The sequence below is a fragment of the Pollicipes pollicipes genome, unplaced genomic scaffold (assembly GCF_011947565.3).
Source record: "Pollicipes pollicipes isolate AB1234 unplaced genomic scaffold, Ppol_2.1 Scaffold_4219;HRSCAF=4965_pilon_pilon_pilon, whole genome shotgun sequence".
Lineage (NCBI taxonomy): Eukaryota > Metazoa > Arthropoda > Thecostraca > Pollicipedomorpha > Pollicipedidae > Pollicipes > Pollicipes pollicipes.
This window is the reverse complement of record NW_023596448.1, coordinates 8,588,689-8,650,257: the sequence shown is the minus strand read 5'-3', so window position 1 is coordinate 8,650,257 and position 61,569 is coordinate 8,588,689. Positions and strand designations below refer to the sequence as shown.

Sequence of the window (61,569 nt, the reverse complement as noted above, 5' to 3'; positions counted from 1 at the left end):
GGGGTTTGGTCAAACGGCGCTCGCTTCAAACGGGCAGTCGACAGTCGGATCAGGCGAGATCGTGCGAGTCGGATTAGGCGAGAGCGTGATCCGTGATCTGGCGCGTGATGCGTGATCTGCTGCGTGATCCAGGATCTGATGTGTCATCCGTGATCCAACGGGTGATCCGTGATCTGCCGTGCGATTTGTGATCTGATGCGTGATCCATGATCTGATGTGTCATCCGTGATCTGACGCGCGATCCGTGATCTGTTGCGTGACCGCGATCTGACGCATGATTCGTGATTTGATGTGTGATCCATGATCTGATGTGTGATCCACGATCTGACGCGTCTGTTCGATATTTCTAGCCACTAAAGTGACCGTTCGTTGGCGAGGGTGCAATGCTATGGCGCCTGGATGAACGTGCATCCGTATGTAGTTGAGGTCCATAAATTTGTGAGGCCTGTTGAATGACCTATGCGCCGCATATCATGCCATGTCGAAAGGGATCCACTATTTCAGCTCACTGCAGGCGCTCCCAACTGTATAATTCCAACTGAAGAGGGTGTTGAATTGTTATGTGACCAACTCATGTCCGATCAGGAAAGATAGCCGTGTAAACAATACCAACAGATAGGTGCTGACTGGAAGATGAAGCTGCCACCTGCGCAGGCATGCACGCCTCTCGCTGAGCCGAAGGTGTAGCCAGGAACCGGGCGGTGTCTCCGCTGACACGGAGAGCTCTGGCACGAGCAAGACAGAGTGAGGTCTTTTCTGCGATTGGACCTGTGTTGCCCAAATACAGTCCCCATGTAAAACACTTATCTGGAGCTGTCAGCGACTGATACGATACTGTCCACATAAAGGGAGAAAACATGGATGATGGCTTCTGTCAATCAAGATTTGTCGTTTGGTTTCAAGATAGATCAAAATTGAATCCATCAGCAGGGGAATGAGCCTCGAGGCATGAGGAACGCATGTGTATTGTGTTTATATTTCGCTGTACTGTTTCTCCTTGTACTTCCGCTTGAAGTCTTGGTTTGGTAGGTAGTTGGTTACATTATAATCGCATGTAAATGCCAGCGTCTAAAGTCCCGCTGATTTCTGATTGGTCGATTACTATTCTGAAGCTAAGCGGAGCTTGTAACAGATACGATGTCACCGTGCGACAATCATTGTACGTGATCCGAGACCTTCCAGTTATTTTTCAAAGGAATGTTCCATATTTGAATATATTGAAACAAGCATCAGAATATGGTGCAATAAGCTCACTCACAACCATTGGTACCATAACTTTTCAGTGGAACAGACTGCACTAGACAACACAACTTCTGTTAAGTACACATGCTCCTTAATACGTCATTGTTTGATAACGTCATAGTACCTTGCACAACATTGATTGAGGAGCTAATTGACGGCCGTTATACCTGGAAGTCGTGCTCACGAAGGCCAAGTTATGAACGACTCGACAATCATATATTTTCGTTGGCCTTGATCGCCGCATGTCTAATGGAATGGTATGATTTGAATGACGTTATTATGGCGTCATGGATGCCTGGGCGGCCTTGAATAGTCCTTCGAAATAGAATGCACATATCATAAACAGCCGCAGGCTAAGAAACTAGGGGGGTTTATTTCGTAAGAAGTGCAGGGCCGTGAAATGCAACCGAATGATCTTCAAGATGACTATTTCAGTCCAAACCCCCATACAAATGTAGAACGCTCCCTTTAAAAAGGGCAGGTCTGTGAACAGGGCAGGGCAGCGAACTGCACTAAATGATCGTCAACATGGCTACTTCGGTTCAAAACCTCACACAAATGAAGGACACTCCCCTTAACGGGTGGGCTGCCGCTGTTGGTCTTCGGATGGCTATGTAACGGCATGGCAGTCCGGAAGACCCTGGTTACCGTGCTGTCCCGACTTTGTGGTTTAGTTACGAATTCAAAGACCAGTAGGTCAACTGGCGGGGTGCATGATCTTGCTGCCGTCAGCCCAGTCCACTTCCATGAACAGGGGTTAGTGCCTTCGGTCACTGCGCTATGGCAACCCCCTCGCCTCGCAAGCCGCTCACCTCGTACCAGAACATGCAACTGGCTCATCCACGTTTACCTCAGGCGTAACTGTAGTCTATGAACGACGTAGATTGAATGACGCCCTGCAGGATGTCCTATGGAAATTTCATATATGTGTCAATGTCTAGCTGTGTTGTCAGGCTGGCAATGGTAGTCCCGCACTCGAAAACTGAATGGTGGGGCCAATAACTCCTCCCAGTGAGCATGAGTCCCGAGCAGCTGCGACTTCTGGTAAAACTATTCTCGTTAGTATCGGCGTTCCATTCATGAATCAGCGTTTCCAGCGATGATTACGGAACGGTTACAAAGGCAGACGGAATCCGCTGAACTGTTGCAGCAATGGCACATTCCACATGCCTCGGGTGGTTGGGGGGGGGGGGGTGGGGGCTGTGTCGACATGGTCTGTAAGTATCCGTTGAGCAGCGATATTAACCAGAGGTCAACAGGCCTGCACCTGTTCCTCAGAGGTCCCAGTGTTTCGCCCAACAAGGGCCTTCCCACCAGCGGCGGGGCCCGTGTCAGGAAAGAGTGTATGAAGTCGATCTCGCTGACTGCAAACTACTGCTTCACACAGTGTTGCCGTGACGACCTCCAGAAAGCGCGCCGATTATCCGGAGATTAAGGTCAGTTTTTCGGAGTGAGGCAGGGCCATCTGATAATCTGTTCCAATGTCTGGTTCGGATTCCCAAATACGGAATCTCTAAGGAAGCCTTGCTCGCGCATTTCAGCTCTACGGCTGTTGACCACCGTCTCGACGTTCTGGTTTTGAATGACATATATATATATATATATATATATATATATATATATATATATATATATATATATATATATATATGTGTGTGTGTGTGTGTGTGTGTGTGTGTGTGTGTGTGTGTGTGTGTGTGTGTGTGTGTGTGTGTGTGTGTGTGTGTGTGTGTGTATGTGTGTGTGTGTGTGTGTGTGTGTGTATGTATATTAGGGACTGGACGGCCCCATGTATATGCTGCCAATCGTTTTGATTTTATACACGGCGCTGTATCTTGCTTGACGAGCAGCTAAAATTTCGAGCAACGTTGAGATGCTGCCCTGACCTTGAATCCGTCAACCTTAAATCGAGGAAACCCGAAATCACTCGACAAGAAGCCGTCCCATCGACTTTTTTACCGAAAAAAGTAATTCGGTCAGTTAAGGTTAACGAAAAGTTTTGCAGAACATTATCAGGACACATATCACGTTGACTGACGAAAACACTTAAATATGACTTACCATCTTTCACAAGAGCAGTACGGCTAGCAGTAACCTTGTAATGAAAAACAAACTGACAACAAACCAAAACCAACTAAAGCGCCTCAGTATGTCCTATGACTTGAAACTTTAACGACCTAGTAACACGAACATCCGAACCGCGCCGTTGAAATTAATTACTACTGGCAATTAAACAGGCTGATTGACAATAATTGGCGTTGGCATCGACAATCGTTGGCAATTAAGCAGCCTGATCGACATCGCCAGCTTCGTGCAGACCACAGGAGACATTAAACAGTATAGCTGAACACATAACAACTAACCTGGATTGACCAATTCGGATACTCAAGAAAAGTACAAAGTGTCGTGCCGGGGGCCCGGGTCAGCGTCAATCCAAGTCCATTACCCGCGCCCTCAGCACGGCCAGGGCCACCTGGTATCTCAGCTGCAACGTCCATGAAACGAGAATGAGATTTTAACAGCTTCTGGGCCCTCTTCAAGACTCTTGGAGACTTCCGTACTCACATACGGTACCACCACTGACTGTGTTTTTGCTGAGCACCTCAGGGCGAAGAGGCACTGGGGAAGAACGAACAGGAGCAACGCTTCTCCTCGTCTCGTACAGCGCACATGGTAGTGCCCTCCACAACTAGACCATACTGCGGGATGTCCAAGCAAAGGCAAGGCTGAGATGTATCTCCGCCTCCAGCACGACGTCGTTCCACGTGCCTTCCAAGCATCCCTCCGGGGACGCTTCCAGTGACCACGTGACCAGTTCCAGTGACTGTTCCATTCAACTTCAGTCAGGTGTAATGGTGAGACTGAGGTTAAAAGGAGTTTGCTTTTTACTGGAGAGGCTATTTGATGCGGTAGTTTTTGACGCTCCATTCGAATTCCTTGATCACATGAACGTCTTACATTGCATGGATTGTATGAAGATTAAAGGGGGTTAATAACCTAAAAAACTCCGATCGTCCTCCTTTTTTGAGACGCATACATTCTAGCCTAATTATTGGCACTGATTGGGTTTCAAAAGTCAAATTATTCTGATTGGTTTTGGTCGCCATGATATTCGGGGGGTAAAATAAGAACATATAATTGAAATGAGCACCAGTGTCCATTTACCTAGGTTTTACATACATAGCTACGTATTCTGAGAATTTGATGTCACCAAGCTCTAATAATTTCTTGACATCTCGCTGGTCGAATTGAACCCCTGACTATTTGCTAAAAACTGATATCCACCTCATGTTATAATTTGTATGTAGCTCAAGGTATTCGTATGTTAAAGATATAGTACATATCTAAAGTACAGTCATTTGCCAGTCAGCAGACCATGGCAACTACGGACAACATCTGGTTAAAGCAGGCATGAGGAAACACTTCAACAGATTTGAGACAGATTAGCAAGAGGATGGAACAAAAAAGTTCAGTTACATGTCTTGTGGCATCATAATTCGTCTAATGAACAAAACTTGATGGATTAAAACAGAAAATGACTAAATCTTGCAACAAATTATGCGTTGAAAGCAGGCAAAGTTAGCAATTGGTTGCCCCACAGGAGAAACTTACTGGCTTTTAAGAGCACGCTTCTGTCTGCTCCCTACACAAAAAGCCGGCATCTTTCGCTGATACACAGAGTCATCCAACTCACCCAGAACACATAAATTTTAATCATGCCCACCAACGTACAAGATTAAACTGCGAAATAAGTAGGACGAGGTGTGCATGTTAACACAGAATTTCGATACCAAACACTTCCGTATTCGCTGCACCAGGTCTGTTCCAAATCCATGTAAGCTACGATAATGTACCGTGATGGGATAGTGAACCTAGAATGGCTTAGATTTGTCATTATTGAGCCCCGCCATGAGCTAAGAAACAGCTAAATGGGGGTTTTACAGGGCAAAAATGATGTTAAAGATAGGTTCCGTACTTCTAATTGTTTTCTTCATTCCCCTGACTTATTCAGTCTTGGGTGCTTATCAAATATGCTTGGACGACTGGAGAACAAATCCAATTCATGTGTAAAATATTTGCAAGTTTGCAGTTGGAACATTTTGCAGAGAAATTGGTCAACATTTTAAGCCATAGATGGTATCTTTAAAGGCAACCAGAAAGGGACGAAAACTTCACTTGTATCACACTTGTACGATAGAACGAGAAACCAAAGCAATCAACACGTGCCCGGGTGGCCGACTAGATACCCTGCGCTCAGGTCGAGGGGTCAATATGACCACCACCACCACCCCCATCCCCACGCTGAGGTCTCGGAAACTAAGAAAGCTAGAGACACCAAATTTACAGGGTGCGTTGACCTGTACGTAAACTCACTTAGGTCAAAGCTTGAGGTTCCTAGGTTATGACCTTGGGGTCAAATAAGGTCAAACAAGGTCGAATTTCAGGCTGGCCTCCAAAATGCCCCAGAACCTAGATAACTGTTTCTAAGCAAAAGTATACATCCTCATATAATGTCAGTGACCTTTTTTGGCCTTTTGAAGGTCCTGGTGACAAAATCATAGAAAACTGCTCCGAGTTTTACATTTGAATGAGCGACAAAGATTACGCTAGGCAGTATGCTCCTAAAAACTAAACGTTGATAGTCATTTTAGGTCAACGACCTATTCTAACCTCTAAGAGGTCCATGAAAGATGCATAAGACGGTTCCTGCCATCAATACATTCGAAATGAGCACCAGAAACCATCCCATACAGCAAGCCCTAGAGTAATAAAAAAGACAGGTTATGACTTTCGTATGACCTTCATACCTGACCTTAGATCAACTTGATTTGCTCATTCAACATTTGTGTTGCCTAAGAAAGCATCTCAGAGATAACGGCTTCGTCTAACACTCCGTTGTTGCGTCCGATTGAACGATTCCTTATAACTGAACTTTGCTGAGACCAGACTTTGACCTGTCATAGGTCAGTGACCTTACAAGTTACATCTAAATTTTGATGTCTAACGATCCGCTATTCCCTTGTCTACAGCTATGCGAAATTTGGCGCGGCCACGCCGCGTCGTTCAGATCCCATTCGGGAAAAACCTTCGCGGGGGTCAATTTAACCCCCCACCCCACCCAAGCGTGTGTTTAACAAAAGTATGAAGCGCCATAGATTTGGTAAAATCTGTAACTAGCTTATTTGACTACAATTCTGCGAAAATGCGTCCTCAAACCATGATATTCGACTTTAAATTGCATTAGAAGACATTTCTTGAATTTTGTACTCCTGCATTTCGGGAGTGGTGCTACTTAGTGATCACATTTCTTCGAGTAACAGAAATACATGGAGTAAAATTCTGTATCAGACTTTGCTGGTCTTTTTACCAGGTTTTGTTTTGGTCGTGTGGTGCTGCCGTCGTGCGACCAAAAAAAAAAATGTGGGTTGTGTGAAAACCTTGCATTTGGCACGCGGTTACAAAATGTGATGCATTTCGTTAACAAACCAAGCTTAATGCATGCAAGCGGCTGAAGTCGCCGGGGCTTTCGGGCCTGAAGGTCACAGAGGAAGGGTCTGATGCCCTTCCTATGTGCATACAAAGACATAATCAGATATAGGCAGGATATATCCATAGGTGTCCAGGTCCTGCGGAGCCTTGCTTATGCTTGATGGTTTCAAGTGAGTTCGGTTTTGGATGACGTCTTAAAACTTCGGAAAGAGAAACATGGGTTTGGTATCGCGGTTGGAAAGTATAGGGTAGGAGAGAAAAAGTAACATACAATATGGGAAAGAGGGTTTAAAGATTATTCCCTATAAAGTGTTGCTTTACACCACACTAAGTCGGCAAATCTAGAACACTGGAATAAACTCATCATTTTAGATTTCCCAGGATACATCACCGTTATATGCATTGGCTCAGCCTCCGATGAGACCGTACGGTGAACCTCCAGCCATTGTCCAGCCGCCCTGCCAGATTCTGGCCGCCCTCCACTGACCTTGTCCGTGTAAAAGTGTAACGCTGCGGGGATGGTGAGTGTATGCCTCGCCAATTATCAGCTGGCCAGTCGGGCCGGTATATAAGGCCCCGCTGACCGGTGCAGGGCATCACTAGATCCCTGCGCTCCGCAGAACAGACACTCTACTCCGAGATGAAGCTGGTGAGTACGTGTTCTAGAACAAGCCATTCCACTGCTGCGTCTTCTGAGAGTAGCACGCAGATAACCTGGCAAGGATATTTGTCCTTTTATAGAACATTTTTGGATACCAGAAGTTAATACAGCCTAGCGTGTTGAAACAGAACCAAAAGATGGCTTAGCACAACGTGGTAATTTGACACAATCCCCTTTTCAAACTGAGCAAAACTACCATAACTTCGCGAGTTCCTGTACAACATCACATGTAAAAGTAACTTGATTGCTGCGCGTTCTGAGGACAGATCGTTTTGTTTCAGTTCATCGTTGCTGCCGTCCTGGCCGTTGCTGCCGCTGACAGGCGGCCTGCTCCGGCCTCGTACTCCGCCCCTGCCCCGCCCTCGTACTCTGCCCCTGCCCAGCCCTCGTACCCTGCCCCTGCCCAGCCCTCTTATTCCGCTCCTGCTGCCCCCAAGTACGCCCCCAAGGTGATCGAGATCCTGAGCCAGGAGTTCGATCTGCGTGACGACCAGTCATACGACGCCAGGTGAGATGAATAAGCTTTTTTCCCCACCAGCGTTTTCACAATTCTTATGACCGTAACTTTAAATTTAGTCATGTAAGTCGGCGGAGAACTGTTCTTGTAAATGCTTTTATGCATCGTATGCAACTTTCAGGTTCCTGATCATTTTCCGATATAAATTTAAGCTATTGCAATACGGACTGTGGCTAACACCACCACATTTTTAGCTTGACCAAGGCTTTCAGTTCATTACAAAATAAATCTTATGCACTCCCAACATGATATCTATTTCCCTAAAAATCTGTTTTCCATTCAAGCAAAGCCACGCGCCTGCTTAGCCCCGTCCCATTTTCGATGTCACCCCCTAGGGAAAGTCCCTGCTGCATTCAGTTTAGGCAACCCAAAAAGTGATAAAGAATAAAGCTGCCGCCCTCCACCCTCACCCCTCAATCTCCAAAAGTGTATGTAAAATGCAACCCTTATCTTAAACTTGCATGTCAATCTAACGCTTGGACTTTGCCGACCGCAGTGCGCTCTGTAATAACGCTTCCTTTTTCCCCAGCTACCAGACGGAGAACGGCATCTACGCCTCCGAGTCGGGCCAGGCCGTGGCCGGCTACGGAGATGAGCAGAGCTACGCCGTCCAGGGCCAGTACAGCTACACCGGCGACGACGGTGTCAGCTACACCGTGTCGTACGTGGCCGACGCCAACGGCTTCCAGCCGCAGGGTGACCACCTGCCGACCCCCGTGCCCACCGAGTACCCGACCCCGGAGGTGCCGGCGACCCAGGCTAGCTACCAGGCGGCCCCTGCCCCCAGGTACCAGCCTGCCCCTGCCCCTAGCTACCAGGCTGCCCCTGCCCCCAGCTACCAGGCTGCCCCTGCCCCCAGCTATCAGCCCGCCCCCGCACCCCAGTACCAGGCCAGATACCAGTGATTCTGAGTCAAGTCCTGTCTGTCCATCGTTGGGATAAGAGCAGTATACACCGACTACGCTTATATGTTTGTCTATTTATGGTGATGTTTGAAATGAGTGTTATGTTTGATTGCGTTGCGTGACCGTTTCGTTTCAATACATGTGCATTTCACAAGAAGTACTTCATGTTTGTTGGAGATGAAAGCAGCATGTTGTAGCCTACTGGAGCACGCTATATAAACTGGCGCTGGCCGCCGGGCTCGCGACGGTGGTCTTTTCATGTTCGCGGATGGACTTCTGTCATTCGCGTTGGAAATAAACAGCCAGTGGTGTGCGACCCCAATGCGCATGTAAGTATTGTGCTTAAAAAATGACAGATTGTGTTAAGAATTCATGAAATGACCAAGTTGGTTATGCGGTAAAGAAATTGCACGATTGCTGAAATCGGCGGTAGGGTGATTCCAGGTCATACGTTCGGTCAATGTACTTCTTGCCCTGTTTTTTAAGGCACATCAAGGCTGTTTCTGAATTGACCGAATACGTAAGCTACAAATGCGTACCTTAAGTAAGCTATACAAAGACAGCTATGAGATGTCGACCAAAAGAACATTGGGCGCTCAGTCTCGCTCTCAAAGAAGGGCGAAACCATACATTAGTTGTCAAAGAGCCGTTGTCAAGGATTTCCTGTAAATTTTTACGCATATTGAAGTAATGAGAGAGGCTTCTGAACATGAAGTAGTGCACCGAATGATATTGACGCGGACAAGAAAAGTACTCGCAGCACAGCAAGGTTCTCAATGCTCGGCCACTTAAAATGTAACCTGCAAATGCCCTGGTGGCGAAAAATAATGACATACCCAAGGTTCATGACTTACAAAGACGCTGTAGTGTTATCTATGCACTTTGGAGGCAGCTGTTGATAGCACTTTGACATTGTTAAAACAGTTGTTACCACTCATTCATCAATTATAAGCTGCTGTTTCATAGGGTGGACAGAGTAGTCCACTAATGTCGTACGTTGTGTTATGGCACGGGTCAACAGCTGTGGCACTACCTCAGTGCTGTACTGTGGCATGACATAATGAGCAACGATATGGTTTTTGTGCTGCAATCCATGCCGCATTCATAATGAATTCTAGCATGAAAAGATGGGTCAAGCATGCGCTCTTGTATTGACTTCCCATCTGACATACGACTGACCAAAAACTCATTGTACAATTTGCAAATGACTTTCAGCAAAACAGACAACCAATAAGTGGCATCACTTGCTCAGCCTGTTTTGGGAATCCACAAAACGTAGATGAGAAGGGTGCAAACACATTCTCCACTTCCACAGTCATGCAACATGCTGCAGCCATCAGGCTGCTTTAATGAAAATAACAGAAAAATGTAAAGGTGGTGAATCGACACTGCAAACGTGCTGACATTGCACAAGGATGGAAACATGATAAAGGCATGTAGTTATGGCTGGATGGGATTAATGTAATTCTTCCCCTGTTTTTTAAGGCACATCAAGGCTGTTTCTGAAATGACCGAATACGTATGCTACAAATGCGTACCTTAAGTAAGCTATACAATGACAGCTATGAGATGTCGACCAACAGAACATTGGGCGCTCAGTCTCGCTCTCAAAGGAGGGCGAAATCATACATTAGTTGTCAAGTAGCAGTTGTCAAGGATTTCCTGTACATTTTTACGCATATTCAAGTGATGAGAGAGGCTTCTGAACTTAAAGTAGTGCACCGAATGACATTCACGCGGAAAAGAAAAGTACTCGCAGCACAGCAAGGTTTTCGATGCCCGGCGACTTAAAAGATAGCCTAGAAGTGCCCTGGTGGCAAAAAATAATGGCATACCCAGAGTTCACGACCTACACTGACGCTGTAGTGCTATCTGTGTATCTTTGGAGGCATTTTTGTGCACTGTTGTGACAATATTGTAAATTATGAGGAATATCAAGTCATGGCTTAAATTATGTATATATAAAAAATTATGTTATTATGACAATCTATAAATTATGGGTGAGCAAACAAAAGCCGAAAACCAACCCCCAGTTTTTCTCATTAGATTTAGGCCACTTTATTTTGATGGTAGCCAGTACCTGCTTTTTATTGTGTATAAGTTATTAAAGTTTTTTATTTAAGTGGTATAGTAGTCATGCACAGGCCACCTCGCAGATAATTAAAACTAGTAGTTGTGTGTTGGTCAAATTTACCTGCCTTTCTGTATCCTTGCAGCCAAGAACATTGGGACGCCATGCCAAACTTTGGGGGGCTTAACTCAGCATTGGAGGACGGGGGGATAACGCCCTTGCATAGAATACAAATCGACACCCAAGACGAACATCCTAAAAAGCATGGTACTTCTACAGCACGTGCTCATGCCACAAATAACCAACTCATGCGCACAAGAACATAAAAGGATATTAAAATGGCAGGACAATAAAGGTGAAAATGAAGCGTTCCGGCATTGGTCCATCACTGCGTGCCCAACAAGCCTTTTTCTTGACACTGTCAATATCTGCCAATAGTGCTTCGTGTGTTTCATAGATTGTTTAAGAACTGCGCTAGTCACGTGCAATTTGTCTTAACAATGTCATATATTCGTGCACTGAGCTTTATAAGCTGAACGTGCAATAAATACTTTAAGATTGCATAAGCATTTTCTTTTGGGTTCCTCGTCAATTCAAAGGGAACATAATTATGCGCTGGGGTAACACACGAAAGCATGAATAATAGCTGGGCTGCAACGTGCCAATTTGGCGACAAACAAGGCTTACTTGATGAAATATGACGCGTTCACGCATTACATAACTATTCACCACTAGGTGAATGGCATGAAAGCTGGACGTAGCACCATGGGCTGTGGGTTAATGCGGCTGGAGTATTTGGTAGGATAAGGTGACATTTGCTTTTGATGTTGTAAATCTCTTCAACATTCTTTGGACGTAACTTTTGGTATTAATTATCGTCGAAGCGTCGAACCTGTACATAACATTATGGGCTGTGGATTAATGTGGCTAGAGCATCTGGTAGGAGAAGGTGACATTTACTCTTGGTGTTGTTAATCTCTTTAACATTCTGATCTGGGATGATGAAACGGACGACTAGCCGTTACCACAATAGTTAATGAGCACGCGATACGAGCTGTTCCGAAAGTAGCGCACTGAAATATTTCCTGCGATGTCGGCCTTGGGAACAGCTGGCAAATGCTGTTAAAGGGAATGTTCCACATTTGAAGATATTGAGGTAGGCATCGGATATAATGGGAAAAATTTACTGCTAACTATTGGTAAGCTTTCAAGGTTCAAAAACGAAGCTAAGTAGCCAAATTTCAAAATTTGTAAAAGTGCGCCCCATTGCATCATTGTTTGATGGCGTCACGGAATGGTTCTGTAACGACAGCAATACCTGGCAGCAACTGGCAGCCAGACCTAAAGAATGCCTCGAAACACACGAAAGCTAAGGCTAACTGGCCACTCTCGTCGCGGGGGTCAAGTCGAATGGCGGATTAGTGGGTGGTTTGCTTGTGGATTTTTGTTTTTGTCTGGGCGCTGGCTGTAAGAAAAGCTTTGGTGGACTGTTTGACGTACGCAACGTAGCGATCGCCAGCTTTTATGGCAGATTATTAATACCAAAGCACGATATCCTGTACTGCTGCTGTTGCTGCTATGCTCTTGATGACTTTGTAAATACTTTATTGTCGACCCATCGTTGCCTGCAGTGCTGTAGTCATGCTATTGATATCATGTGATGTCTTAGCGCGGACAGAGCCACCTGGTATATTAGTTAGTTCGCTCAAGAAACGAGAACGAGATTTTAAACACCTCCTGGGCCTCTTCGACTCTTGGAGGCTTCTGGATCCCGCATACGGTCCGGTCATTGCATACCACCACCGACTGTGCTCTTCCTGAGCACCTCAGGGCGCAGAGGCGCTGGGGAAGAAGGAACAAGAGCAACGCCTTCTCCTTGTTTCGTACAGCCCACACGTCAGTGCGCCATACGACTAGATCACTGCGGGTGGTCCAAGCAGAGGTACGGGCGAGATGCGTCTCCGCCTCCAGCACGAGGTCGCTCCACGCGCCGTCCAAGCACCCCAGGGAACGCTTTCAGTGACGTCTCTAAAATACGTTATATTTTCATTGATGTGGATTGTTCCTGTGGGATTCAGCAATGACTTCCAGCAATGTCACGCTGGGAAGGGACGGCGCCACAAATTTTGGGGTCGGTGAGGAGGCAAGAGTTTCCAGGAACATCCTGAAATAAATGGGACCTCTTTACAAAGAAGCCTCCTGAGTGGTGTCGTGCTCAAGGGGACCGGCACGGAGGGGCGTGCCTTCTAATCACATTGCTACATCCACCGTATCAAAGTACGTCAATGTCCATAATTCAAAATGTAAAATGAGGCGTTCTGACATCAACCCACGACATTATTATCCTAAGATCGGGCCTCTTGTTGTAGAGAAGGACATTCCGATGCATACAAGGGCCTTCTAATCCAGAACGGCACGGTTCTGATTCACGAAGAAGCCTCCAAATCCAACTAAGAGGTCTTACCATCCCGTAACAGGGGATCCTGGTTCAGGCCGCGTTCATCTGATGCCCTACAGGGCCCCCGTTGTCGAGAAGTGGGGCCTCCTGAATGCAGAGCGTGTTCTGTAACCCAGAACGGGGGTCTATTAGTTGGCAACGGGTGCTTCTCGAGTCAGGAAACGGGCCTCTTGAGCATATAATTGGGCCTACAGTTCGAGAATATGCGTTGGCTTATTCGTAAATGTAACCTTATGATGCAGAACACGGGTCTCGATATAGGAGGACGTCTTTTGAGCCCCATTTGTCACTCTTCAGCTTAGTTCTGGCGCCTCCTTGGGCTGAATTTCGGTAATCTTCAGGTAGCTACAATGCCTTTAGTTTGGGAAACAGCGACCTCCCAAAAAGTTCAATGGGGTAAAAACTTGAGCAACCGATCATTTGGCATAAATATTTCGATGAACCTTGTCAGATCGCTGAACTATGGCAGGTCAAGGTCAGGCCATGGCTGTCAGCGAAAACAGTTGCTAATAAACCGCTCAAGGTGATTCGACAACGAAGTGTTGAGCGAAGCCACACCTCTATGGGATGGTTAATTTTACATTTACATTTGGGTTTGCGACTTTTCCATTCAGCTTAATTCAGGTGTAACAGTGAGGCCGAACTTAGAACGAAATTGCTTTTCCACTGAGGAGATTATTTGATGAGATAGGTTTCGATGTTTACTTCGAATTCCATGCTCACAGTGACGTCTTACATTATATGGATTGTATAAAGATCACAGGGGATTTGTAACCTAAAATGACCCCGATCGGCCTCTTTGTGAGAGGCATGCCTCCTAGCCTTATTCTTGGCACTAATTGGAATACATATTTCAAAGTAATCTGGTTGTTTTTGGTCACCATGACATCCCAAGGTAAAAAAGTTTATATATCTGAAATGAACACCAGTGACCATTTACCTAGAGTTGACATGCGTAATTACGTATTCTGAGAATTTGATGTCACCAAGCTGTAATAATTTCTTGACATCTCGCTGGTCGAATTGAACTCCTGACTATTTGCTAAAAACTGATATCCACCTCATATTATAATTTGTATGTAGCTCAGGGTATTCGAGTGTTAAAGATATGATGCATATCTACAGTACAGCCATTTGCCAGTCACCAAACCATGGCAACTATGGACAACATCAGGTTAAAGCAGACATGAGGAACCACTTCAACAAATTTCAGACAGATAATCAAGAGTATGGAACAAAATAGTTCAACTACATGTCTTGTGGCATCATCATTTGTCTTATGAACAAAACTTGATGAATTAAAATAGAAAATGGCCAAATCTTGCAACAAATTATGTGTTGAAAGCAGGCAAAGTTAGCAATTGGTTGCTCCACGGGAGGAACTTACTGGCTTTTAAGGGCACGCTTCTGTCCGCTCCCCACCCAAAAAGTCGGCATCTTTCGCCGACAGACAGAGTCATCCAGCTCACCCAGAACACATAAATTTTAATCATGCCCACCAACCTACAAGATTAAAGTGCGAAATAAGTAAGACGAAGTGTGCATGATAACACAGAATTTCGATACCAAACACTTCTGTATCAGCCGCGCCATGTCTGTTCCAAAGCCATGTACGCTACGATGATGTACCGTGATGGGATAGTGAACCTAGAATGGCTTAGATTTGTCATTATTGAGCCCCGCCATGAGCTAAGAAACAGCTAAATGGGGGTTTAACGGGGCAAAATGATGTTAAAAGTAAGTTCCGTCTATTTAATTGTCTTCTTCATTCCCCGTGACGTGTTCATTCTTGGGTGCTTATCAAACATCTTGGGCGACTGAAGAATAAATCCAATTTATGTATAAAGTATTTGCAAGTTTGCAGTTGGAACATTTTGCAGAGAAATTGGTCAACATTTTAAGCCATAGATGGTATCTTTAAAGGCAATCAGAAAGGAACGAAAAATGAAGTATCCGGGTGGCCGGCTAGATACCCTGCGCTCAGGTGGGGGAAGGGGTCAATTTGATCACCCTCCTCCACACACTGAGATCTCGGAAACTAAGAACGCCACAGACACAAAATTACAGGGTGTGTTGACCTGTACGTGAACTCACTTAGGTCAAAGCTTCAGGTTCCTAGGCTATGACCTTTGGGCCAAATAATGTCAAACAAGGTCGAATTCCAGGCTGGTCTCCAAAATACTCCAGAACCTAGATAACTGCTTCTAAGCAGAAGTAAACATTCTCATATGATGTCAGTGAGCTTTTCATACCTTTTGAAAGGTCATGGTGACAAAATCATAGAAAACCGCTCTGAGTTTTGCATTTGAATCAGCGACAAAGCTTGCGCTAGGCAGGATGTTCCTAAAAACAAAATGTTGATCCGGGTCATTTTATGTCAACGACCTATTCTAGCCTCTAAGAGGCCCATGGAAGATGTATAATGCGGTTCCTCCTAACAATAGATTCGAGATGAGCACCAGAAACTATCCCATATAGCAAGACTTAGAGTAATAAAATAGGTTGGTTATGACCTTCGTATGACCTTCATACCTGACCTTAGGTCAACTTAATTTGCTCATTCAGTATTTGTGTTGGCTAATGCAACATCTCAGAGATTATGGCTTCGTCTAACACTCCGTTGTTGCGTCCGAATGAACGATTCCTTCCAAATGGACTTTGCTGAGACCAGACTTTGACCTGTCATAGGCAGTGACCTTACAAGTTACATCTAAATTTTGATGTCAGACGATCTGCTATTTGATTGTCTAAAGCTATGCAAAATTTGGGGCGGCTAGGCCGCGCCGTTCGGATCCCATTCGGGAAAACCTTGGGGGGAGGTTAATTAGACCGCCTTCCTCCACCCCAGCGTGTGTTAAACAAAAATATAAAGTGCGATATTTTGGGGCAAAATTTTGTAACTAGCTTATTTGACTACAATTCCGTGAAAATACGTGCTCAAACGATGATATTCAGCTTTAAATTTCATTAGAAGACATGTCTTGAATTGTGTGCTCCTGCATTTCGGGAGTGGTGTTATTTAGTGATTACGTTTCTTCGGGTAACATAAATACATGGAGTAAAATTCTCTACCAGACTTAATTGGTCTTTCTACCAGGTCTTCCTTTGGTGGTGGAGTGCTTCCGTCGTGTGAAAAAAAAAATGGGATGAGCGAAAATCTTATAGTTGGCACACAGCTACAAACTGTGATGCATTTCGTTAACAAGCCAAGCTTACATAATCGCAATGATTATAATAATCAACTAAACAAAACAATAGCAATCAAATAAAAATTAAAATAGATAAAAAATAGCAAAAATAATCAAAAGTAAGTATAATAATCAAAACTAAATACCATAATCAAACACCAAAATTACAATTACAATAAATAATTATGTGCACACAAAGACATAATCAGACATAGGTGAGGCATGATATAGCCAGGTGTCCAGGTTCTGTGGAGCCTTATGCTTGATGGTTTCAAGTGAGCTCGGTTTTGGATTACGTCTTAAAACTTCGTAAAGAGAAACATGGATTGATATCCCGGTTAGTAAGTGTAAGGTAGAAGTCACAGTCACATAACAACAAAAGTCACATAAAATATGGGAAAAACGATTGAAAAATTCCTCCTTATAAAGTGTTTCTTTACACCACACTAAGTCGGCAATTCTAGAACACTGGAATAAACTCATAATTTTAGATTTCTCAGCACACATCACCGTTTGTGCACTGTGTTAGCCTCCGATGAGACCGTACGGTGAGCCCCTAGCCATTGTCCAGCCGCCCTGCCATATCGTGGCTGCCCTCCACTGACCTTGTCCGTGTAAAAGTGTAACGCTGCGGGGATGGTGAGTGTATGCCTCGCCAATTATCAGCTGGCCAGTCGGGCCGGTATATAAGGCCCCGCTGACCGGTGCAGGGCATCACTAGATCCCTGCGCTCCGCAGAACACACACCCTACTCCGAGATGAAGCTGGTGAGTACGTGTTCTAGAACAAGCCATTCCACTGCTGCGTCTTCTGAGAGTAGCACGCAGATAACCTGGCAAGGATATTTGTCCTTTTATAAGACATTTTTGGATACCAGCAGTCAATCCAGCCTAGTGCGTTGAAACAGAACCAAAAGATGGCTTAGCATAGCGTGGTAATGTGGCACAAATTCCCTTTTCAAACCGAGCAAAACTACCATAAATTCGCGAGTTCCTGTACAACATCACATGTAAAAGTAACTGATTGCTGCGCGTTCTGAGGACAGATCGTTTTGTTTCAGTTCATCGTTGCTGCCGTCCTGGCCGTTGCTGCCGCTGACAGGCGGCCTGCTCCGGCCTCATACTCCGCCCCTGCTCCGCCCTCGTACTCCGCCCCTGCTCCGCCCTCGTACCCTGCCCCTGCCCAGCCCTCGTACTCTGCCCCTGCTGCCCCCAAGTACGCCCCCAAGGTGATCGAGATCCTGGGCCAGGAGTTCGACCTGCGTGACGACCAGTCTTACGACACCAGGTGAGATGAATAAGCTTTTTTCCCCTCCAGCGTTTTCACAAGTCTTATGACCGTAACTTTAAATAAAGTCATGTAAGGAAGTGCATATTTTATATTTTTCAAAATTCGGCGGAGAGTTGTTCTTGTAAATACTCCTATGCATCGTATGCAACTTTCAGGTTTCTGATCGTTTTCCGCTCTAAATTTAAGCTATTAAAATACGGACTGTGGCTAACACCACCACATTTTTAGTTTGACCAAGGCTTTCAGTTCATTACAAAATAAATGTTGTGCATTCCCAACGTGATGTCTATTTCCCTAAAAAGCTGTTTTCCATTCAAGCAAAGCCACGCGCCTGCTTAGCCCCGTCCCATTTTCGATGTCACCCACTAGGGAAAGTCCCTGCTGCATTCAGTTTAGGCAACCCAAAAAGTGATAAAGAATAAAGCTGCCGCCCTCCACCCTCACCCCTCAATCTCCAAAAGTGTATGTAAAATGCAACCCTTATCTTAAACTTGCATGTCAATCTAACGCTTGGATTTTGCCAACCGTAGTGCGCTCTGTAAAACGCTTCCTTATTCCCCAGCTACCAGACGGAGAACGGCATCTACGCCTCCGAGTCGGGCCAGGCCGTGGCCGGCTACGGAGATGAGCAGAGCTACGCCGTCCAGGGCCAGTACAGCTACACCGGCGACGACGGTGTCAGCTACACCGTGTCGTACGTGGCCGACGCCAACGGCTTCCAGCCGCAGGGTGACCACCTGCCGACCCCCGTGCCCACCGAGTACCCGACCCCGGAGGTGCCGGCGACCCAGGCTAGCTACCAGGCGGCCCCTGCCCCCAGGTACCAGCCTGCCCCTGCCCCTAGCTACCAGGCTGCCCCTGCCCCCAGCTACCAGGCTGCCCCTGCCCCCAGCTATCAGCCCGCCCCCGCACCCCAGTACCAGGCCAGATACCAGTGATTCTGAGTCAAGTCCTCTCTGTCCATCGTTGGGATAAGAGCAGTGTACACCGACGACGCTTACATGTTTGTCTATTTATTGTGATGTATGAAATGAGTGTTATGTTTGATTGCGTTGCGTGACCGTTTCGTTTCAATACATGTGCATTTCCCAAGAAGTACCGTCATGTTTGTTGGAGATGAAAGCAGCATGTTGTAGCCTACCGGAGCACGCTATATAAACTGGCGCTGGCCGCCGGGCTGTCCTGTTTGAGGAGCCCTGGTGTCCAGAGGCTGGAGGATATTTCCCTGCAGGGGGGGGGGGGGGGGAGGACGGGCAATGCCAGTGGAGAGGAAAGGTGATAACACTTGCAGTCCCTTGGCGACGGCGGTCTTTTCATGTTCGGGAGTGGGCTCCTGTCATTTGCGTTGGGAATAAACATCCAGTGGTGTGCGACCCCGATGCACATGTAAGTATTGTGCTTGAAAAATGCCAGATTGTGTTAAGAATTCATGAAATGACCAAGTTGGTTATACGGTAAAGAAATCGCACGATTGCTGAAATCGGTGGTGGGGTGATTCCAGGTCATGCGTTCGATGAATGTAATTCTTGCCCTGTTTTTTTAAGGCACATCAAGGCTGTTCCTGAAATGACCGAATACGTAAGCTACAAATGCGTACCTTCAGTAAGCTATACAATGACAGCTATGAGATGTCGACCAAAAGAACATTGGGCGCTCAGTCTCGCTCTCAAAGAAGGGCGAAACCATACATAAGTTGTCAAGTAGCCGTTGTCAAGGATTTCCTGTACATTTTTACGCATATTCAAGTAATGAGAGAGGCTTCTGAACTTAAAGTAGTGCACCGAATGATATTCACGCGGAAAAGAAAAGTACTCGCAGCACAGCAAGGTTTTCAATGCTCGGCCACTTAAAATGTAACCTGCAAATGCCCTGGTGGCGAAAAATAATGACATTCCCAGAGCTCATGGCTTACAAAGACCCTGTAGTGTTATCTATGCACTTTGGAGGCAGCTGTTGATAGCACTTTGACATTGTTCAAACAGTTGTTACCACTCATTCATAAATGATAAGCTGCTATTTCATAGGCTGGACAGAGTAGTCCACTAATGTCGTACATTGTGTGATGGCACGGGTCAACAGCTGTGGCATGACATAATGAGCAACGATATGGTTTTTGTGCTGCAATCCATGCCGCATTCATAATGAATTCCAGCATGAAAAGATGGGTCAAGCATGCGCTCTTGTATTGACTTTCCATCTGACATACGACTGACCAAAAAGTCATGGTACAATATACAAATCACTTTCAGCAAACAGACAACCGATAAGTGGCATCACTTGCTCAGCCTGTTTTGGGAATCCACAAAACGTAGATGAGAAAGATGCAAACACATCTTCCACTTCCACAGTCATGCAACATGCTGCAGCCATCAGGCTGCCTTAATGAAAATAACAGAAAAATTTAAAGGTGGTGAATCGACACTGCAAACGTGCTGACATCGCACAAGGCTGGAAACATGATAAAAGCATGTAGTTATGGCTGGATGGCTGGGGAAACTGCCAGTGCTTACAAGGCTCATGATGAAAGTATTATAAAGTGGTAGACACCAACCGCAATGCTTTTCCACCTTTTACAGCACCCACGCAAGTTGCAGCGACTATAACATTGATGACTCACGAGCAATGCTCGCACGCATACAATATGTGTAAAGACAGTACAATGTGCATCAGTAATATAATAGCTCAATATGTTCGGAATTTTTTAGTGAAAGACGGCTTTGCAAAGCCAAATAATGCGAGCCTGTACTGAGCATGTGCGTTAATGAGCGGTACGCACCAGCTCCTACTGCCAAAATGAATTGCTGATATAATGACACGCAATGGATTAATTTCATGCTGTAATTCCTCAATAGGTTCAAAATGTTGGCAAAATCATTATGAAGTACCAGCTTGCCTCTGTACACCCTTGCAACATAGTGCTAGTGCTTCTCTTAGTTTGCCAGGGTTCTTCCGTCATGTTTAAACGCAAACATAACGGTACGGGCAGGTATCAATACATCACATTTTGTTGGGAGTCAGTACACTTCAAGAATACCAAAAACAATGTTCTCTCAGAAGTACAAACCTCGCACGCACACTCGACATCACATCAAGATCAATGCAAGCCACTTGCACACACCACCAGTAATCACACACATTTCGAGCCCCCGATTCATGCCCTTTTTTGAAATAAGTGTGATCTCTCACTTGCACAGCACGTGGAACTATCAAATTGCAGGGTTATCCGCAATTTCCGCACAGATTTTTAGTCATAACACCGCATTTCACCATGACCTCCCTTCAAAAGCTCCAACGAGGGTTCATGGTAATGCGGCTCAAGAGGTTTCTTCAAGAAGAAAAAACGCCAGCAGGGGAAAAAGACAGATCCGCTGTCGCGTCTTCTTTTTTATAACTTTCGGGGCGGTGCCCGTTTTTGAGGTGCCGTACTTTTTCGCAGGTACTGGCGTTCCTTTTTATACCATATCACCTTCCGCGCATTGTATCATATGTGCCACGTCATCGCTTTTGCAAACATGCCAGCAGCCATGCTGTTTTGACCGTAAGCAGAAAACAGGCTATGGTATGACTGCGATCGCATGACGTCTCTATGACGTCATTAATGCCGAGGCAACTTTGAAATAGGCTCTAAATAACCTTTTTGCACTTATGCGGGCGTGTAACTTAGGAACCAGATCGTTTTGGGTTTCAAAAGGAGATAACCATGAACTGCATCAAAGGTCCTCAAGATGACTATTTCAGTTCAAAACGCCGTTCAAATGTGGAACATTTCTTTTAAAGGAAATGTTTCACATTTGAAGACATTGAATCAAACATCAGACTGGATGTAACAAGCTTGCTTATAACAGCCAACAGCTTCTCCCAGCGAGCGCGAGTCCCGAGCAGCTGCGACTTCTGCCAAAGCTATTCTCATTAGCATCGGCGTTCCATTGATGAATCAGCGTTTTCAGTGATGTTTGCGGCACGGTTACATAGGCAGACGGAATCCGTTCAACTGTTGCAGCAAAGGCACATTCCGCAGACCTCGGGGTGGCTGTGTTGACATGATCTGTAAGTATCCGCTGAGCAGCAGCACTAACCAGAGCTCAACAGGCCTGCACCCGTTCCTCAGACGTCCCAGTGTTTCGCCGAACAAGGGCCTTCCCATGAGTGGCGGGGTCCGTGTGAGGAAAGGGTGCATGAAGTCGGTCTCGCTGACTGCAAAGCACTGCTTTGCGCATTGTTGCCTTAATGGCTTCCAAAAGCTATGCCGATTATCCGGAGATCAAGAGGTCAGCTTTTCGAAGGAAGGCAAGGCCATCTGAGCCATCTGTTCCAATGTCTGATTCGAATTCCCAGATTCGGAATCTCTGCGGACGCCTCGCTCGCACAGCTCAGCTGTACGGCTGTTCTCCGCCGGCTCGATGTTTTGGTTCTGCATTATATGTGCAAATGTATATATATATATATATATATATATATATATATATATATATATTGGAGACCAGACGCTGCCATGTACATACTACCAGTTGGTTTGATTTTATCTACGGTGCTGTATCTTGCCTGGCGAGCAGCCAAAATTGCGAGCAACCGAGCTGACCTTGAATCCATCAACCTTGAACCGAAGAAACATAACACTGCTCGACAGAAACCGGGTGATCGAATTTTTTACCGAGATCAAATAACCTCACCATATAAGGTGAACGAAAAGTTTTGCAAATATCATCAGGACACACATCACACAGACTGATGTTGACACTTAAATAAGACTTGCCATCTTTCACAAGAACTAGCAGTAACCTTGTAATGAACAACAAACTAACAAGAAACTAAAGTCAACCAAAGCGCACCAACCTATCACTTCAAATGCGCTTATGGAGACTGCCGGCTCCGCAATTCACCTGTGCTGGAATGACAACAACGCCTGACAATGTACCTGCAGGAGGGAGCGCCAGACCAGCACATCAAAATCTCCGATCAAGTTTCGTACGCTTTGACCTAACCGAAATCCCACCGAATCTAAAATAACATCTAAGCAAACACCGTTTAGAAGTTCTCGAAGCCAGCCTGATCAGAGACAGAATGCCCGACTTAAACACCCATCGAATGTAAAATTATTTCTAAGAAAACGCCGTTTACAAGTTCTCGAAGCCATCCTGATCAGAGACAGAATGCCCAACTTAAACAAACAGCTTAGGTCGCTGATATAAACTGGCCCCTCAAACCTCCAGTGCAGTGTCGGCGAAATCTCATCCCTCCACGGTGTCGTTTTAGGGAATGATGTCATGTCCCTTTCAAGAAGCATCAGGGTGTCTTTTGGCACTACGTAGGTGTCCGTTTGACCTGCTGATGCTAACCTTAGATTGAGACACCCTGTAAAAGGGGTCGCCTTTCTTCATCCCGCTTTCCCTACATGTGGTCAACCGGCTGCCAGAACTGTACAACTTGCTTTGTTTTGATAAGTCATACCCAAAATGTAGACGGATCAGAGTGTATTTTGACATTGAAAACATCCAAAGTATGGAATATCAGTGCTAATCTCACCCAAGTGTTCAGCATCAGTTCACAAAACATATGGATCAGATGGCTCAATTGCAAGTCAGGTCAGGTTCGGCACTTCAACCTACACGTTTACACTAGATCAGCTGGCGTATATAGCCACGCTGACCTCACCAAACTGCCCGGCATCAGCAAACCGACCACGTCGAAGGTCGAAAAGCTCATGACACATGGAAACTTGGCAAAACTCGTCACTGACTCGACAAAAAAATATCACTGAAAACTCGAAAAAAATGTGTTGTTACAACCTGGTAACAAGGACATCCGAACTGTGCAATGAAGTTGATTCACTCCTGGCAATTTAAAAGACTGATTGACAATCATTGGCATCGGCATAGGAAATCATTGGCAATTCAACAGACTGATCGAACTCACCACCTTCTTAGAGACCATCATCACAGGAGACCTGAAACAGTGTAGCTAAACACATAACAACTAACCTGGGTTGACCAGTTCGGATCACCAATAAAAGTACAAGGTGTCGTGCCGGGGGCCCGGGCCAGCGTCAATCCAGGACCATTACCTGCACTCTATGCGCCGGCAGGGCCGCTTGGTATATCAGTTGCTTCGTCAACGAAACGAGAGCGAGATTTTAAACAGCTCCTGGGCCCGCTTCGACTCTTGGAGGCTTCTGGATCCCACATGCGGTCCGTTTATTGCATAACACCACCGACTGTGCTTTTCCTGAGCACCTCAGGGCGGAGAAGAGCTGGGGAAGAAGGGACAAGAGCAACGCCTTCTCCTTGTTTCGTACAGCGCACACGTCAGTGCGCCATACGATTAGAGCAAACTGCGGGTGGTTCAAGCAAAGATACGGGCGAGATGCGTCTCCGCCTCCAGCACGACGTCGCTCCACGCGCCGCCCAAGCACCCCAGGGAACGGTTTCAGTGACCTTCCTGAAATACGTCATATTTTCATTGATGTGGATTGTTGCTGTGGGATTCTGCCAACGAATTCCAGTAGCGTCACTGTGGGAAGAGGCGGCGCCACAAATTTTGAGGTCGGTGAGGAGGCAAGAGTTTCCAGGAACATCCTGAAATAAATGGGACCTCTTTACAAAGAAGCCTCCTGAGTGGTGTCGTACTCGAGGGGACCGGCACGAAGGGGCGTGCCTACTAATCACATTGCTACATCCACCGTATCAAAGTACGTCAATGTCCATAATTCAAAAGATAAATTGAGGCGTTCTGATATCAGCCAACGACATTATTATCCTAAGATAGGGCCTCTTGTTGTAGAGAAGGACCTTCTGATGCATAAAAGGGCCTTCTAATCCAGAACGGCATGGTTCTGATTCACGAAGAAGCCTCAAAATCCGACTAAGAGGTCTTACCATCCCGTAACAGGGGATCCTGGTTCAGGCCGCGTTCATCTGATGCCCTACAGGGCCCCCGTTGTCGAGAAGTGGGGCCTCCTGAACGCAGAGCGTGTTCTGTAACCCAGAACGGGGGTCTATTAGTTGGTAACGGGTGCTTCTCGAGTCAGGAAACGGGCCTCTTGAGCATATTATTGGGCCTACAGTTCGAGAACATGCGTTAGCTTATTCGTAAATGTAACCTTATGATGCAGAACACGGGTCTCGATATAGGAGGACGTCTTTTGAGCCCCATTTGTCACTCTTCAGCTTAGTTCTGGCGCCTCCTTGGGCTGAATTTCGGTAATCTTCAGGTAGCTACAATGCCTTTAGTTTGGGAAACAGCGACCTCCCAAAAAGTTCAATGGGGTAAAAACTTGAGCAACCGATCATTTGGCATAAATATTTCGATGAACCTTGTCAGATCGCTGAACTATGGCAGGTCAAGGTCAGGCCATGGCTGTCAGCGAAAACAGTTGCTAATAAACCGCTCAAGGTGATTCGACAACGAAGTGTTGAGCGAAACCACACCTCTATGGGATGGTTAATTTTACATTTACATTTGGGTTTGTGACTTTTCCATTCAACTTAATTCAGGTGTGACAGTGAGGCCGAATTTAGAACGAAATTGCTTTTCCACTGAGGAGATTATTTGATGAGATAGTTTTCGATGCTTACTTCGAATTCCATGCTCACAGTGACGTCTTACATTATATGGATTGTATAAAGATCAGAGGGGATTTGTAACCTAAAATGACCCCGATCGGCCTCTTTGTGAGAGGCATACCTCCTAGCCTTATTCTTGGCACTAATTGGACTTCATATCTCAGAGTAATCTGGTTGTTTTTGGTCACCATGACATCCCAAGGTAAAAAAAAGTTGATGTATCTGAAATGAACACCATTGACCATTTACCTAGAGTATACATGCATAATTACGTACTCTGAGAATTTGATGTCACCAAGCTCTAATAATTTCTTGAGATCTCGCTGGTCGAATTGAACTCCTGACTATTTGCTCAACACTGATATCCACCTCATATTATAATTTTTATGTAGCTCAGGGTATTCGAGTGTTAAAGATGTGATGCATATCTACAGTACAGTCATTTGCCAGTCAGCAAACCATGGCAACTATGGACAACATCAGGTTAAAGCAGACATGAGGAACCACTTCAACAAATTTCAGACAGATAATCAAGAGTATGGAACAAAATAGTTCAACTAGATGTCTTGTGGCATCATAATTTACCTTATGAACAAAACTTGATGAATTGAAATAGAAAATGACCAAATCTTGCAACAAATTATGTGTTGAAAGCAGGCAATTGGCTGCTCCACAGGAGAACCTTACTGGCTTTTAAGGGCACGCTTCTGTCCTCTCCCCACACAAAAAGTCGGCATCTTTCGCTGACAGACAGAGTCATCCAACTCACCCAGAACACATAAATTTTAATCATGCCCACCAACCTACAAGATTAAAGTGCTAAATAAGTAAGACGAGGTGTGCATGTCAACACAGAATTTCGATACCAAACACTTCCGTATTCGCTGCACCAGGTCTGTTCCAAATCCATGTAAGCTACGATAATGTACCGTGATGGGATAGTGAACCTAGAATGGCTTAGATTTATCATTATTGAGCCCCGCCATGAGCTAAGAAACAGCGAAATGGGGGTTTCACAGGGCAAAAATGATGTTAAAAATAGGTTCCGTACTTCTGATTGTTTTCTTCATTCCCCCTGACTCATTCAGTCTTGGGTGCTTATCAAATATGCTTGGGCGACTGGAGAATAAATCCAATTCATGTGTAAAATATTTGCAAGTTTGCAGTTGGAACATTTTGCAGAGAAATTGGTCAACATTTTAAGCCATAGATGGTATCTTTCAAGGCGATCAGAAAGGAACGAAAAATGAAGTATCACACTTGTATGATGGAAAGAGAAACAAAAGCAATTAACACGCGCCCGGGTGGCCGGCTAGATACCCTGCACTCAGGTGGGAGAAGGGGTCAGTTTGATCACCCTCCTCCACACACTGAGATCTCGGAAACTAAGAACGCCACAGACACAAAATTACAGGGTGTGTTGACCTGTACGTGAACTCACTTAGGTCAAAGCTTCAGGTTCCTAGGCTATGACCTTTGGGCCAAATAATGTCAAACAAGGTCGAATTCCAGGCTGGTCTCCAAAATACTCCAGAACCTAGATAACTGCTTCTAAGCAGAAGTAAACATTCTCATATGATGTCAGTGACCTTTTCATACCTTTTAAAAGGTCATGGTGACAAAATCATAGAAATTCGCTCTGAGTTTTGCATTTGAATAAGCGACAAAGCTTGCGCTAGGCACGATGTTCCTAAAAACAAAATGTTGATCCGGGTCATTTTATGTCAACGACCTATTCTAGCCTCTAAAAGGCCCATGGAAGATGTATAATGCGGTTCCTCCTAACAATAGATTCGAGATGAGCACCAGAAACTATCCCATATAGCAAGACTTAGAGTAATAAAATAGGTTGGTTATGACCTTCGTATGACCTTCATACCTGACCTTAGGTCAACTTAATTTGCTCATTCAGTATTTGTGTTGGCTAATGCAACATCTCAGAGATTATGGCTTCGTCTAACACTCCGTTGTTGCGTCCGAATGAACGATTCCTTCCAAATGGACTTTGCTGAGACCAGACTTTGACCTGTCATAGGCAGTGACCTTACAAGTTACATCTAAATTTTGATGTCAGACGATCTGCTATTTGATTGTCTAAAGCTATGCAAAATTTGGGGCGGCTAGGCCGCGCCGTTCGGATCCCATTCGGGAAAACCTTGGGGGGAGGTTAATTAGACCGCCTTCCTCCACCCCAGCGTGTGTTAAACAAAAATATAAAGTGCGATATTTTGGGGTAAAATTTTGTAACTAGCTTATTTGACTACAATTCCGTGAAAATACGTGCTCAAACGATGATATTCAGCTTTAAATTTCATTAGAAGACATGTCTTGAATTGTGTGCTCCTGCATTTCGGGAGGGGTGTTATTTAGTGATTACGTTTCTTCGGGTAACATAAATACATGGAGTAAAATTCTCTACCAGGCTTAATTGGTCTTTCTACCAGGTCTTCCTTTGGTGGTGTAGTGCTTCCGTCGTGTGAAAAAAAAAATGGGATGAGCGAAAATCTTATAGTTGGCACACAGCTACAAACTGTGATGCATTTCGTTAGCAAGCCAAGCTTACATAATCGCAATGATTATAATAATCAATTAAACAAAACAATAGTAATCAAATAAAAATTAAAATAGATAAAAAATAGCAAAAATAATCAAAAGTAAGTATAATAATCAAAACTAAATACCATAATCAAAGACCAAAATTACAATTACAATAAATAATTATGTGCACACAAAGACATAATCAGACATAGGTGAGGCATGATATAGCCAGGTGTCCAGGTTCTGTGGAGCCTTATGCTTGATGGTTTCAAGTGAGCTCGGTTTTGGATGACGTCTTAAAACTTCGTAAAGAGAAACATGGATTGATATCCCGGTTAGTAAGTGTAAGGTAGAAGTCACAGTCACATAACAACAAAAGTCACATAAAATATGGGAAAAAGGATTGAAAAATTCCTCCTTATAAAGTGCTTCTTTACACCACACTAAGTCGGCAATTCTAGAACACTGGAATAAACTCATAATTTTAGATTTCTCAGCACACATCACCGTTTGTGCACTGTGTTAGCCTCCGATGAGGCCGTACGGTGAGCCCCTAGCCATTGTCCAGCCACCCTGACATATCGTGGCTGCCCTCCACTGACCTTGTCCGTGTAAAAGTGTAACGCTGCGGGGATGGTGAGTGTACGCCTCGCCAAATATCAGCTGGCCAGTCGGGCCGGTATATAAGGCCCCGCTGACCGGTGCAGGGCATCACTAGATCCCTGCGCTCCGCAGAACAGACACTCTACTCCGAGATGAAGCTGGTGAGTACGTGTTCTAGAACAAGCCATTCCACTGCTGCGTCTTCTGAGAGTAGCACGCAGATAACCTGGCAAGGATATTTGTCCTTTTATAAAACATTTTTGGATACCAGCAGTCAATCCAGCCTAGTGCGTTGAAACAGAACCAAAAGATGGCTTAGCATAGCGTGGTAATGTGGCACAATCCCCTTTTCAAACTGAGCAAAACTACCATAAATTCGCGAGTTCCTGTACAACATCACATGTAAAAGTAACTGGTTGCTGCGCGTTCTGAGGACAGATCGTTTTGTTTCAGTTCATCGTTGCTGCCGTCCTGGCCGTTGCTGCCGCTGACAGGCGGCCTGCTCCGGCCTCATACTCCGCCCCTGCTCCGCCCTCGTACTCCGCCCCTGCTCCGCCCTCGTACCCTGCCCCTGCCCAGCCCTCGTACTCTGCCCCTGCTGCCCCCAAGTACGCCCCCAAGGTGATCGAGATCCTGAGCCAGGAGTTCGACCTGCGTGACGACCAGTCTTACGACGCCAGGTGAGATGAATAAGCTTTTTTCCCCTCCAGCGTTTTCACAAGTCTTATGACCGTAACTTTAAATAAAGTCATGTAAGGAAGTGCATATTTTATATTTTTCAAAATTCGGCGGAGAGTTGTTCTTGTAAATACTCTTATGCATCGTATGCAACTTTCAGGTTTCTGATCGTTTTCCGCTCTAAATTTAAGCTATTAAAATACGGACTGTGGCTAACACCACCACATTTTTAGTTTGACCAAGGCTTTCAGTTCATTACAAAATAAATGTTGTGCATTCCCAACGCGATGTCTATTTCCCTAAAAAGCTGTTTTCCATTCAAGCAAAGCCACGCGCCTGCTTAGCCCCGTCCCATTTTCGATGTCACCCACTAGGGAAAGTCCCTGCTGCATTCAGTTTAGGCAACCCAAAAAGTGATAAAGAATAAAGCTGCCGCCCTCCACCCTCACCCCTCAATCTCCAGAAGTGTATGTAAAATGCAACCCTTATCTTAAACTTGCATGTCAATCTAACGCTTGGATTTTGCCAACCGTAGTGCGCTCTGTAAAAACGCTTCCCTATTCCCCAGCTACCAGACGGAGAACGGCATCTACGCCTCCGAGTCGGGCCAGGCCGTGGCCGGCTACGGAGATGAGCAGAGCTACGCCGTCCAGGGCCAGTACAGCTACACCGGCGACGACGGTGTCAGCTACACCGTGTCGTACGTGGCCGACGCCAACGGCTTCCAGCCGCAGGGTGACCACCTGCCGACCCCCGTGCCCACCGAGTACCCGACCCCGGAGGTGCCGGTGACCCAGGCTAGCTACCAGGCGGCCCCTGCCCCCAGGTACCAGCCTGCCCCTGCCCCTAGCTACCAGGCTGCCCCTGTCCCCAGCTACCAGGCTGCCCCTGCCCCCAGCTATCAGCCCGCCCCCGCACCCCAGTACCAGGCCAGATACCAGTGATTCTGAGTCAAGTCCTCTCTGTCCATCGTTGGGATAAGAGCAGTTATACACCGATTACGTTTACATGTTTGTCTATTTATTGTAATGTATGAAATGAGTGTTATGTTTGATTGCGTTGCGTGACCGTTTCGTTTCAATACATGTGCATTTCCCAAGAAGTACCTCATGTTTGTTGGAGATGAAAGCAGCATGTTGTAGCCTGCCGGAGCACGCTATGTAAACTGGCGCTGGCCGCCGGGCTGTCCTGTTTGAGGAGCCCTGGCGTCCAGAGGCTGGAGGATATTTCTCTGCGGGGGGGGGAGGGGGAGGGGGAGAACGGGCAATGCCAGTGGAGAGGAAAGGTGAAAACACTTGCAGTCCCTTGGCGACGGCGGTCTTTTCATGTTCGGGAGTGGGCTCCTGTCATTCGCGTTGGAAATAAACATCCAGTGGTGTGCAACCCCAATGCACATGTAAGCATTGTGCTTGAAAAATGGCCGATTGTGTTAAGAATTCATAAAATGACCAAGTTGGTTATGAGGTAAAGAAATCGCATGATTGCTGAAATCGGTGGTAGGGGCGATTCCAGGTCATACGTTCGGTCAATGTAATTCTTGCGCTGTTTTTTAAGACATATCAAGGCTGTTTCTGAAATGACCCAATACGCAACCTACAAATGTGTACCTTACGAAAGCTATACAATGATAGTTATGAGGTGTCAACCAACAGAACATTCGGCCATCATTCTCACTCTCGAAGAAGGGCGAAATCATACATTAGTTGTCAAATAGCCGTTGTCAATGGTTTCCTGGAAAGTCTTACGTATGTCTTACGCATATTCAGGTAATGAGAGAGGCTTCTGAACTTAAAATAGTGCATCGAATGATATTCACGCGCAAAACAAAAGTACTCGCAGCACAGCAAGGTTTTCAGTGCTTGGCGACTTAAAAGATAGCCTAGAAATGCCCTGGTGGCGAAAAATAATGACATACCCAGAGTTCACGAATTACACTGACGCTGTAGTGCTATCTGTGCATCTTTGGAGGCATTTTTGTGTAACTTAATAGCGAGTATTACGGGTGACAATATTGTAAATTATGAGGGATATCAAGTCATAGCTTAAATTATATATGTATACACATATACATATATATATATATATATATATATATATATATATATATAAGTAAATCAAAATTATGCTATTATGATAATTTATAAATTATGAATGGGCAAACAAAAGCCGAAAACCTACCCCCAGTTTTTCTTATTAGATTTAGGCCACTTTATTTTGATGGTAGCCAGTACCTGCTATTAATTTTGTATAAGTTATTAAAGTTTGTTACTTAAGTGGTATAGTAGTCATGCACAGGCCACCTCGCAGATAATTAAAACCAGTAGTTGTGTGTTGGTCAAATTTACCTGCCTTTCTGTATCCTTGCAGCCAACAACATTGGGACACCATGCCAAACTTTGGGGGGCTCAACTCAGCATTGGAGGACGGGGGGAAAACGTCCTTGCATAGAATACAAATCGACACCCAAGACGAACATCCTAAAAAGCATGGTACTTCTACAGCACGTGCTCATGCCACAAAGGGGCATGAATGCCTCATAACCAACTCATGCGCACAAGAACATAAAAGGATATTAAAATGGCTGGAAAAGAAAGGTGAAAATGAAGCGTTCCGGCATTAGTCCATCACTGCGTGCCCAACAAGCTTTTTTCTTGACATTGTCAGTATCTGTCAATAGTGCTTCGTGTGTTTCATAGATTGTTTAAGAACTGCGCTAGTCACGTGCAATTTGTCTTAACAATGTCATATATTCGTGCACTGAGCTTTATAAGCTGAACGTGCAATAAATACTTTAAGATTGCATAAGCATTTTCTTTTGGGTTCCTCGTCAATTCAAAGGGAACATAATTATGCGCTGGGGTAACACACGAAAGCATGAATAATAGCTGGGCTGCAACGTGCCAATTTGGCGACAAACAAGGCTTACTTGATGAAATATGACGCGTTCACGCATTACATAACTATTTACCACTAGGTGAATGGCATGAAAGCTGGACGTAGCATCATGGGCTGTGGGTTAATGCGGCTGGAGTATTTGGTAGGATAAGGTGACATTTGCTTTTGATGTTGTAAATCTCTTCAACATTCTTTGGACGTAACTTTTGGTATTACTTATCGTCGAAGCGTCGAACCTGTACATAACATTATGGGCTGTGGATTAATGTGGCTAGAGCATCTGGTAGGAGAAGGTGACATTTACTCTTGGTGTTGTTAATGTCTTTAACATTCTGATCTGGGATGATGAAACGGACGACTAGCCGTTACCACAATAGTTAATGAGCACGCGATACGAGCTGTTCCGAAAGTAGCGCACTGAAATATTTCCTGCAATGTCGGCCTTGGGAACAGGTGGCAAATGCTGTTAAAGGGAATGTTCCACATTTGAAGATATTGAGGTAGGCATCGGATATAATGGAAAAAATTTACTGCTAACTATTGGTAAGCTTTCAAGGTTCAAAAACGAAGCTAAGTAGCCAAATTTCAAAATTTGTAAAAGTGCGCCCCATCGCATCATTGTTTGATGGCGTCACGGAATGGTTCTGTAACGACAGCAATACCTGGCAGCAACTGGCAGCCAGACCTAAAGAATGCCTCGAAACACACGAAAGCTAAGGCTAACTGGCCACTCTCGTCGCGGGGGTCAAGTCGAATGGCGGATTAGTGGGTGGTTTGCTTGTGGATTTTTGTTTTTGTCTGGGCGCTGGCTGTAAGAAAAGCTTTGGTGGACTGTATGGCGTACGCAACGTAGCGATCGCCAGCTTTTATGGCAGATTATTAATACCAAAGCACGATATCCTGTACTGCTGCTGTTGCTGCTATGCTCTTGATGACTTTGTAAATACTTTATTGTCGACCCATCGTTGCCTGCAGTGCTGTAGTCATGCTATTGATATCATGTGATGTCTTAGCGCGGACAGAGCCACCTGGTATATTAGTTAGTTTGCTCAAGAAACGAGAACGAGATTTTAAACACCTCCTGGGCCTCTTCGACTCTTGGAGGCTTCTGGATCCCACATACGGTCCGGTCATTGCATACCACCACCGACTGTGCTCTTCCTGAGCACCTCAGGGCGCAGAGGCGCTGAGGAAGAAGGAACAAGAGCAACGCCTTCTCCTTGTTTCGTACAGCCCACACGTCAGTGCGCCATACGATTAGACCAAACTGCGGATGGTCCAAGCAGAGATACGGGCGAGATGCGTCTCCGCCTCCAGCACGACGTCGCTCCACGCGCCGTCCAAGCAGCCCAGGGAATGGTTTCAGTGACCTTCCTGAAATACGTCCTATTTTCATTGATGTGGACTGTTGTTGTGGGATTCTGCCAATGAATTCCAGTAACGTCACTGTGGGAAGGGGCGGCGCCACAAATTTTGAGGTCGGTGAGGAGGTAAGAGTTTCCAGGAACATCCTGAAATAAATGGGACCTCTTTACAAAGAAGCCTCCTGAGTGGTGTCGTACTCGAGGGGACCGGCACGAAGGGGCGTGCCTACTAATCACATTGCTACATCCACCGTATCAAAGTACGTCAATGTCCATAATTCAAAAGATAAATTGAGGCGTTCTGATATCAGCCAACGACATTATTATCCTAAGATAGGGCCTCTTGTTGTAGAGAAGGACCTTCTGATGCATAAAAGGGCCTTCTAATCCAGAACGGCATGGTTCTGATTCACGAAGAAGCCTCAAAATCCGACTAAGAGGTCTTACCATCCCGTAACAGGGGATCCTGGTTCAGGCCGCGTTCATCTGATGCCCTACAGGGCCCCCGTTGTCGAGAAGTGGGGCCTCCTGAACGCAGAGCGTGTTCTGTAACCCAGAACGGGGGTCTATTAGTTGGTAACGGGTGCTTCTCGAGTCAGGAAACGGGCCTCTTGAGCATATTATTGGGCCTACAGTTCGAGAACATGCGTTAGCTTATTCGTAAATGTAACCTTATGATGCAGAACACGGGTCTCGATATAGGAGGACGTCTTTTGAGCCCCATTTGTCACTCTTCAGCTTAGTTCTGGCGCCTCCTTGGGCTGAATTTCGGTAATCTTCAGGTAGCTACAATGCCTTTAGTTTGGGAAACAGCGGCCTCCCAAAAAGTTCAATGGGGTAAAAACTTGAGCAACCGATCATTTGGCATAAATATTTCGATGAACCTTGTCAGATCGCTGAACTATGGCAGGTCAAGGTCAGGCCATGGCTGTCAGCGAAAACAGTTGCTAATAAACCGCCCAAGGTGATTCGACAACGAAGTGTTGAGCGAAGCCATACCTCTATGGGATGGTTAATTTTACATTTACATTTGGGTTTGCGACTTTTCCATTCAGCTTAATTCAGGTGTAACAGTGAGGCCGAATTTAGAACGAAATTGCTTTTCCACTGAGGAGATTATTTGATGAGATAGTTTTCGATGCTTACTTCGAATTCCATGCTCACAGTGACGTCTTACATTATATGGATTGTATAAAGATCACAGGGGATTTGTAACCTAAAATGACCCCGATCGGCCTCTTTGTGAGAGGCATGCCTCCTAGCCTTATTCTTGGCACTAATTGGAATTCATATTTCAAAGGAATCTGGTTGTTTTTGGTCACCATGACATCCCAAGGTAAAAAAGTTGATATATCTGAAATGAACACCAGTGACCATTTACCTAGAGTTTACATGCGTAACTACGTATTCTGAGACTTTGATGTCACCAAGCTCTAATAATTTCTTGACATCTCGCTGGTCGAATTGAACTCCTGACTATTTGCTAAAAACTGATATCCACCTCATATTATAATTTGTATGTGGCTCAGGGTATTCGACTGTTAAAGATATGATGCATATCAACAGTACAGCCATTTGCCAGTCACCAAACCATGGCAACTATGGGCAACATCAGGTTAAAGCAGACATGAGGAACCACTTCAACAAATTTCAGACAGATAATCAAGAGTATGGAACAAAATAGTTCAAGTACATGTCTTGTGGCATCATCATTTGTCTTATCAACAAAACTTGATGAATTAAAATAGAAAATGACCAAATCTTGCAACAAATTATGTGTTGAAAGCAGGCAAAGTTAGCAATTGGTTGATCCACGGGAGGAACTTACTGGCTTTTAAGAGCACGCTTCTGTCCGCCCCCCACCCAAAAAGTCGGCATCTTTCGCTGACAGACAGAGCCATCCAGCTCACCCAGAACACATAAATTTTCATCATGCCCGCCAACCTACAAGATTAAAGTGCGAAATAAGTAAGACGAAGTGTGCATGATAACACAGAATTTCGATACCAAACACTTCTGTATCAGCCGCGCCATGTCTGTTCCAAAGCCATGTACGCTACGATAATGTACCGTGATGGGATAGTGAACCTAGAATGGCTTAGATTTGTCATTATTGAGCCCCGCCATGAGCTAAGAAACAGCTAAATGGGGGTTTAACGGGGCAAAAATGATGTTAAAAGTGAGTTCCTTCTATTTAATTGTCTTCTTCATTCCCCGTGACGTGTTCATTCTTGGGTGCTTATCAAACATCTTGGGCGACTGAAGAATAAATCCAATTTACGTATAAAGTAGTTGCAAGTTTGCAGTTGGAACATTTTGCAGAGAAATTGGTCAACATTTTAAGCCATAGATGGTATCTTTAAAGGCAATCAGAAAGGAACGAAAAATGAAGTATCACACTTGTATGATGGAAAGAGAAACAAAAGCAATTAACACGCGCCCGGGTGGCCGGCTAGATACCCTGCGCTCAGGTGAGGGAAGGGGTCAATTTGATCACCCTCCTCCACACACTGAGATCTCGGAAACTAAGAACGCCACAGACACAAAATTACAGGGTGTGTTGACCTGTACGTGAACTCACTTAGGTCAAAGCTTCAGGTTCCTAGGCTATGACCTTTGGGCCAAATAATGTCAAACAAGGTCGAATTCCAGGCTGGTCTCCAAAATACTCCAGAACCTAGATAACTGCTTCTAAGCAGAAGTAAACATTCTCATATGGTGTCAGTCACCTTTTCATACCTTTTGAAAGGTCATGGTGACAAAATCATAGAAAACCGCTCTGAGTTTTGCATTTGAATAAGCGACAAAGCTTGCGCTAGGCAGGATGTTCCTAAAAACAAAATGTTGATCCGGGTCATTTTATGTCAACGACCTATTCTAGCCTCTAAAAGGCCCATGGAAGATGTATAATGCGGTTCCTCCTAACAATAGATTCGAGATGAGCACCAGAAACTATCCCATATAGCAAGACTTAGAGTAATAAAATAGGTTGGTTATGACCTTCGTATGACCTTCATACCTGACCTTAGGTCAACTTAATTTGCTCATTTAGTATTTGTGTTGGCTAATGCAACATCTCAGAGATTATGGCTTCGTCTAACACTCCGTTGTTGCGTCCGAATGAACGATTCCTTCCAAATGGACTTTGCTGAGACCAGACTTTGACCTGTCATAGGCAGTGACCTTACAAGTTACATCTAAATTTTGATGTCAAACGATCTGCTATTTGATTGTCTAAAGCTATGCAAAATTTGGGGCGGCTAGGCCGCGCCGTTCGGATCCCATTCGGGAAAACCTTGGGGGGAGGTTAATTAGATCGCCTTCCTCCACCCCAGCGTGTGTTAAACAAAAATATAAAGTGCGATATTTTGGGGTAAAATTTTGTAACTAGCTTATTTGACTACAATTCCGTGAAAATACGTGCTCAAACGATGATATTCAGCTTTAAATTTCATTAGAAGACATGTCTTGAATTGTGTGCTCCTGCATTTCGGGAGGGGTGTTATTTAGTGATTACGTTTCTTCGGGTAACATAAATACATGGAGTAAAATTCTCTACCAGACTTAATTGGCCTTTCTACCAGGTCTTCCTTTGGTGGTGTAGTGCTTCCGTCGTGTGAAAAAAAAAATGGGATGAGCGAAAATCTTATAGTTGGCACACAGCTACAAACTGTGATGCATTTCGTTAACAAGCCAAGCTTACATAATCGCAATGATTATAATAATCAATTAAACAAAACAATAGTAATCAAATAAAAATTAAAATAGATAAAAAATAGCAAAAATAATCAAAAGTAAGTATAATAATCAAAACTAAATACCATAATCAAAGACCAAAATTACAATTACAATAAATAATTATGTGCACACAAAGACATAATCAGACATAGGTGAGGCATGATATAGCCAGGTGTCCAGGTTCTGTGGAGCCTTATGCTTGATGGTTTCAAGTGAGCTCGGTTTTGAATGACGTCTTAAAACTTCTTAAAGAGAAACATGGATTGATATCTCGGTTAGTAAGTATAAGGTAGAAGTCACAGTCACATAACAACAAAAGTCACATAAAATATGGGAAAAACGATTGAAAAATTCCTCCTTATAAAGTGTTTCTTTACACCACACTAAGTCGGCAATTCTAGAACACTGGAATAAACTCATCATTTTAGATTTTTCAGCACACATCACCGTTTGTGCACTGTGCTAGCCTCCGATGAGACCGTACGGTGAGCCCCTAGCCATTGTCCAGCCGCCCTGCCATATCGTGGCTGCCCTCCACTGACCTTGTCCGTGTAAAAGTGTAACGCTGCGGGGATGGTGAGTGTACGCCTCGCCAAATATCAGCTGGCCAGTCGGGCCGGTATATAAGGCCCCGCTGACCGGTGCAGGGCATCACTAGATCCCTGCGCTCCGCAGAACACACACCCTACTCCGAGATGAAGCTGGTGAGTACGTGTTCTAGAACAAGCCATTCCACTGCTGCGTCTTCTGAGAGTAGCACGCAGATAACCTGGCAAGGATATTTGTCCTTTTATAAGACATTTTTGGATACCAGCAGTCAATGCAGCCTAGTGTGTTGAAACAGAACCAAAAGATGGCTTAGCATAGCGTGGTAATTTGGCGCAAATTCCCTTTTCAAACCGAGCAAAACTACCATAAATTCGCGAGTTCCTGTACAACATCACATGTAAAAGTAACTGGTTGCTGCGCGTTCTGAGGACAGATCGTTTTGTTTCAGTTCATCGTTGCTGCCGTCCTGGCCGTTGCTGCCGCTGACAGGCGGCCTGCTCCGGCCTCATACTCTGCCCCTGCTCCGCCCTCGTACTCCGCCCCTGCTCCGCCCTCGTACCCTGCCCCTGCCCAGCCCTCGTACTCTGCCCCTGCTGCCCCCAAGTACGCCCCCAAGGTGATCGAGATCCTGGGCCAGGAGTTCGACCTGCGTGACGACCAGTCTTACGACACCAGGTGAGATGAATAAGCTTTTTTCCCCTCCAGCGTTTTCACAAGTCTTATGACCGTAACTTTAAATAAAGTCATGTAAGGAAGTGCATATTTTATATTTTTCAAAATTCGGCGGAGAGTTGTTCTTGTAAATACTCCTATGCATCGTATGCAACTTTCAGGTTTCTGATCGTTTTCCGCTCTAAATTTAAGCTATTAAAATACGGACTGTGGCTAACACCACCACATTTTTAGTTTGACCAAGGCTTTCAGTTCATTACAAAATAAATGTTGTGCACTCCCAACGTGATGTCTGTTTCCCTAAAAAGCTGTTTTCCATTCAAGCAAAGCCACGCGCCTGCTTAGCCCCGTCCCATTTTCGATGTCACCCACTAGGGAAAGTCCCTGCTGCATTCAGTTTAGGCAACCCAAAAAGTGATAAAGAATAAAGCTGCCGCCCTCCACCCTCACCCCTCAATCTCCAGAAGTGTATGTAAAATGCAACCCTTATCTTAAACTTGCATGTCAATCTAACGCTTGGATTTTGCCAACCGTAGTGCGCTCTGTAAAAACGCTTCCTTATTCCCCAGCTACCAGACGGAGAACGGCATCTACGCCTCCGAGTCGGGCCAGGCCGTGGCCGGCTACGGAGATGAGCAGAGCTACGCCGTCCAGGGCCAGTACAGCTACACCGGCGACGACGGTGTCAGCTACACCGTGTCGTACGTGGCCGACGCCAACGGCTTCCAGCCGCAGGGTGACCACCTGCCGACCCCCGTGCCCACCGAGTACCCGACCCCGGAGGTGCCGGCGACCCAGGCTAGCTACCAGGCGGCCCCTGCCCCCAGGTACCAGCCTGCCCCTGCCCCTAGCTACCAGGCTGCCCCTGCCCCCAGCTACCAGGCTTGCCCCTTGCCCCCAGCTATCAGCCCGCCCCCGCACCCCAGTACCAGGCCCGATACCAGTGATTCTGAGTCAAGTCCTCTCTGTCCATCGTTGGGATAAGAGCAGTGTACACCGACGACGCTTACATGTTTGTCTATTTATTGTGATGTATGAAATGAGTGTTATGTTTGATTGCGTTGCGTGACCGTTTCGTTTCAATACATGTGCATATCCCAAGAAGTACCTCATGTTTGTTGGAGATGAAAGCAGCATGTTGTAGCCTACCGGAGCACGCTATGTAAACTGGCGCTGGCCGCCGGGCTGTCCTGTTTGAGGAGCCCTGGTGTCCAGAGGCTGGAGGATATTTCTCTGCGGGGGGGGGAGGGGGAGGGGGAGAACGGGCAATGCCAGTGGAGAGGAAAGGTGAAAACACTTGCAGTCCCTTGGCGACGGCGGTCTTTTCATGTTCGGGAGTGGGCTCCTGTCATTCGCGTTGGAAATAAACATCCAGTGGTGTACGACCCCAATGCACATGTAAGCATTGTGCTTGAAAATGGCCGATTGCGTTAAGAATTCATGAAATGACCAAGTTGGTTATGAGGTAAAGAAATCGCATGATTGCTGAAATCGGTGGTATGGGTGATTCCAGGTCATACGTTAGGTCAATGTAATTCTTGCGCTGTTTTTTAAGACATATCAAGGCTGTTTCTGAAATGACCCAATACGCAACCAACAAATGCGTACCTTACGAAAGCTATACAATGATAGTTATGAGGTGTCAACCAACAGAACATTCGGCAATCATTCTCACTCTCGAAGAAGGGCGAAATCATACATTAGTTGTCAAATAGCCGTTGTCAATGGTTTCCTGGAAAGTCTTACGCATGTCTTACGCATATTCAGGTAATGAGAGAGGCTTCTGAACTTAAAGTAGTGCATCGAATGATATTCACGCGCAAAACAAAAGTACTCGCAGCACAGCAAGGTTTTCAATGCTTGGCGACTTAAAAGATAGCCTAGAAATGCCCTGGTGGCGAAAAATAATGACATACCCAGAGTTCACGAATTACACTGACGCTGTAGTGCTATCTGTGCATCTTTGGAGGCATTTTTGTGCAACTTAATAGCGAGTTTTACGGGTGATAATATTGTAAATTATGAGGGATATCCAGTCATGGCTTAAATTATATATGTATATATACATATATATATATATATATATATATATATATATATATATATATATGTACATATACATATATATATATATAAGTAAATCAAGATTATGCTATTATGATAATTTATAAATTATGAATGGGCAAACAAAAGCCGAAAACCTACCCCCAGTTTTTCTGATTAGATTTAGGCCACTTTATTTTGATGGTAGCCAGAACCTGCTATTAATTTTGTATAAGTTATTAAAGTTTGTTATTTAAGTGGTATAGTAGTCATGCACAGGCCACCTCGCAGATAATTAAAACTAGTAGTTGTGTGTTGGTCAAATTTACCTGCCTTTCTGTGACCTTGCAGCCAAGAACATTGGGACACCATGCCAAACTTTGGGGGGCTCAACTCAGCATTGGAGGACGGGGGGAAAACGCCCTTGCATAGAATACAAATCAACACCCAGGACGAACATCCTAAAAAGCATGGTACTTCTACAGCACGTGTTCATGCCACAAAGGGGCATGAATGCCTCATAACCAACTCATGCGCACAAGAACATAGAAGTATATTAAAATGGCAGGAAAAGAAAAGTGAAAATGAAGCGTTCCGGCATTGGTCCATCACTGCGTGCCCAACAAGCCTTTTTCTTGACATTGTCAATATCTGTCAGTAGTGCTTCGTGTGTTTCATAGATTGTTTGAGAACTGCGCTAGTCACGTGCAATTTGTCTTAACAATGTCATATATTCGTGCACTGAGCTTTATAAGCTGAACGTGCAATAAATACTTTAAAATTGCATAAGCATTTTCTTTCGGGTTCCTCGTCAGTTCAAAGAGAACATAATTATGCGCTGGGGTAACACACGAAAACATGAATAATAGCTGCGCTGCAACGTGCTAATTTGGCGACAAACAAGGCTTACTTGATGAAATATGACGCGTTCACGCATTACATAGCTATTCCCCATTAGGTGAATGGCATGGAAGCTGGACATAACATAATGGGCTGTGGGTTAATGCGGCTAGAGTATTTGGTAGGAGAAGGTGACATTTACTTTTGATGTTGTTAATCTCTTCAACATTCTTTGGACGTAACTTTTGGTATTAATAATCGTCGAAGCGTCAAAGCTGGACGTAACATCATGGGCTGTGGATTAATGTGGCTAGAGCATTTGGTAGGAGAAGGTGACATTTGCTTTTGATGCTGTTAATCTCTTTAACATTCTGATCTGGGATGATGAAACGGACGACTAGCCATTACCACAATAGTTAATGAGCACGCGGTACGAGCTGTTCCGAAAGTAGCGCACTGAAATATTTCCTGCAATGTCGGCCTTGGGAACAGGTGGCAAATGCTGTTAAAGGGAATGTTCCACATTTGAAGATATTGAGGTAGGCATCGGATATAATGGAAAAAATTTACTGCCAACTATTGGTAAGCTTTCAAGGTTCAAAAACGACGCTAAGTAGCCAAAGTTCAAAATTTGTAAAAATGCGCCCCGTTGCATCATTGTTTGATGGCGTCACGGAATGGTTCTGTAACGACAGCAATACCTGGCAGCAACTGGCAGCCAGACCTAAAGAATGCCTCGAAACACACGAAAGCTAAGGCTAACTGGCCATTGTCGTCGCGGGGGTCAAGTCGAACGGCGGATTAGTGGGTGGTTTGCTTGTGGATTTTTGTTTTTGTCTGGGCGCTGGCTGTAAGAAAAGCTTTGGTGGACTGTTTGACGTACGCAACGTAGCGATCGCCAGCTTTTATGGCAGATTATTAATATCAAAGCACGATATCCTGTACTGCTGCTGTTGCTGCTATGCTCTTGATGACTTTGTAAATACTTTATTGTCGACCCATCGTTGCCTGCAGTGCTGTAGTCATGACATTGATATCATGTGATGTCTTAGCACGGACAGAGCCACCTGGCATATTAGTTAGTTCGCTCAAGAAACGAGAACGAGGTTTTAAACACCTCCTGGGCCAACTTCGACTCTTGGAGGCTTCTGGATCCCACATACGGTCCGGTCATTGCATACCACCACCGACTGTGCTCTTCCTGAGCACCTCAGGGCGCAGAGGCGCTGGGGGAGAAGGAACAAGAGCAACGCCTTCTCCTTGTTTCGCACAGCCCACACGTCAGTGCGCCATACGACTAGATCACACTGCGGGTGGTCCAAGCAGAGGTACGGGCGAGATGCGTCTCCGCCTCCAGCACGAGGTCGCTCCACGCGCCGTCCAAGCACCCCAGGGAACGCTTTCAGTGACGTCTCTAAAATACGTTATATTTTCATTGATGTGGATTGTTCCTGTGGGATTCAGCAATGAATTCCAGCAACGGTGGGAAGGGACGGCGCCACAAATTTTGAGGTCGGTGAGGAGGCAAGAGTTTCCAGGAACATCCTGAAATAAATGGGACCTCTTTACAAAGAAGCCTCCTGAGTGGTGTCGTGCTCAAGGGGACCGGCACGGAGGGGCGTGCCTACTAATCACATTGCTACATCCACCGTATCAAAGTACGTCAATGTCCATAATTCAAAAGATAAAATGGCGTTCTGACATCAACCCACGACATTATTATCCTAAGATCGGGCCTCTTGTTGTAGAGAAGGACATTCTGATGCATACAAGGGCCTTCTAATCCAGAACGGCATGGTTCTGATTCACGAAGAAGCCTCCAAATCCGACTAAGAGGTCTTACCATCCCGTAACAGGGGATCCTGGTTCAGGCCGCGTTCATCTGATGCCCTACAGGGCCCCCGTGGTCCGGAAATAGGGCTTCCTGAATGTAGGGCGTGTTCTGCAACCCAGAACGGGGGTCTATTAGTTGGTAATGGGTGCTTCTCGAGCCAGAAAACGGGCCTCTTGAACATATAATTGGGCCTACAGATCGAGAATATGCGTTAGCTTATTCGTAAATGTAGCCTTATGATGCAGAAAACGGGCCTCGATATAGGAGGGCGTCTTTTGAGCCCCATTTGCTACTCTTCAGCTTAGTTCTGGGGCCTCCTTCAGCTGAACTTCGGTAACCTTCAGGTAGCTGCAATGCCTTTAGTTTGGGAAACAGCGACCTCCCAAAAAGTTCAATGGGCAAAAACTTGAGCAACCGATCATTTGGCATAAATACTTCGATGAACCTTGTCAGATCGCTGAACTATGGCTGGTCAAGGTCAGGCCATGGCTGCCAGCGAGAGCAGTTCCTAAGAAACCGCTCAATGTGATTCGGCAACGAAGTGTTGAGCTAAACCGTACCTGTATGGAATGGTTAATTTGACAGTTAGATTTGGGTTTGTGACTTTTCCATTCAACTTAATTCAGGTTTAACGGAAAGACCGAGTTTAGAACAAAATTGCTTTCCCAGTGAGGAGATTATGTGATGAGATAGTTTTCGATGCTTAGTTCGAATTCCATGCTCGCAGTGACGTCTTAGATTATATGGATTGTATGAAGATCAGAGGGGGTTTGTAGCCTAAAATGACCCCGATCAGTATCTTTGTGAGAAGCATACCTCCTAGCCTTGTTCTTGGCACTAATTGAACTTCATATCTCAAGGTAATCTGGTTGTTTTTGGTCAGCATGACATCCCCAAGGTGAAATAAGTTGATTTACCTGAAATGAACACCAGTGACCATTTGCTTAGAAGAGGACTCTCGGTTCAACATGGTTGCATGAGGAGGCATGACGACGCTTTCAACACGGATCCGGAATGTCACCTTGTTTGACATTATTTGACCCAAAGACCCTATCTCGGTATCTCGGGATTTCAGACACGCCAGTTAACGTATAGAATCACATGCTCTAACAATTTGATATCACCAAGCTGTAGTAATTTTACGAGGTCTCGCTGGTCGAATCGACCCCGCACCACCCACTACGCCCAAGCACGTAATATCCAGCCAGCCACCTGGCCGTGTGTGCCCAAAATTTCGTGGTCGTCCTCACTGCCGAAGCCCACGTGCAGGATGTCCAGCCCCGCTAACGCTGCAATGCAGTGGCTGAACACCCCGAACTCATCCCAGCTAACAGTCTCACGCGAGCGAGAGCAGCAGCCGATCCGCTGAAAGGTCAGATGTTCTTGTGGTCCCTCTTGTGGTTCATCATCGATGTTAATAACGAGAGGCCTGACCAAAGACGTTCTCGTGGGGTTTTATAAAAGAAGTGTTCCGCATTTTTATGGCGTCTTGAACTGAACTAGCCATCTCGAAGGTCACTCGGTGCAATTCACACCCCTGCTCTTCTTGAGACCTAAACCCTTGAGTTTCTGAGCTACGCGCCCACGGAGATGTGCGAACTACTTTGTGCAAGCTATTTCAAGGTTAATGAGGCATCAATGACGCCATAATAACGTCATTGAAATCTTACCATTCCGCTGGCCATGTGGCGTTCGATATCAAGAAAAATCAGTGAGCTGGAATCTCTTTTGAACTAGGATGAGAATGAAAAATTTAATCGCAAAAGACTGTGCGTAAGCGAAAATCATCAAGTCGCAAAAGATGGAACTTATGAGCTAGTGACTGATACTTCATCAAACAAAGACATCTATTTCAAGTTCGCACGGATACAATATCATAAACCTGACAAAACGGTTTTGTTTTTTAACATCTTAGGCCATTAGAGTGAAACAGAATACATTAAAGCAGAGCAATTTCATGACAGTGTAATGAGCATGAAAAATTATTAACACCAATGATTTGATGTTCCACTTTTCACCTCCCTTCCACAGCACTTTTAGCACGAAACAAAGCAAAGGAATACAATAACAAAGTTACAACAGACAATTCCACAAACATAAAACACTCACACAAAAACATTGGGCTCCTACACATCAGCCCATCACCAAGTCCAACACAATAGACATACCTCTGGCTTCTGTTCAGATGGGGTCAGGAAAAACAAGCATGTTGTCACTGTTTCTTACAAAATATCGATGCTTGCTTCCATAAAAGTAGCCTAACTATGCCTAACCTAAAGATGCCTTACTTCATCTCATCCTGTCTAACCTGTTTGTATCACAACAGCAGTTGTGAGTTACTGATTCTTGCACAGCTCCTGTTGCCACTTGCCATGCACTTAACCAACTTAACCTTACTTAGAGTAGCCTATATGTTGAACATCATCTCAGCTCACCTCTCTGTTGATAGCAGCACTTGTGATAGAAACATGATAAAGCTAATTTTTGGCTGGTTTCAACCCGCATTTTTATTCAGTTCATTTGTGCATGCTTGTTGATATCAGACAAAGTTGACAACACACAAAGGAAACACTTTAAATCACTTTGAACAACTTATTCTGATTACCATGGTCAACTTATGTCAAGGGCAATGATGGGTATGGTCCACAGAACAATCTCTCTTCATCAAAAGTCACATTACTTTTAAATGACCACGCCAGTTAAAGATATGCCAAGATACTTAGGACCTTAGGTAACACCAAGGTTAAAACCAACCTGTTTTATTACTCTACGGCTTGCCGTGTGGGAGGGTTTCTGGTGCTTCTTTCGTGTTTATTGACAGCAGGAACCGCATAATACATCTTCCATGGACTTCTTAGAGGTCAGAATAGGTCATTGACCTAAAATAACCGAGGTCAACAGTTTGTTTTAGGAAAATACTGCCAAGCGTGATCTTTGTCGCTTAGTCAATTGCAAAACTGACAGCAATCTTTATGCTTTTGGCTACCTTGACCTTAAAAAGTTCAAACAAGGTCACAGACCTTAAATGGGAGTGTGACCCTGCTTGGAAACGGATATCTAAGTTCTGAGGGCACTTTCGAGACCAACCTGGAATTTGTCCATGTTTGACCTTTCTTGGCACAAAGGTCATGACCTGGGAACCTGAAATTTTGAATTAAGTGAGTTCACGAACAGGTCAACGCACCCTGTAAATTTTGTGTCTCTAGCTTTCTTAGTTCCCGAGATGTCAATGGGGGGGTCAAATTGACCCCCTCCCCCACCCGAGCGAAAGGTATCTAGCTGGCCACCCGGGCGCGTGTTCAGAATCGGCAGGGTATCCTGACTCTGTGAATTGTCTCAAGTTTTTCATAAATCCATTTTGACCCTTGAGGAGCGTCGTAAGTCTCCTGCATGGGAGATCTTAGGGTGTCTAGAATCATCCGATGGGTGTGTTTTCAAGGGTCAAAAAATGACTCCGAAAACTCCAGTGTTGAAGCGAATATATCCACGCGTTGATAAAAAATTATTCTCGCTATGGTGCCCAATGCACGTGAGGGAACTTTTCCAAGATCTTCCATGGCTGTCATGCATGCTTTCCCCGCGTCTTCTACTTATCCAAGCAATGCTACATTTTTTTCCAAATCCCGGGACGACCGCTGTGTTGAGATTCTACCAGCGCACCATTTTGCGCTTGACGTCCGGATAAACACATCATTATAGGTTTGCCAGGATGCATCACCGTCATATGCATTGTCTCAGCCTCAGACTAGACCGTACGGTGAACCTCCAGCCATCGTCCAGCCGCCCTGCCAGATCGTGGCTGCCCTCCACTGACCTTGTCCGTGTAAAAGTGTAACGCTGCGGGGATGGTGAGTGTACGCCTCGCCAAATATCAGCTGGCCAGTCGGAGCGGTATATAAGGACCCGCTCACCGGTGCACTGCATCACTAGATCCCTGCACTCCGCAGAACACACACCCTACTCCGAGATGAAGCTGGTGAGTACGCGTCCTAGTACAAGCCATTCCATCGCTGCGTTTTGTGAGAGCAGTAATCAGATAACCTCACAAGGATATGTGTCCTTTTGTAAGGCATTTCTGGACACCAGGAGTTGGTACATCCTAGTGTCCTGAAAGGGGACCAAAGTATGCCTTGGGACAAGGCGGTAATTTGGCACAAATTCCTTTTCAAACTGACCAAGACTACCATAAATTTGCACATTACTGTAAAGCATCACTTGTAAAAGTAATTAATTCGTTATGTTCTGAGGACAGTTGGTTTTGTTTCAGTTCATCGTTGCTGCTGTCCTGGCCGTTGCTGCCGCTGACAGGCAGCCTGCTCCACCTTCGTACTCTGCCCCTGCTCGGCCCTCGTACTCTGCCCCTGCTCCGCCCTCGTACTCTGCCCCTGCCCAGCCCTCGTACTCTGCCCCTGCTGCCCCCAAGTACGCCCCCAAGGTGATCGAGATCCTGAGTCAGGAGTTCGACCTGCGTGACGACCAGTCTTACGACGCCAGGTGAGATAAATAAGCTCTATCCCACCAACGTCTTCACAATTCTTATCACCTGAAGTTTAAATCAGGTCATGTAAAGAAGTCCATATTTTGAACTTTGGTTTTTCAACCTTCGGCACAGAGTTACTCTCATGAATGCTCGTATGCATCGCATGCAGCTTTCAATTTTCCGAGTGCTTTTCCCCTCTAAATTTAAGCTATTACAAAACGGACTGTTACTAACACCACCACATTTTTAGCTGGACCAAAGCTTTGAGTTCAGCACGAAATAGGTGTCATTTAATCTCAACATGATATCTATTTTGTAAGAAAATATTTTCCATCCAAGCAAAGGCATGCGGCTGTTGGGCTCTATCCCACTTTCGGTGTCACTCATTAGGGAAAGCCACTGCTGCATTCACTTTAGGCTGTCCAAATAGTTCGAAGGGTGAAGCTGCCACCCCCTTCCCCTCAGCTCCAAAAGTGTATGTCAAATGTAACGCCTTATCTTAAACTTGCACATCAAGCCAAAGTGCGTTCAATTAAACCGCGAGATCTTAAAATTGACGAGATGCCTAGCATAACGCAACCGCTGGATATTTAGTGTTTAACTACCTTATTAAAGTTCCTCCAATTTCGCCTGGATTTTTGCCCACCTTAGCGCGTTCTGTAATAATTCTACCCTTTTCACCAGCTACCGGACAGAGAATGGCATCTACGCCTCCGAGTCGGGCCAGGCCGTGGCTGGCTACGGAGATGAGCAGAGCTACGCCGTCCAGGGCCAGTACAGCTACACCGGCGACGACGGTGTCAGCTACACCGTGTCGTATGTGGCCGACGCCAACGGCTTCCAGCCGCAGGGTGACCACCTGCCGACCCCCGTGCCCACCGAGTACCCGACCCCGGAGGTGCCAGCGACCCAGGCCAGCTACCAGGCTGCCCCTGCCCCCAGGTACCAGGCTGCCCCTGCCCCCAGCTATCAGCCCGCCCCCGCACCCCAGTACCAGGCCAGATATCAGTGATTATAAGTCAAGTCCTTTCTGTCCATCGTTGGGATAAGAGCAGTGTACACCGACTACGCTTATATGTTTGTCTATTTATTGTGATGTATGGAATGGGTGTAATATTGCGTTGTATATATTGCGTTGCGTGACCGTTTCGTTTCAATACATGTGCATTTCCCAAGAAGTACCTCATGTTTGTTGGAGATGAAAGCCACATACAGCCTATCGGAGCGCGCCATATGAACGGGCGCTGGCCGCGGGCTGTCCTGTTTGAGGAACCCTGTTGTCCAGAGGCTGGAGTGTATTCCTCTGGAGGGCGGGGGGGGGGGACGGGCAATGACAGTAGAGAGGAAAGGTGGTAGCAATTGCAGTTCCTTGGTGACGGCGCTGTTTTCATGTTCGGGAATGGGCTTTTGTCATTCGCGTTGGATATAAACATCCAGTGGTGTGCGATGTCGATACGCATATGAGCATTGTGTTAACGAAATGACCGATTGTGTTCAGGTTTCATAAAATGACCGAGTTCGTTCTGAATTAAAGAAATCTCATGATTGCTGAATTCGGTGATGGGGCGTTCCAGGTCATACGTTCTGTCCATTTCAATCCTGCGCTATTTCTTAAGGTTTTTTTCTGAAATGACTGAATACATAACCTACACATGCGTACCTTACACAATGTATACAATCACGTTTGTGAGGAGTCGACCAACAGAACCTTCGGCTCTCATTCTCACCCTCAAAAGGGGCGAAACCATGGGTTAGTTGTTAATTAACCGTTGTTAAGGATTATTATTGGGAGGTTTTAGGTATATTCAAGTAATGAGAGAGGTCTAAAGTTAAAGTAGTACACCGAGTGATACTCGCGCGTAAAAGAAAACAGCTCGCAACCCAACAAGGTTTCCCGTGCTCGACGTCTTAAAAGGTAATTTTAAAATGCCCTGATGGAGTCAAATAATTACATACTCAAAATTTATGACCTGCACAGCCGCTGCACTGTTATTTGTGCATCTTTGCACATATTTTCGTGCAGCATAATAGCGAGCATCACGGGTGTCAGTTTTTATAAGTTATAGGGGGGACGGATGCAAACGAATACCAAAAACTTACTGCCAGTTTTTCATTAAGTTTGGCCCATTCTGTTTTGATGTGAGCCAATAGCTGCTTTAAATTATGGTACAACTTATGAAAGTCTGTTATGTAAGGAGCATAGTTATAACGCAGAAGCCACGTGGCAGAAAGATAAAAAATAGCCATTGTGCGTTGGTCAAATTTACCTGCCTTTTTTAGTCTTGTAGCAAAAACCACTGGGACGCCATGCCAAGCTTTTGGGGTTCAACTCAACATTGGAGGACCGGCGTGGGGGGGGTCCTAACATGGAATACAGATCAACATCCGAGACGAGCATCCTGGAGTGCGTGATGCTTCCACAGCTTGTGTTCATGGCATTGATGAGCACGAATGCTTCATGACGAACTCATGTGCACAACGAAATAAAAAGATATGAAGATGGAAGCAAAAGAAAGATGAAAATGAAACGTTTCAGCTTTGGTCGATCACTTTATTCCTGACCAGCTTTTTTCTTCACTTTGTCAATATCTGTCGTCAGTACTTTGTGCGTTTCAGAGAGTGTCAATGAATTGTACTAGTAACGTGCAATGTTTCTTAACAAGGTCCTGTATTCGTAAACTGTCCTTCATAAGCTGAGCGTGCGATAAATCTTTTAAAATCGCATAAGTATTTTCTTTCAGATTCTTCGTCAATTCAAAGGTAAAATAATGATACAATGGGGTAACACATGTAAACATTAATAATGGCTGGGCTGCAACTCGCAAATTTGAGGACACAAACAATTAACTCGTGAAATATGAAGAAGTACATAACTGTTCACCACTCGGTGAATGTCATGTAAGCTGTCATATCAACCTACATGTGCGCGTGGAGTGATCTGAGTTCAAGATGGACGTAACGTTATGGGCTGTGGGTTAATGTGGCTAGAGTATTTGGTAGAAGATGATATTTACTTCAATGTCGTTTATCCTTTCAATATTCTGATTTGGGGGGGGGGGTTCAACAGATGACTCGCCGCTACTATATCACTGAATGTGCACGTGGTGCGACCTGTTCCGGGAACACCTTGTCTACCTTGGGAACGGAAGGCAAATGTTGTTAAAGCGAATGTTTTACATTTGAAAGCAGTGAAGCACACATCAGATTGGGTGCAACAAGTTCGGTTATAACGATAAGTATGCCTTTACGTAGAAAAACACCGTTTTGGACAACATAATTTCTCTGTTCAGTAAATATGGTCCTCGATACGCCATTGTCTATTACGTCATTGTACCTTGCACAACGTTGATTCAGAGCCATTTGACGACCATATACCTGGCAATAATGCTCACGAACGCCAGATATCAACGACTCGACCATCCTAGTTTTCTCGGTCTTGATTGCCGCATGGCTCATCGAACGGCAGGATTTAAATGACCTCGCTATGAGGTCATGAATGCCAGGGTAAACTCGAAATACTGTCCCCAGTTTCACGGGCGTGTAGCTCAGAAACTAGACGAATTTAGGTTTTGAGAAGGGCAAGGCTGTGAACTGCACCAAAAGGTCGTCCAGATGGCTACTTCAGTTAAAAACCCCATTCAAATGTAGAACACTCCCTTTAAAAAGGGTAGGTCTGTGAACAGAGCATGGCTGCGAACTGCACTAAATGATAAAAATGGCTAGTTCAGTTCAAAACCCGATACAAATGTGGAACATTCGCTTTAACGGCTGGGCTGCTGCTGTTGATCTTTGGATGGCTATGCAACGGCATGGCAGTCCGGAAGACCCTGGTCACTGTGCTGTACCGGCTTTGTGGTTTAGTTACAATTCAAAGACCAGGAGGTCAACTGGCGGAGTGCATGATGTTGCCGCCGTCAGCCCAGTCCACTTCCATGAGCAAGGATTAGTGCCTTCGGCTAATGCGATATGGCGTCCCCCCGTTAAAATGCATGCAAACTGCTCACCTCGCACCCGAGTATGCAACTGCCTCATCCACGTTTGTTTCAGCTGTAATTGTAGTCTATGAACGACGTAGATTGAAAAACGTCTTGAAGAGTGACCGAAGGCGATTTCATACCGCCGTCAACGTCTCGTTGTGTTGTCAGGCCCGCAAAGGTAGTCCCGGGCTTGGTCCTGGATGGAGGTCCCGGACTCGATACTGAATGGCGAAGCCAATAACTCCTTCCTTCGAGCGTGGGTCCTAAGCAGATGCCACTTCTGGCAAAACCATTTTCAGTTGGATCGGCATTCCATTGATGAATCAGCGTTTGCAGTGGTGATTGCAGAACGGTTACAAGTGCAGACGGAACCCGTTGAACTGTTGCAGAAATGGCACATTCTGCAGGCCTCGGGGTGGCTGTGTCGACATGGTGTGTACGTATCCATTGAGCAGCAGTACTAACCAGAGCTCAACAGGCCTGCGCCTGTTGCTCAGAGTTCCCAGTGCTACGCCGAACAAGGGTCTTCCCAATTAAACAGACTGGTTGATAATCATTGGCATTAGCATTGGCACTCATTGGCAATTAAACAGACAGATTAATCATTCGACATCACCAGCTTCGTGCAGACCACAGGAGACCTAAAATAGTATAGCTGAACACATAACAACTAGCCTGGATTGACCAGTTCGGATCGCCAATAAAAGATCAAAGTGTCGTGCCGAGGCCTGGCTAGCGTCAGTCCAGATCCATTATCCGCACTCTAAGCGAGGGCAGAGCCACCTGGTATATTAGTTCGCTCACGAAAGGAGAACGAGACTTTGAACAGCTCCTGGGCCCTCTCTAAGATTGTTGGAGGTTTCCAGGATCCCACATACGGTCTGTTCATTGTATACCACCACTTACTGTGTTTTCGCTGAGCACCTCAGGGCGAAGAGGCACTGGGGAAGAAGGAACAGGAGCAACGCTTCTCCTCTTCTCGTACAGCGCACATGGCAGTGCCCTCCACAACTAGACCATATTGCGGTTTGTCCAAGCAAAGGCGCGGCCGAGATGTATCTCCGTCTCCAGCACGACGTCGCTCCACGTGCCGTCCAAGCACCCCCGGGAACGCTTTCAGTGATCTCTCTGAAACACATCACGTTTCTGGTGTACCCACGATTAATGTGGATTGTTGATGTGTGACCCAGCTAATGACGTCCAGTGACGTCTCTGTGGGCCAGGGCGACGTCACGGATTTTGAGTTCGGAGAGGGGACAATAGCTTCCAGGAACGCCCTGAAATATATGGGACTTCTTCACAGGCAGGCCTCTTGGGAGGCGTCGTATTGCATTGTATGGATTGTCTCAAGATAAGAGGAGATTTATAACCTAAAATAAACCCAATCAGCCTCATTTTGTCAGGACCATACCTCCTAGCCTAATTCTTGACACTAATTTGATTTCAAAATTCAAAACAATCTGATTGGGTTTGGGTCACCATAGCATCCTGAAGGCGAAATAAGTGCATTTAACTTAAATAAACCATTTGCTTAGAGGAGGAACCCCGGTTCAAGATGGTTGCATGAGGAGGCATAACGGTGCTTTCAACGCGGATCCGGAATTTGACTTTGTTTGACATTTTTGTCACAAAGGCCCTCAACTAAGCATACTAGAATTTCAGACATGTGACTTTACGTATAGAGTTACCTACTCTGATAATTGGATATCACTAAGCTCTAGTAATTTCACGAGGTCTCGCTGGTCGAATCGGCCCCGCACCACCCACTCCATCCGAGTGCGTGATATTCAGCCAGCCACCCGGACGTGTGTGCCTAAAATTTCGTGGTCGCTTTCACTGCCGAAACCCACGTTCAGCACGTCCAGCGTCGCTGGTGCTGCCGTGCAGTGGTTCAACACTCCGAACCCCGCCCAGCTGACGGCCTCACATGAGCCAGCACAGCGGCCGATCCGTTGAAAGGTCAGTTTTTTTGTACCTCTTGTGATTCATCATCGATGTCAATAACGACATGCACGACCAAAGACGTCCTCATCGGGTTTTAAAATAAGTGTTCCACATTCGTATGGGGTTTTTAATTGAAATAACCATCTTGAAGATCACTCGGTGCAATTCACATTCCTGCTCTTCTTGAGACCTAAACCCCTAAGTTTCTGAGCTAAGGGCCCACGAAGATGTGCAGACTACTTAGTGCAGACTATTTCAAGGTTACTCAGGCATCGATGAAGCCGTAATAACGTCATTGAAATCCTTCCATTTTCCCGGCCATGTGGCGTTCAATGTCACGAAAAATATTGTCCAGTCGTTCATATCCGGCGTTCGTGGGCACGTTTTCTGGATTTAACGTCGGTCTATTGGCTCTCAACCAATGCTGTGTAAGCTATGCCAGATTTTAAAACAAATCACGTTTTGTGGTAAATGACGCAAGCAAGAAGCCGTCCTTCGTAGCAGTCACGGAGCGAAGACCTGTATTGGAATAACTTAAGAGTAGTGTCATAACCGAGCATATAAATGCAAGTAAGCAACTTTAATTCACGGAGAAAATAGGCAAGAACACCACGAAAAAGGAACAAAACACGAGCACTTAACGATGTTTTGTTAAGCACACATCACTGCCGTGGGCTATCTCTCGAAAGATTGCAAGGCTTCAGGTGAGTGCTGTCATAAAAGAGGTCCATGACGCAATCAAACAGTGACGCATCGAAGGACGCGTTTACTAAATGCAAAAATTTGATTGTCGAGAGAAGCCTTTTCCAGTTCAAAGTTTACTAATAATTAGAGGTAAGCTTGTTTCATCATATCTGATCCTTGTTTCAACACCTCCAAATGTGCAACATTTTCTTAATGGGTTTCGAAGCGACACCTCTTTAAGTGTCGGTACGGGTTATCACAACTCTTAGAACAGTCTCACGTTTTTCGTAACTTCATTTTAACCATTGAGGAGCGCAGTCAGTCTCTTGCATGGGAGTTTCTGGGGTGTCATGTGACCATCAGACGGATGTCTTTTCAAAGGTTAAAAAATGGCTCTGAAAACCCCAGCGCCAAAGCAGATACAAAACCGCGTCGAGAAAAAGCATCGTCCCTTTGGCACCTACTACACGGGACGGAAATTCTCAAGGATCTTTCACAGCCGTCGTGCATGCTTTCCCCCGTGTCTCCTACTTATCCCAATAATGTTACGTTATTTTCCAAAATCCCGGGACGCCCACCCACCGTGTGGAGATCCCGCCAGCGCACCAATTTGCGCTTGACGTCCGGATAAACACATCATTTTAGGTTTCCCACTATGCATCACCGTTATGTGCACTGTGTTAGACTCCGATGAGACCGTACGGTGAGCCCCTAGCCATTGTCCAGCCGCCCTGCCAGATCGTGGCCGCCCTCCACTGACCTTGTCCGTGTAAAAGCGTAACGCTGCGGGGATGGTGAGTGTACGCCTCGCCAAATATCAGCTGACCAGTCGGACCGGTATATAAGGACCCGCTAACCGGTGCAGGGCATCACTGGATCCCTGCACTTCGCAGGACACACGCCATACTCCAAGATGAAGCTGGTGAGTATGTGTTCTAGAACAAGCCATTCCACTGCTGCGTCCTCTGAGAGTAGCACGCAGATAACCTGACAAGGATATTTGTCCTTTCATAGGGCATTTTTGGATACCAGGAGTTGGTACGTCAGTGTCCCAAAATGGGACCAAAGTATGGCTTAGAACAAGGTGGTAATATGGCGCAATTCCTTTTGAAACTGATCAAAGCCGCCACAAATTTGCGCGTTACTGTAAAGCATCACTTGAAAAGTAATTCATTGCTGCATGTTCTGAGGACAGTTGGTTTTGTTTCAGCTCATCATTGCTGTCGTCCTGGCCGTTGCTGCCGCTGACAGGCGGCCTGCTCCCCCCTCGTACTCTGCCCCTGCTCCGCCCTCGTACTCCGCCCCTGCTCCGCCCTCGTACCCTGCCCCTGCCCAGCCCTCCTACTCTGCCCCCGCTGCCCCCAAGTACGCCCCCAAGGTGATCGAGATCCTGAGCCAGGAGTTTGACCTGCGTGACGACCAGTCCTACGATTCCAGGTAAAATAACTGAGCTCTTTTCCCACCAACGTTTTCACAATTCGTATCACCTTTAGTTTAAAGAATATCAGGGAAAGAAGTGCATATTTGCAGCTAAGTTTTTTCAGAATTTGGCGACGAGTTATTCTCATGAATACCTTTATGCATGTATGCAACTTTCAATTTTCCCATCGTTCTTTCCGCTCCAAATTTAAGCTGTTCCAAGACGGACTGTTGTTATTGCCACCACATTTTTAACTTGACCAAAGCTTCGATTTCAACACGAAATAAATTCTTACTACTCCCAACATGATATCTATTCTTGAAGAAAATATTTTCCATCCAAGCAAAGGCACGCGGCTGTTTGGCTCTGTCCCATTTTCGATGTCACTCCTTAGGGCGAGTCACTGCTGCATTCACCTCAGGCGACCCAACTAGTGACAAAGAGTGAAGCTGCTCCCCCCCCCCTCCAGCTTTAAAAGTGTATGTCAAATGTAACATATTATCTTATACTTGCACCTCAAGCATAGATTAGTTCATAAGATCCGCCTGATCTTAAAATCGGCGAGATACATAGCATAAAATACCCGCTGGATACACATCATATTAAGTGTTTTACTACCAAGTTAGTTCGATTTCGCTTAGATTTTGCCAGCACTAGTGCACTGTGTGATGACACTGCCCTTTTCCCCAGCTACCAGACCGAGAACGGCATCTACGCCTCCGAGTCTGGCCAGGCCGTGGCCGGCTACGGAGATGAGCAGAGCTACGCCGTCCAGGGCCAGTACAGCTACACCGGCCACGACGGTGTCAGCTACACCGTGACGTACGTGGCCGACGCCAACGGCTTCCAGCCACAGGGTGACCACCTGCCGACCCCCGTGCCCACCGAGTACCCGACCCCGGAGGTGCCGGCGACCCAGGCTAGCTACCAGGCGGCCCCTGCCCCCAGCTACCAGGCTGCCCCTGCCCCCAGCTACCAGGCTGCTCCTGCCCCCAGCTATCAGCCCGCACCCAAGTACCAGGCCAGATACCAGTGATACCAGATACCAGATACCAGTGATACCAGATACCGGTCAAGTCCTTGCTGTCCATCGTTGGGATAAGAGCAGTATACACCGACTACGCTTACATGTTTGTCTATTTATTGTGATGTATGAAATGAGTGTTATGTTTGATTGCGTTGCGTGACCGTTTCGTTTCAATACATGTGCATTTCCCAAGAAGTACCTCATGTTTGTTGGAGATCTTGGAGCATGTTATAGCCTACCGGTGCGCGCTATATGGACGGGCGCTGGCCATCGGCCTGTCCTGTTTGGGGAACCCCGGTGTCCAGAGACTGAAGGGTATTTCTCCGGAGGGCGGGGGAGGGAGGGGGAAGGGGTGGACGGACAGTGCCAGTGGAGAGGAAAAGTGATAACACTTGCAATTTTGGTAAATTATGGGGGAAAAACGAAAGCCAAAAACCCACCCCCAGTTTTTCTCAGTACATATAGCCCAGTTTATTTTGATGAAAGCCGAGGTCTGCTTTTAATTTGCTATAAGTTATAAAAGTCTGTTATTTAAAGGGAATGTGTCACATTCGAAGGTATTGGGGTAGGCATCAGATATGATGGGAAATGCTTATTTGTGTTTATTAGTAAGCTTTCGAGATTTAAAAACGACGCTGAGTAGCAAAATTTCAAAGTTTGTAAAAATGCGCCCCATTACGTCGTTGTTTGATGGCGTCATGGAATGGGTTCGTGACGACAGCAAAACCTGGTAGCATCTGGAAGCCAGACCTAAAGATCTCTAAAAAATGCCTCGAAACACACGAAAGCTGACGCCAACCGGCCATTCTCGTCGCGGGGCTGTGTCAGGTGGCGGATTAGTGGGAGAGTTTTTTGTGAATTTATTGTCTTGGTGCTGGCCGTAAGAAAAGCTTTGATGGACTGTTTGACATGCGCAACGTAGCTATCGCCAGCTTTTATGGCAGATTGTTAGCATCAAAGCATGACATGTTGTGCTGCTGCTGTTGCTGCTATGCTGTTGATGATGATTTTGTCAATACTTTATTGTCGACCCATCGTTGCGTCCATTGCTGTGGTCCTGACATTGATATCATGCGATGTGTACAGCAGTTACTGCCCTTATTGTTTGTAACTGGAAATGTGGAGTCATGCAAAAGTTAATAAATTTGTAACGTTGTCTTTATTGTTTGTAACTGGAAATGTGGTGTCAAGCGAAAGTTAATGAATTTGTAACGTTGCCATACATTGATTGTGAAAGCATTGCTATTGCTGTGGTTAACATGGTGAGGTTGGACTACCAAGAATTTGTTTGGCCTAGGATGATTTATGCAATTAATAGTTAACCCTGATTTAACCATTGTGATGCAATGGCATTCTTCCTGTAGACAGTCCTTGTTAAATCAATTTGATTTTTGGCATTGGAATTGGAATTGGCATTGTTAAATCAATTTGTACCAGTCATCCATAACTTATAAGCTGCTGTCTCATAGGATTGACATAGAGTAGTCAACCAAAACGGTACATTCTGCAATGGCACTGGTCAACAGCTACATTGTGGCACTATCTCAGTGCTGTCTGCGGCATGACAAAATGAGCAACGGTATGGTTTTTGTGCTGCAACCCATGCCGCTTTCATAGTGAATTCCAGCATGAAAAGATGGGTCGAGCATGCGCTCTTGTATTGACTTTCCATCTGACATACGATTGATCAAAAACGCATGACACAATATACAAATCACTTTCAGCAAAGCAGACAACCAATAAGTGGCATCACTTGCTCAGACTGCTCCGGTAATCCACAAAACGCAGGTGAGAAACATGCAAACACATCTTCCACTTCCACAGTCATGCAACACGCTGCAGCCATCAGGCTGCATCACCTGCATCTGCAGAGGCAGGCATCAATGCATCATATTTTATTGGGAGTCAGTAGGCTGAAGAATACAAAAACAATGTTCTCTCTCAGAAGTGCAACTATCGTATGCACACTCCCCATCACATCAAGATCAATACAACCCACTGGCACACACCATCAATGATCACAAAAATTTCGAACCCCGATTCACACTATTTTGTCAACTGAGTGTGATCTGACATTTGCACAGCTCGCGGTACTATCAACTTGCAGGTTTTCTCGCAATTTCCGCACAGATCTTCAGTTATAACACCGGTTTTCACAGTGACCTCCCTTCAAAACAAAGTTCCAAATGGGCTTTCATGGTAATGCGGCTCAAGAGGTTCTATTTGTAAAACATAATTTGTGTTCAAGATTCAGATTTGTGGCACCACATGGGTGAAATATTTCCCTAATTTAATAATGCCTTGCTAACCCATACAAATGTGGAACATTTCCTTTAAGTAGTATAGTAGTCATGCAGACGCCACCTCGCAGAAAGAAATCAAAATTGCAGATGTGATGGCCAAATTCACCTATCTTTTTGTAGTCTTGTAGCCAAAAACACAGCCGCCATGCCAAGCTTTTGGGGTTTAACTAAACATTGGAGGATGGGGAGGGTTAGGGTCCTCACATAGAATGCAGTCGGCACGTAAGACGAGCAGCCTGAAGTGCACAAGTGAAGTGAAGGTGCTTCTACAGTACGTGTTCGTGCCACAGAGGAGCATGAATGCTTCATGACCAGCTTTTGTGCACAACAAAAGAAAAGGATGTGAAAATGGTAGGAAAAGAAAGATGAAAATGGAACATTCCTGTTTTGGTCTATCATTGTATGTCTGGCCACTTTTTTTCTTGAACTTGTGAATGTCTGTCATAAGTACTTCGTGTGCTTCATATTTACAGAACTGTGCTAGTTACGTGCAATTCGTCTCAACAGCGTTTTATATTCGTAAACTGTGCTTCATAAACTGGACGTGCAACAAATGCTTTAAAATTGCATAAGCATTTTCATTTGAATTTTTCTTCAATTTAAACGTCAAATAATAATAAAATGGGGTAACGCAAGTCAAGATTAATAATGGCTAGGCTATTACTTGCCAATTGACGACACCAAAGCTTACTTGGTCAAATATGAAGCAATACCAGCTTATATGGCATTCACCACTATGTGAAGGGGACGTAAGCCGTTGCGTCAGCCTACATAAACGTGCGAGAGGATTTTAGTTGAAGCGGGACGTAATGTCATTGGCTGTGAGTTCATGTGGCTAGAACATTTGGTAGAATAAGATGACATTTCCTTTCAATGTTGTTCGTCCGTTCAACATACTGATTTCGGACGGTTCAACAGGTGACTCGCCGTCGCTATAGTAGTTAATGTGCACGTGGTACGACCTGTTACGAAAGTGGCGTGCCGAAATGCTCCCTGTCATGTCTGCCTTGAGAACAAATGGCAAATTTTAAAGGCAATGTTTCACATTTGAAGACATTGAAACACACATCAGATTTGATGAAAGAAGCTCACTTGAAATGATTGGTATACTTTTAAGTAAAAAAGTCTGCTCTAGGTAGCACAATTCCTCTGTTTAGCAGATATACTCCCACATGCCTCTTTGTTTTATCACGTCATTGCAACGTGCACAACATTTATTGAGAGCAGTGTTCCAATATTCGGTCACCAGGGTGGCATGAATGTCGATAGTTTTTCATTCTATTACACCCCGGCCTGTGACTCACTGCCGATCGCCCCTCCGCTTGTTCAAAATCAGCCAATCAACATCGAACCGCACGGCTGTTAAACCAGTATCTATGCGCCTCGGGCTTGACAAATGGACTGAGTAGGTCAGATGGCTGGGTCGGGGTCAAAGGGCAACGGATTAGCGTCGACGAATCGCGTGCGGAGCTGGGTTTAAATGACAGAGTTTATTTTGAGTTAAACAAATTCCACGACTTCGGGAATTGGTCATATGGTGTTACCAGATCATACGGTATCTCCATTTAATTCTTTCACTGTTCTTTTAAGGCACCTCAAAACTGTCTGAGGTGTCAGGATACTGTAACTGCAGCGTCAGAATGCAATCGGCACGAACCCCCAGCCCGCTGCGCACTGTGAGTGCAAGGTCGACATAGGAGACCCCTCATCGTCCTAGGACATGTATATTGCGGGACCCAGCCCTGTCCCGTCTCGGGAAATGGGCCATCAAGCCCACACTGACGCTGACTGGTACTGGTCAGCACTCATTATCTGGCGTGAGACACGCTGGACACGCCAAACCGAAAGCTGGTTTTCCAACCACTGGCTTTGGTCGCCTCTATCGTGCGATACTTTATACAATTATATGGCACACATGGCGTCACGCAGCCTCCCAAGAAAAGGAAAACTATTAAATTTTGGGCCCCTGCCAAGAGAGCCTTGCCAAATATCACAGGATGTGCGTAATTCACACAGCCATGACAACAGGCAGACCTGAACAGATCGTTTACGCCATCAACAATTCAGCACAGCAACAGTATGAGACGCAAGGTGTCATTCAACATGCATTACCAAGAATACGTGCTAAGATAGGCCGCCACCGCTTGTGATACGGAGCAGTGCAGGAGCACGATTAGCTGTGATTTAATGTAAACTTGCTGTCTTTTAAGGTGGCGTCAAATATTCATAATGACATGAAGGCACTCAAGCTCCACCTGGTTCAAAACGGCGTCCCAACGAACCGCGTGGGCTGTGAATCCCCTGTAAAGTATGCTGATTCACACTAACATATTTGGATCCAAAGTCTGCTGGTTTCCGGTAGCCTAGCTGTATTGCATCAAGATGCATCGAATGGTCGTTATTCGCGGAAGTTAAATGAATTATGCCAAAAATAAACAGTGGTATAGCCCAACTTCTTGTTGAAATCAAGGAAAAATTGTCGGTTAGAGCTCAGCTGTTCTGGAGCATAACAATTGCTTTAAAAGTGAGTGCTCCACATTTCTATCAGGTTTTGAACTGAAAGAGACATTTTGAAGATCATGTGGTATGGTTCACAGTC

General features: G+C 45.5%; 2 protein-coding genes across 2 annotated transcripts; both read left to right on the top strand.

The window, feature by feature from the left end:
• Positions 1-47,075: 47,075 nt before the first annotated feature.
• LOC119096041 (endocuticle structural glycoprotein SgAbd-4-like) lies at positions 47,076-48,825 on the top strand. Its single transcript, XM_037218902.1, has 3 exons — positions 47,076-47,111; positions 47,403-47,629; positions 48,300-48,825. Exons 1-3 carry the CDS (start codon positions 47,103-47,105, stop codon positions 48,625-48,627), a joined length of 564 nt encoding a protein of 187 aa, XP_037074797.1. The 5' UTR covers positions 47,076-47,102; the 3' UTR covers positions 48,628-48,825.
• A 6,701-nt stretch (positions 48,826-55,526) lies between these two features.
• Positions 55,527-56,865, top strand: LOC119096025 (cuticle protein CP14.6-like; the record flags this gene model as incomplete). The annotated part of the gene is made up of 2 exons (XM_037218890.1): positions 55,527-55,657; positions 56,331-56,865. Coding segments are annotated over 2 exons (477 nt in total), but the record flags the coding sequence as incomplete, so codon positions are not given.
• Between the last annotated feature and the right edge of the window lie 4,704 nt (positions 56,866-61,569).

Coding starts and splice junctions, on each gene's coding strand:
- LOC119096041 (XM_037218902.1), top strand. Junction 47,630..48,299: donor GACCAGTCTTACGACGCCAG/GTGAGATAAATA, acceptor CCTTTTCACCAG/CTACCGGACAGAGAATGGCA.